Below are 72,089 nucleotides of genomic sequence, written 5' to 3' on the forward strand. Positions count from 1 at the left end.
TGATTCTAACACACACAGGTCGCAGGGCCAGCAAGGTGGCAACTGGAAACGAAGGAGGTCGAGTGAAAGACTGATTTGCAGGTCTGATGATTCGAGATGAATAGAACACCAACCAAATAAATAGATGGGGATTGGAAGTGATACGTTACCTATTCCACAGCTCATTGCAACGGATAATTTGGGGAAGTCGTGAAAAATTAATAGCTGAGGGATTTGGAGCGGAACGTTGGCTAGTGAAGGACTGGAGATTGATTTAATCTAGCAAGGAAAGAGGAACGGCGGCGACGTTGTGAAGAAGACGAAGAGAGAATGGTAATAGAGAGAGAGGCGTGCGTGAGAAGAGGGCCCAAGGGGAACGGCCAACAGCGGTGGCGTTGTAATTTACTACTCTTGGGAACACAAGTTGGGAGTTAGCTCAGTTAATTCATTGTGGGGCCCCGCAGGCATGCTACAACCTGTTTTGTGCTAATTACTAAGAATACTAGTACTAAGTATATACAAATCTGGGGCCCCACTAATTTGGGGGGCCTGTACAGCCGCACAAGGGAGGTGGGCTGGGTTGTACTCTATTTTTAATGGGGTAAAGTGCACAGATCGAAACATTTCTTATATTCTTATTCTTTTACTGTTTTGCAATTTTCTCCTATCTCTATTTTAATTTCGAACCAAATGAATTTTGCAAGTCAGATGAAATTTGTCACATAAATACTAGGCACTATTTTGAGCTTACCCACAAAGTTTGGAGGCAATTGGAATTAAATGATAATCATTTATTTTGGAAAGGCCATTTTATTTGCCGACGGACCACTTATTAATTTTCTTGGAATTTATTTCTGAGTCAAAATAAGTTGGTTTGAGCATGAAAATGATGAGGGGAATTTATAGGATTATTCGAACATTTTAGTTTTGATGTTTGACAAGTTTGGATTTTTGACTTTGATTTTGAAGTTGAACATGAACAGTGATTTGGATCAAGTGAGGATTAGCAATAGTAATGTGATGATGTGGCATCATTAGCAGGGGTTTACTCTAGCTTAATTATCCGGACGTCACAGAAACACTAAAATAGGCAAAAAAAACATCAATTTGGGCTGGGCCTCCGGTTAATAGGTTAGTCCCAAAAATTATATAAAAGTGTAAAATAAAGCCCATTAACATCCAAAACAGATAATATAATAGCATGGAGCAATAAAAAATTATAGATAAGTTGGAGACGTATCAAGCATCCCCAAGCTTAATTCCTGCTCGTCCTCGAGTAGGTAAATGATAAAAAGAATTTTTGATGTGGAGTGCTTTCTAACATATTTCTCAATGTAATTTTTCTTTATTGTGGCATGAATGTTCAGATCCGAAAGATTCAATATAAAAGTTTAATATTGACATAAAAATAACAATACTTCAAGTATACTAACTAAGCAATCATGTCTTCTTATAATAACATGGCCAAAAAAGATATCCCTACAAAATCATATAGTCTGGCTATGCTCATGGTTAAGATCATCTTCTTACATAAAGACATACCTAGCCACCATCCCGTGCTCTCTTCCTTGAGCTTCTTGAAGCGTTGGATGCACTATTGTTGCTCTGTGATTCTCCACCACAAGATATTTCTCTAATTGGACAACATCCATTTCAAACAAAGACATCATTCACTGCTTCTCCTAACCCTTGAAATTCCTCACAGTCGGCCTCCTCCCTCTCTTTGGCATACATAAACTGGAGCGAATCTATAGTGTTTCATCACTATATGTATATATATGACAAGAAGAATCTCACTTCATATATTCATCTTGCTCAAAATAGGAGTTGTAGTCATAAAGTGGGGATAGAAATACCTTATATAGGTGGATGTGCATCAAAATTGGAACCACCAATCCATCTCTCAATGGCATCCCTCCCGTATATGCATTTTGTGCCACCGGAGACAATGTCCACCAACCCCCACCACCATCTTCCTCATCGCATGCCAGGCTTGACGCTGTTGTCTCAGTGCAACTCGCCTCTAGTGACATTAGACGCACCTAGGAGGTTGCATTTCCAACCACATGTCACACCTCTCTCTATTCCCAACTGTCAATACATGGGCATGAATTTTTTATAGTAAGGATATTGATGAAAACTTGTGGGATGAATTAAAAGATTCGGTACTTGTAAAATTAAATTCCAAAAAACTTTGAGACTACATGCTACCAATTACATGCTCTAAGATTTCATATTTTAAAAGTGGCACATGTTTAATTCGAACCAATTTTTTCCTCAGAAAGAGAAATTGACACCTGTTGTTGCTGAAGTGATCTATATATGCATGTAGATTTGTGTATTTGCTAATTGCAAATATCAAGACAACATGTGTTACTGATCATCGACAATAAAAACCAACATATACCCTGCGATTTATGAAACCAAACTCAAAGTCTACAATAAGTGAACCAATAAGTCTTCTCTACTTAGAAGTGTTTGGCTTGTTCACACGTTAATAATTTAAATCAGAAAATGTAACAACCAGTTTCCAAAAATCTAAAAGTATATAACATCCTGATAATAGAATTAAGTTTTGAATACTAAAATGGAGATACCTCATTCCCAACTGCCCGAGCCCTACATATGAATCATACAACTAGAGGATTTTTCCTAGTATATTGATCTCGACCAAGATATGAGTTGTGGTTCGAAGGAGCGTACGAGAACTCCTTATATAGAAGCACATGGGATCAAAGCGGAACCTTCTATCATGTTCTCCAAAGAATAATCATATGTTTTTGTAATGTCATTCTTAGGCCATACTTCATTCCACGGGCACAGTCAAGAACTCGTGTCAGTATAACTTTAGTGAGAAATGTTTGATGAATGTAATACAATACTTCACGGTAATAATTAGCTAAGGGTTCTGTTTAACATAGACATCGATTATTATGCAACAATATGAAAGTTCATGTGTTACTAAAGCGCATGCAAATACTCCAAACATATAAAAAGCAAAGCTAATACATAAGCAAGTGTTGGCTAAAAATATGCTAAGCGGCATTGAAGGTTGTAATTATTTGCTAAACATAGGTTGTCGGATAAGGACACTTAGATACAATCAATGAGAAACATATGTGCCAACTTCCAACACTGAAATTTCGAAACTACATGTTCTTGTTTGACAACAGAATTACAAGGTCAAGAGTACACACTCTTTAGAATTAGTAAGTAAAGTTATAATTTACACGCGATATAAAAGTGGAATACACACGACCTTGAAATGTCAGACAGGAAATTATTTATTCAAATTGGAACCACCAATCCATCTCTCAATGGCATCCCTCCCGTATATGCATTTTGTGCCACCGGAGACAACGTCCGCCAACCCCCGCCACCATCTTCCTCATCCCATGCCAGGCTTGATGTTGTTGTCTCGGTGCAACTCTCCTCCGACGACATTAGACGCACCAAGGAGGTTGCATTTCCTACCACATATCACACCTCTCTCTATTCCCAAGTGTGAATATATGTGCATGCCTTTTTTATAGTAAGGATATTGATGACAACTTGTGGATGATTGAAAATATTTGGTACTTGCAAAAATTAAATTTAGAAAAACTTTGAGGCTACTAATAACCCACAAGTATAGGGGATCACAACAGTTTTCGAGGGTAGAGTATTCAACCCAAATTTATTGATTCTACACAAGGGCAACCAAAGAATATTCACAAGTATTAGCAGCTGAGTTGTCAATTCAATCACACCTGGGGATTCATTATCTGCATCAAAGTGATCAGTAGCATAGTAGTATGATAGTTTTGATAATAGTTGTAACAACAATAGTAACGGTAACAGTGGTAGCGATGATTTTGTAGCAAGTGTAACAGTAATAGTAGCAATAGTAACTTAGCAAGATCAATATATAGGAAAATCGTAGGCATTGGATCGGTGGATTCGCTGGATGATATTCATCATATAACAATCATAACCTAGGGCGATACAAAACTAGCTTCAGTTAAATATAATGTAGGCATGTATTCCGTAAATAGTCATACGTGCTTAGGGAAAGTACTTGCATGCCATCTTTTGTCCTACCCTCCCGTGGCAGCAGGGTCCATTTGGAAACTAAGGGATATTAAGGCCTCCTTGTAAAAGAGAACTGGAACAAAGCATTAGCACATAGTGAATACATGAACTCCTCAAACTATGGTTATCACCAGAAAGTATCCGAAATACTGTCACTCCGGGGTTTACAGATCATAACACGTAATAGGTGAATATGACTTGCAAGATCGGATCTCAAACATAGATATAATGGTGATAACATAAACGGTTCAGATATGAAATCATGGCACCCGGGCCCAAAGTGACAAGCATTAAGCATGTCAAAGTCATATCAACATCAATCTCAGAACATAATGGATACTAGGGATCAAGCCCTAACAAAACTAACTCTATTACATGATGAATCTCATCCAATTCCTCACCGACCAGTGAGCCTACGAAGGAATTACTCAATCCTGGTGGGGAGTATCATGGAATTGGCGATGAGGAAGGGTTGGTGATGACGAAGATCGAAGACCCCCCTCTCCAGAGCTCCAAACGGACTCCAGATCTGACCTCCCGATGAAGAACATGAGGTGGCGGCGGCTCCGTATCGTGAAACGAGATAATTCTTCCTTCCTGATTTTTTTGGAAAAATGTGATTTTATAGCGTTGGAGATAGGGTCTGCGAGGCCACCAAGTGGGCACAACCCACCCGAACGCGCCAGGAGGGGGGAGGGTGCGCCCTGGTGGGTTGTGCTCCCCCAGGGACCCCCTTCGGTGGTTCTTGGCTCTAGTATTTTTATTTTATTGTATAAAAAAGTCCATTCTACTACCCTGAATAAAGTGGCTGGTTCACTTTACTCCTTGATCTATTTTTTGGCTTATTCTACCCCATAAACAAACCAAAACCTGACAGAACACCCCCTGGCTGATTTGTCTCCACACGTTGCTGATGTGGCACTAGTCAACGGTGGGTTTGACCTTGGTGGGGCCCCCTTGTCAGGTTTCTCTGACCTCTCTCTCTCTCTCCGGGTCAGATCTGCCGTCGCATGAAGGAGCTCGCCCCGGTCGCGGCACCCCGCTCGGTCTCGCCTCGCTCCTCCGTGGCGTTGGCTCCACTGCCATCCGCCCCGTCGCCGCTCCGGCTGCATGCCTGCGCCGTCCCGCCTCCTCCCCGAGCTTGCACCATCGTCCCCGGCCTCCCCCGCACGTTGCTCGCACTGTCGTCCCCGGCCGCCCGCCCCCGCTTTGCCCTCACGCATGCGAACCCGTCCGCGTCCCGTGTCGCTGTGCCTGGCCGCGCCCGGCCTCCCCTCCTCGGCGCGCGTTGTCTCCGCCTGCCCCGACGTCGGTCCGTCCACCCGCCGGCTCCGCGCGCACCGGCTGCCACCACTGTGGTCGGCTTCTACTGAAGTAGGGGGCCGCCCCTTTTTTCTTCTATTTCTTTGATTTTTTTAAAAAAATTAACGAGTGGGTCCCACCCATAGGTCAAATACCACCTTTGACCATGTCCACATCACCATCCGGTTTGGGTAAACCACTTAGGGTGTTTTTGTCCGGTATGAGAATGTTTAGGGGGGAGGGTAAAGGAACCAAAAAATAGATCAGGGGGTCATGTGAACCACCAACTTTGTTCAGGGTAGTAAAATAGACCCTTTTCTTTATTGTATAAAAATTCTCCAAAAAGTTTCGTTCCAATCCAAGAACTTCTATTTCGCCACAAAAACAACACCATGGTAGTTCTGCTGAAAACATCATCAGTCCGGGTTAGTTTCATTAAAATCATGCAAATTAGAGTACAAAACAAGAGGAAAAGTGTCAGGAAAAGTAGATACGATTGAGACGTATCAGCTACATGCTACCGAATACATGCTCTAAGAATTTCATATATTAAAAGCGACACATGTTTAATTCAAACCAATTTTTTCCTCAAAAAAAGAAAGTAACACCTGTTGTTGCTGAAGTGATCTATATATGCATGTAAATTTGTGTATTTGATAATTCCAAAGATCGGGACATCATGTGCTAGTCATTGTTGACAATAAAAACCAACATATACCCTTCTTTGTGAAAGCAAACTTAAAGTATACAATAAGTGAACCAATAAGTCTTTTCTACTTAGAAGGGTTTGGCTTGTTCACAAGTTAATAATTTAAATCAGAAAAATGTAAGAATAACTTTCCAAAAATATAAAACTAAATAGCATCTTGATGATATATTTAAGTTTTATATACTAACATGGACATAACTCACTACCAACCACTCGAGCCCTACAAATAAATCATACAACTAGAAGTATACGTCCTAATATATTGATCTTGATCAAGATATGAGTTGTGGTTCGATGCAGGGTACGAGAACTCCTTTAGATGCACGTGGGATTAAAGCGGAAACATCTATCATGTCCTCTAAAGAATAATCATATTTTTTGGGTAATGTCATTCGTAGGCCATCCTTCATTCCACGGGCACAGTCAAGAACAAGTGCCAAAGCAATTTTAGTGAGAAATGTTTGGTGAATGTAATACAATACTTCACGGTTAAAACTGAGGTCTTTTTAACATAGACATCGATTATTATGCAACAAGATGAAAGATCATGTGTTACTAAAGGACATGCAAATACTCCAAATATATATAAAGCAAAGCTAATCCGTAAGCAAGTGCTGGGTAAAAATATGCTAAGCAGCATTGAAGGTTGTAATTATTTGCTAAACATAGGTTCTCGGCTGAGGACACTTATATACAATCACTGAAAAAATTGCAAACTTCCAACAATGAAATTACTTAACTTCATGTTCTTGTTTGACAACAAAAGTACAAGGTCAAGAAAACACACTCTTTATAATTATTAAGTATAGTAATAATTTACATGTGATATAAAAGTGGAATACACATGACCTTGAAATATCAGATGGTAAATTATTTATTCAAAGGTGACAATATATAGCATCTAAGGATAATGACAAGCAAAAAGAGACTTCCAACTCATAAAGAATATCACTATATTCCGCGAGCATATTGTATAATCCGATTTCTTGCTAGCCTTAGAGCTCAAGATATGAAAATTACAATTGTGATTGTGTCGTTTTCATGATTGGTCCCATAGAATCTAAAGGCAACTAGTGTGCAATTTCTTGCTTGGTCAGAATTACCTATTGGTAATACTCCTTACACTCCTCATGGTTAAGATCATCATCTTTCATAAAGACATACCTAGCCACCACTCCTTGCTCTCTTCCTTGAACTTCTCAAAGCGTTGGATGCACTATTGTTGCTCTCTGATTCACCACCACAAGATATCTCTCTAACTGGATAACATCCTTTTCCAACAAAGACATCATTTTCTGCTTCTCCTAATCCTTGAAATTCCTCATAGTCGGCCTCTTCCCTCTCTTTGGCATACCTAAATTGGAGCGAATCTATGGTGTTTCATCACTATATGTATATATGACAAGAAGAATCTCATTTCGTATATTCATCTTGCTCTAAATAAGAGTTGGTGTTAGAAAGTGGGGATAGAAACACCTTATATAGGTGGAAGTGCATCCAAATTGGAACCATCAATCCATCTCTCATCGGCATCCCTCCCATATATGCGTTTTGTGCCACTAGAGATAACGTCCGCCAACCCCCACCACCGTCTTCCTCATCCCATGCAAGGCTCGACGCTGTTGTCTCGGTGCAACTCGCCTCCGGTGACATTAGCTGTAGCCAAGAGGTTGCATTTCCTACCGCATCTCACACCTCTCTCTATTCCCATGTGTGAATATATGTGCATGCCTTTTTTGATAATAAGGATATTGATGCCAACTTGTGGGATGAACTAAAAGATTTGGTAGTTTTAAAAATTAAATTCAATTAAACTTTGAGGCTATATGCTACCGAATACATGCTCTAAGAATTTCATAAATTTAAAGCGGCACATGTTTAATTGGCACCAATTTCTTTCCTTATAAATAATAAGTGATACTTGTTGTTGCTGAAGTGATCTATATATGCGTGTAAATTTGTGTATTTGCCAATTGCAAAGACCGGGACATCATGTGTTATTGCTTGTCAACAATAAAACCAACATATAGCCTGCGATTTATGAAACCAAACTCAAACTTTATATTAAGTAAACCAATAAGTCTTGTCTACTTAGAAGGGTTTGGCTTATTCACAAGTTAATAATTTAAATCATAAAATTTAACAACCACTTTCCAAACATTTGAGACTAAATAACATCGTGATAATAGGATTAAGTTCGAAATACTAAAATGGACATACCCCACTCCCACCTACCCAATCCGTACAAATGAATCATACAACTAGAAGTATCTATCCTAATATATTGGTCTTGATCAAGATATGTGTTGCGGTTTGAATGAGCGTATGAGAACTCCTTATATGGATGCACATGGGATCAAAGCGGAACCATCTATCATGTCCTCTAAAGAATAATCATATATTTTGGTAATGTCATTTGTAGGCCATCCTTCATTCCACGGGCACATTCGAGAAGAAGTGTCAGTGTAATTTTAGTTAGAAATATTTGGTGAGTGCAATACAATACTTCACGGTAATAATTAACTAAGGGTTTGGTTTAACATAGACATCGATTATTATGCAACAATATGAACCGTCATGTGTTACTAAAGCGCATGCAAATACTGCAAAAATATATAAAGTAAAGCTAATCCGTAAGCATGTGTTGGCTAAAAATATGCGAAGTAGCATTGAAGGTCGTAATTATTTGTTAAACATAGGTTGTCGGATAAGGACACTCATATACAATCACGGAAAAACATATGTGCAAACTTCCAACACTGAAATTGTTTAACCACATGTTCTTGTTTGACAACAAAATTACAAGGTCAAGAAAACACACTCCTTCCAATTAGTAAGTAAAGCAATAATTTACATGTGGTATAAAAGTGGAATACACACGACCTTGAAATGTGAAATGGTAAATTATTTATTTAGAGGTGACAATATATAGCATCTAAGGACAATGATAAGCAAAACGAGACTTCCAGCTCATAAAGAATATCACTATACTCTGCAAGAATATTGTATACTCCGATTTCTTGCTAGCCTTAGAGCTCAAGATATGAAAATTACAATTGTGATTGTGTCATTTTCATGCTTGGTCCCATAGAATCTAAAGGCATCTAGTGTGCAATTTCTTGCTTGGTCAGAATTACCTCTTGGTAATTCTCCTTACACTCTTCATGGTTAAGATCATCTTCTTTCATAAAGACATACCTAGCCACCACCCCGTGCTCTCTTCCTTGAGCTTCTCAAAGAGTTGGATGCACTATTGTTGCTTTGTGATTCTCCACCGCAAGATATCTCTCTAACTGGAGAACATCCTTTTCCAACAAAGATATCATTTGCTGCTTCTCCTAATCCTTGAAATTCCTCACAGTCGGCCTCCTCCCTCTCTTTCGCATACTTAAATTGGAGCGAATCTAGAGTGTTTCATCACTATATGTATATATGACAAGAAGAATCTCACTTCGTATATTCATCTTGCTCAAAATAGGAGTTGCTGTCAGAAAGTGGGGATAGAAACACCTTATATAGGTGTAAGTGCATCCAAATTGTAACCATCAATCCATCTCTCAAGGGCATCCCTCCCATATATGCATTTTGTACCACCAGAGACAACGTCCGCCAACCCCCCCCCCACCGCCTTCCTCATCCCATGCCAGGCTTGACGCCGTTGTCTCGGTGCAACACTCCTCCGGCGACATTATCCGCACCCAAGAGGTTGCATTTCCTACCGCATCTCACACCTCTCTGTATTGCCAAATGTGAATTCATGGGCATGGATTTTTTATAGTAAGGACATTGATGACAACTTGTGGGATGAACTAAAAGATTCGGTAGTTGTAAAAATTAAATTCAAAAAAACTTCGAGGCTACATGCTACTAAATAGATGCTCTAAGAATTTCATAAAATAAAAGTGTCACATCTTTAATTTGAACCAATTTCTTTCCTTAGAAATAGAAACTGGCACCTGTTGTTCCTAAAGTGATCTATATATTGGTGTAAATTTGTGTATTTGCCAATTGCAAAGATCGGGACATCATTGTTACTGCTTGTCAACAATAAAAACCAACACATAGCCTGCGACTTATGAAACCAAACTCAAGGCTTATAATAAGTAAACCAATAAGTCTTCTCTACTTAGAAGGGTTTGGCTTGTTCACAAGTTAATAATTTAAATCAGAAAATGTAACAACCACTTTCCAAAAATCTGAAACTAAATAAAATTCTAATAATAGGATTAAGTTTGAAATATTAAATGGACATACCTCACTCCCGGCTACCTGAGCCCTACAAATGAATCATACAACTTGTATTATCTGCCTAATATATTGATCTTGATCAGGATATGAGTTGTGGTTCGAAGGAGGGTACGACAACTCCATATATAGATGCACGTGGGATCAAAGCGTAACCATCTATCATGTCCTCTAAAGAATAATCATATTTTTTGGTAATGTCATTCTTAGGCCATCATTCATTCCACGGGCATAGTCAAGAACATGTGTCAGTGCAATTTTAGTAAGAAATTTGGTGAATGCAATACAATACTTCATGGTAATAATTAACTAATGGTTCTATTTAACATAGACATCAATTATTATGCAACAACATGAAAGGTCTTGTGTTGCTAAAGTGCATGCAAATACTCCAAACATATGTAAAGCAAAGCTAATGCATAAGCATGTATTGGCTAAAAATATGCTAAGCAGCATTGAAGGTTGTAATTATTTGCTACACATAGGTTGTCGGATGCAGACACCTATATACAATCACTGAAAAACATATGTGCAAACTTCCAACAATGTAATTGCTTAACTACATGTTCTTGTTTGACAACAAAATTACAAGGTCAAGAAAACACACTCTTTAGAATTAGTAAGTAAAGTAATAATTTACATGTGGTATAAAAGTGGAATACACACGAAATTTGCACATCTAAGTACAATGGCAAGCAAAAGGAGACTTCCAACTCATAAAGAATATCACTATATTCGGCAAGAATATTGTATAATCCGATTTCTTGCTAGCCTTAGAGCTCAAGATATGAAAATCACAATTGTGATTGTGTCTCTTTCATGCTTGGTCCCATAGAATCGAGAGGCAACTAGTGTGCAATTTCTTGCTTGGCCAGAATTACCTCTTGGTAATACTCCTTACACTCCTCATGGTTAAGATCATCTTTTTTCATAAAGACATACCTAGCCACCACCCGTGCTCTCTTCCTTGAGCTTCTCAAAGCATTGGATGCACTATTGTTGCTATGTGATTCTCCACCACAAGATCTTATATTTACTAATTGGAGGCACCATACGAGTTACCATGTTAATCCCCGGGTTTAAGCTGTAAGCATCCGTTGGATAAAAAATGAACAATTGAGATAGCTCCTTTCAACGTAATCAATCTCCCTCAAAAGTGGGAATCCTCTGAACTTCTCCAGAAGTCCACGAGCTCCCTCAAAAGTTGTAATCCTCTCAATCTCTCCACAACATCACGATCGATCTTCGTCTTCTGATCTTCGCTGCGTTCCATTGATAAACCACTTGATCGAGCCTCTGCCAGGACCACCATGTGCAAGGCACATCAGGTCACTGTCATAGGCTGATGCACCAATCTCTATGGGACTAGGACTCCCATCCGACCTCCTTCTCCAGCTTTTCCTGGCATGGAATCGGGCGCCATCAACTGCTGGAGTTAATCTAATTAAGGGAGAGAAGATAGATGGAAGCACATATGGTTGCTAGCAGCCCTGCACCAATGCCCTCTTGCTGGAGAAACGGTAGGAACACCAGCATTGTGTTTTCTGGCGATGGTATCTTCTTTGTCCACAGATGTGGTCGTCAATATCTCATCTATCTCCGCCTCTCTCACGTAACTACTCCTTAGTTTGGATGTGAGAAATAGTCTTTGTAGTGGGCTATGGATAAAAATTGGGACCAATGTTACATGCATGCCTCAACCCCTATCCTCGCTTCATCTCGCACCAATCTCTATGCCTCAACCACGCCATTGTCAAGTCAAGCCTTGACCTAACTATGTTGCCAACTTGCCATCATCTTATATATTGGCCTATCTTTTCCTCCTGGATCCAACAATATGCAACACAACTTGATCCTGGGCTAATAAGCTCCAGGACAAGATCGCATGGTGGTGATCCATGTAGTCACCAGTCCAAGGTGAAATCTCACCTCCTCAGCTGATTCTTTTAGAGTGGCCGCATTAATATTTTTGTACCACCTGGATCTTAGATTAGCTAATAAGCATGTTGCTTGTACATCATGTCGCTGTGGTATCTTAATCTCTATGTCACGGATATGTCTATTGCTAGATTTGTGATCCACGTTTCCATCTTGCAGAGTCCAATTTTACTTAGATAATATTGCAGTTTTATCTCAGTTCCCTATACAGTATTTTTGAGAAGCATATGTAAACTAATAGACTATGTTTCTCAGGCTATATATTTGCTGATTTGTTCGCTAGGTGCATGATAAAATCCCTACCGGAGCAAACAATTTCTTTACTACCAGAGATGCAAGTTAAAGTTGGGGGAAAATATGTGCACATGCCTCATGCACGTTTCATGATGAATTTGTTTGTGGCAAAGAACGGTGGGCAGTCAACATAGGTAGACATGATCATCAAGTCTGAAAGTTGGCAATAGTATATGGTATGTATTGATCTTATAAGCACCAATAAAATGCACTGAATATTTATGGTTAATGTACTTAGAAAAGCAAAGTGACATGCAGACTAAAGAGATCTTTTTTTACCAAACAGTTTTGGATATTGTTAAAACGTCTAACTATGTTTTAAAATATTTGAACATACCATGATCCACATGAATCCTTAGAAATTGATAAAATGTGCAAATTTCGTGGATTCGTCATGGTCAATTTCTCAATGCATCTAAATCATTGCGTTGTTGATGGATATCATGGTTGTAGCCAACTGTACATCAACATTTACTTAGTTTTAATATGAATGTTTCTAAAGTGTAAGATCAATATTATCCTTCCAACTTTTTAAAGCGAAATGATCATGTTTTTTCTATAGTTCTAAATACATGAATTTTGCACATACTAATTAAATAGTAGTCTACGATGTAGCTAGACCATGCAGATGCACAGGTTAATGAGCAGTATCTCTCTAACTGGACAACATCCTTTTCCAACAAAGACAGCATTTGCTGCTTATCCTAATCCTTGAAATTCCTTACAGTCGGCCTCCTCCCTCACTTTGGAATACTTAAATTGGAGCAAATCTGTAGTGTTTCATCACTATATGTATATATGACAAGAAGAATCTCACTTTATTTATTCATCTTGCGCAAAATAGGAGTTGTTATCAGAAAGTGGGGATAGAAACACCTTATATAGGTGGAAGTGCATCCAATTTGGAACCATCAATCCAACTCTCAACGGCAATCCCTCCAATATATGCATTTTGTGCCACTGGAGACAACGTCAGCCAACCCCACCACCATCTTCCTCATCCCATGTCAGGCTCGATGTTGTTGTCTCGGTGCAACTCGCCTCCGGTGACATTAGCCGCACCCAAGAGGTTGCATTTCCTACCGCATCCCACTCCTCTCTCTATTATAAGTGTGAATATATAGGCATGCATTTTTTTATAGGAAGGATATTGTTGACAACTTGTGGGATGAACTAAAAGATTCGGTGGATGTAAAAATTAAATTCAAAAAAACTTTTAGGCTACATGCCACTGATTACATGCTCTAAGAATTTCATAAATTAAAAGCGACACATGTTTAATTGGAACCAATTTCTTTCCTCAGAAACAGAAAGTGGCACTTGTTATTGCTGCAGTGATCGATATATGTGTATAAATTTTTGTATTTGCCAATTGCAAAGATCGGGACATCATGTTTTACTGCTTTTCTACAATAAAAACTAACATATAGCCTGCGATTTATGAAACCAAACTCAAAGTTTATGATAAGTCTTCTCTACTTAGAAGGGTTTGGCTTCTTCACAAGTTAATAATTTAAATCAGAAAATGCAACCACTGTCCGAAAATCTGAAACTAAATGGCATCCTAATAATATGATTAAGTTTGAAATAATAAATGGACACACCTCACTCCTAGCTAACCGAGCCCTACAAAGAATCATACAACTAGAAGTATCTGTCCTAATATATTGATCTTGATCAAGATATGAGTTGTGGTTCGAAGGATGGTACGAGAACTCCTTATATAGATGCCCGTGGGATCAAAGCGGAACCATCTATCATGTCCTCTAAAGAATAATCATATTTTTTGGTAATGTCATTCGTAGGCCATCCTTCATTCCACGGGCACAGTTGAGAACATGTGTAAATGTGTGGTGAACACAATACAATACTCCAGGGTAATAATTAACGAAGGGTTCTGTTTAAGATAGACATCAATTATTATGCAACAATATGAAAGGTTATGTGTTACTAAAGCACATGCAAATACTCCAAACATATAAAAAACAAAGCTAATGGCTAAAAATATGCTAAGCAGCATTGAAGGTTTTAATTATTTGCTAAACATAGGTTGTCGGATAAGGACACATAAATACAATCACCGAGAAACATATGTGCAAACTTCCAACGGTGAAATTGCAAAACTACATGTTCTTGTTTGACAACAAAATTACAAGGTCAAGACAACACACTCTTTAGAATCTATCTATTATATATAAAAAGTGCTTTACAGGCTAACCAAATAAAAGATATATAGGCTAGAAAATTCCACAATAATTAGAAATATCCGGCCTTTAATTATGTAAATCAGAATCACAGCCGTTGGATTTACTTTAAAGGTAATCATCTCTAAATTACCCATCATTGCCATTACGTAGAAAATGTCTTGACACGTCTCCAGGATTCATCTACGTAGAAAATGTTGCCATTACGTAGAAAATGTCTTGACACGTCTCCAGGATTCATCTATGCCATCGTAAAAACAAAGAACAAAAAAAAAACAGGTCCATATCGTAGATTAGTATTTCCCTTACTTGAGTCCATCAACTCTCACCGTCTCACGTGTCCCAAGAAAGAAAACCTACCTCTCACGTATCCACCCAGGAAAGATAAAAAAGAAGGCAATATCCCTCACATGTCAATCATCCAAGTAAAAAAAGACCAATCTCCCTCACGTATCCATCAGGAGCTTACACATCTCTCATCAAAGTTTAGAATTGAAAATATAAAGGGGCAAATGAATAGGACTACATACTCCTGCCGATGCCCTACACAAAATTTTACCCTACCCATTCAATTTGTATAGCTAGAAAGAGATTATACATCACAAAAGTCTGTTAGCCTCCACAGTCAAGAGAAAACAAAAGGAAAAAATCGGATGACCTAGCTTGTGTGCACACCGCCGCCGCCGAGTTTGCCTCGCTGCCCTCAGTTGATCATCTGCACTTCAGTGACCACGGTTTTTCCGCCCCGTCTCCGCTGAGTTTATCTGGCAACCCTCAGCTGATCATCCGACCCTCCGCCATTCATCCACAATTTCCTTCAGGACCTACTAGAACTGACTAGGAAAAAATAGTGCCTCGCCATCGTAGATCCCACGGCCGCTTAATTGGCTGTTAATCTCAAAGAATGACCAGCGAGCTCTTGCTCTTGATTAGTTTTATACCTATACATACTATATTTTTTTGTTTACTTCCTCGCTCCTTGAAATTGTTAGCCCCGTTGAGATTAATGGCGTACATATTCATGACTAGGTTCATCTGTTGCATGCACGTCTGGCCGGAAGACAGAAGTAATGGGCAGCTGGGTACGTATGTAGTCTAAGCTGTAAGATTTCGAGAGTGCCAAGTTTTATATGGGTGTGGGTTAGGGGCTGATCGTGAATCAATTAGATATCGTAGCCAGGTTTTTCACACGAGGAATAAGTTAGTTTTATTGCCTGCTATGTACGTGCATGCATGTTGAGGACAGCTCCATCCTAAGATCCATATTGTGCATCGAGTGTTCATCAAAACGTACTTCAAGAAATTAATCTCGACAGATTAGCATAATTCTTGCTATTGGTGGGCAGCAAACATAATGAGAAGGTACTGCCATTGGAAGAGAAATTCTTCCAGAACTTGTATGGAGGCGTGGAGGTGCAAAGGAGAAAAGGCCAAGGCTGTCTAATTATTCTCTAGGATAAAAGTACGATATCAAGAAAATAATTATTCATGTTCTTCCTCCTTTGGATCATAAACATAGATCTGAACAATACAGAAGAAAGGCTTCAATCACCTTCTAGATATACATATATATCCTACATGTTCTTTTTATAAGTGTTAAGACTGTTAATGGAGTCGTGGAGTTTTTAAGCCCCCAAAATTAGCATGAGTGTAAATATGATTGAATAAGTTCTCCTTTTAGTTCAGGGTTCGAAGCATAGTGAATATAATTTCTTGAGTATGCTACTCAACATAACTTGGTCAATCGTAACTCTAACTGGGGTACATATGAATGAAAACTTAGTTGGCTGCTCTTCTCTGAAGATTTCTTGTATATGCATGTGATGATTGATGATTTTCTAGAAACATCTCTACCTGCAAAGCTACAACAAGATTTACTAACAGAACAAAGCACTTATCACATATGCAGGAGAATCATATGCCTCAGATCCCGAGTTAGAGTTACACACACGTACTAGGAATAGATCACTTGAATTGTGTGATTTGCATCCAGACATCAAGAAGAACGACCACAATGTGTGCACCGATTTATAGTGTGCGTCAACAAACCGTTGGTGCACCATGCAGACTATGAGCCCACGAGGGACCTCTAAGGCATAGAAGATCGCCCGCATTGAGAGCAAGGTCGTCGTGAATAAAAGGTACTCCCTGCGTTTTTATTTACTCTGCATATTAGAGTTGACTGAAGTCAAACTTCGTAAAATTTGATCAAGTTTATAAAAAAAAATATAAATATTTATCATAACAAATCTATATGATGTGAAAGTACATTCAATAATAAATCTAAATGTATTTATTTGTTATTATGTATGTTAATATTTGTGTTTATAAACTTGGTCAAAGTTTACAAAACTTGACTTTGACCAAACCTAATACGTGGACTAATTAATAAAAACGGAGGGAGTACTAGATGGTATGGCGCGCTCCGCTGCGCCCTCTAATAGCGTGCCATTAGATGTGATTTTTTTTTATCTGCCATCAGAAGTGATTTTAGTAGGGCTAGGTCGTGCATATTTGTTTGTCCTGTCTTTTTTTTTTCCTGGAGGACATGTTAACTGTGTACAGGTATTTCCAAGGGATGTTAGCTGTGTCGTTGGTTTCACGTGGGTGTGTGAGTGGCGTTGGGAATGCATAGTATTCGCCTGTTGTTCTGAGTAGTGTCCATCAGTCTGAGATACATGGGTACGCCGCTTAAGCAAAGCAGGGCCACCACAGAAACAACAAAGCGACCAACAAAAATGATAGCACACTCAGTACTCCATCGTCTCTCCGCTGCGGTTGCTGCACAGCACATCCAGCAGACCCACATGCCAGGCAGAGAAGTAAAAGCATGAAGTGGCGTAACCAAACTAAAAACGTCTGCCACAATCCCAGAAAAGAGCATTGAGGCCCACATACCAGCCAGTGTAAACCTCCTCATAGCCTTAGCATTGTCCTAGGCAACCACACAACTTGTCACTGCCAATTGCATGTCTTTTCTCTAAAAATGAGCATATATACCTGTGTGTTAGGCCAATTTATATTCTTCAATAGAGATTTAATCAATTACATGTTGTACGTAGACATAGTTCAACCACCTACTCGGAGAGAAGATGAAGATGCGATGGTCATCTGCAATGATGAGCAAGCTGGCAAACTCTGCCAGATCCATTAATTAGAGATCTTTGGCAGCCACCAGGAGCGCCTTGACAGGCTCTGAGAGTGGGAGAACTTCTAGCACCACTTGACCGGCAGATCATAAACCATATAAGGTTCGGGTGTACGACAACCCGTACGTTCCTCTCAATCATGTATAACTAGGTCAACACATTTTCAATATGAGAAAACATCAATGATTCATCACTAGCAACTTCCATTGTGTAAAAGCTTCATATACTTGAACAATCCATCTTTGAAAGCAGCTGAATTATACTCGATACTCAATATTATCACATCGCATGAAGATTAAACAAAGAGATACGGTGAGCCATATGGCTGAGATTTCAAATAACTATCAACACGCGTGCATATATGAAAATGGTTAGATATACAATCTAACAATATACAACAGTACAAGTTTGGTTATGATGTATCGTTCGTAGCAGCTACGTGTAAGTTAAACCTCCTAAACATATGTGTTACAAAAAAAAAAGGACTGAACCTATGGAGTGGTCCAACCAAGCGTATATAAGAAAGCAAAAGTGACTACTAATAAGTTAATAGAACAATCGTAAAATACTCATAGATCAAGTAGCCGGTTCTTCATGCTGCATATCTAAAGCGGTTCTTCATGCTTCATAGCAAGGTAATTTCATCATAGATATTCACTGTACACATGATGGTATGCTTAGTGGTGTGTTGATGCTACCGAGATGTATTTAGTCTCAGGAGAGGTAAACACAAATGATTTGGATTGTAAATAAACGATCTATGACTGATTCCAGACTACCATAGCATTATGTCAGAACGAATTACATGTGTTTTCACGTTTTGATTTGGATCCCTTCCATATTGTTCATCATTTAATGTTGTTTTCTTCTATATTTTCTTAAACAGAGAAATGATGTTCAAAATAGAGGGAAGTATATTATAACTTTTGTGACATAGTCTTCTCACAATAATAGTACAAATTTAAAGATGCAAAACAAGCATGAACATAATTCCTGCATAACATATATATTTAGATATCAACGGGACAACCAAACACATCTAAGACAAAATTATGTTTGCAAAAGGCTCATACTTGTGAAATATGATCATATTTAGTTGCAATTCTATTTAGACAAAAACACATTCTCATGATAAAAGTATATAAAATTCTTGCCCGCACATCGGGCGGGCCACTTTGCTAGTTAGTAAGTAAAGTAATAATTTACACGCGGCATAAAGTGGAATACACACGACCTTGAAATGTCAGATGGGAAATAAATTATGCAAAGGTGACAATATATAGCATCTAAGGACAATGACAAGCAAAAGCAGACTTCCAACTTACAAAGAATATCACTACATTCTGTAAGAATATTGTATAATCCGATTCCTTGCTAGCCTTAGAGCTCAAGATATGAAAATTACAAATGTGATTGTGTCTTATTCATGCTTGGTCCCATAAAATCTAAAGGCAACTATTGTGCATTTTCTTTCCTGGTCAGAATTACCTCTTGGTAATACTCCTTACACTCCTCATGGTTAAGATCATCTTCTTTCATGAAGACATATCTAGCCAACGCCATGTTCTCTCTTCCTTGAGATTCTCGAATCATTGTATGCACTATTATTTCTCTGTAATTCTCCATTACAAGATATCTCTCTAACAAGACAACATCCTTTTCCAACAAAGAAATCATTCGTTGCTTGTCCTCATCCTTGACATTCCTCATAGTCGGCCTCCTCCCTCTCTTTGGCATACTTAAATTGGAGTGGATCTATAGTGTTTCATCACCATATGTATATAGGACAAGAATAATCTTACTTCATATATTCATCTGGCTCAAAATAGAAGTTGATGTCAGAAAGTTGGGATAGAAATACCTTATATAGGTGGAAGTGCATCCAAATTAGAACCACCAATCCATCTCTCAATGACATCATTCTCGTATATACATTTTGTGCTAGCGGAGACAACGTCCGCCAACCCCCACCACCATCTTCCTCATCCCGTGCGAGGCTTGACGCTGTTGTCTCGGTGCAACTCGCCTCTGGTGACATTAGACGCACCCAGGAGGTTGCATTTCCTACGACATCTCACACCTCTCTCTATTCCCAAGTGTGAATATATGGCCATGCTTTTTTTATTGCATGGTTATTGATGACAACTTATGGGATGAATTAAAAAGATTTGGTATTTGCAAAAATACATGCTCTAATAATTTCACATATTAAAAGCGGCACATCTATAATTCAAACCTTTTTCCCCTTAGAAATAGAAAGTAACACCTTTTGTTGCTGAAGTGATCTATATATGCATGTAAATTTGTGTACTTGCTAATTGCAAAGATCGGGACATCATGTGTTGCTGATTGTTGACAATAAAAACGAACATATACCCTTCTTTGTAAAACCAAACTTAAAGTACACGATAAGTGAGCCAATAAGTCTTTTCTACTTAGAAGGGTTTGGCTTGTTCACAACTTAATAATTTAAATCAGAAAATGTAACAATCACTTTCCAAAAATATAAAACTAAATAACATCCTGATAATAGATTTCAGTTTTATATACTAACATGGACATACCTCACTCCCATCTACCCGAGCCCTACAAATGAATCATACAACTAGAAGTATATGTCCTAATATATTGATCTTGATCAATATATGAGTTGTGGTTCGAACGAGGGTACGAGAACTCCTTTAGATGCACATGGGATTAAAACGGAACCATCTATCATGTCCTCTAAAGAATAATCATATTTTTTGGTAATGTCATTCATAAGCCATCCTTCATTCCACGGGCACAGTCAAGAACATGTGTCAGAGCAATTTTAGTGAAAAATGTTTGGTGAATGTTATACAATACTTGACGGTAATAATTGAGGGTTTTGTTTAACATAGACATCGATTATACAAAAAGCAAAGCTAATACGTAAGCAAGTGTTGGCTAAAAATATGCTAATCAACATTAAGGGTTGTAATTGTTTTCTGAACATAGGTTGTCAGATAAGGACACTTAAATACAATCACTAAAAAAATATGTGCAAACTTCGAGCACTGAAATTGCAAAACTACATGTTCTTGTTTGACAACAAAATTACAAGGTCAAGACAACACACTCTTTAGAATTAGTAAGTAAAGTAATAATTTACGCGCGGTATAAAAGTGGAATACACACGACCTTGAAATGTCTGGTGGGAAATTATTTATTCAAAGGTGACAATATATAGCATCTAAGGACAATGACAAGCAAAAGCAGACTTCCTACTCATAAAGAATATCACTATATTCTGTAAGAATATTGTATAATCCGATTCCTTCCTAGCCTTAGAGCTCAAGATATGAAAATTACAATTATGATTGTGTCATTTTCAAGCTTGGTCCCATAAAATCTAAAGGCAACTAGTGTGCAATTACTTGCCTGGTCAGAATTACCTCTTGGTAATACTCCTTACACTCCTCATGGTTAAGATCATCTTCTTTCATGATGACATACCTAGCCACTGCCATGTGCTCTCTTCCTGGAGCTTCTCAAAGCATTGGATGCACTATTGTTGCTCTGTAATTCTCCATCACAAGATATCTCTCTAACAAGACAACATCATTTTCCAACAAAGAAATCATTTGCTCCTTCTCCTCATCCTTAACATTCCACACAGTCGGCTTCCTCCCTCTCTTTGGCATACTTAAATTGTAGTGGATCTATAGTGTTTTATCACTATATGTATATATGACAAGAAGAATCTTACTCCATATATTCATCTTTCTCAAAATAGGAGTTGATGTCAGAAAGTGGGGATAGAAATACCTTATATAGGTGGAAGTGCATCCAAATTGGAACCACCAATACATTTCTCAATGGCATCATTCCCGTATATACATTTTCTGCCACCGGAGACAACGTTCGGCAACCCCCACCACCATCTTCCTCATCCCATGCCAGGCTTGACGCTGTTGTCTCGGTGCAACTCCCCTCCGGTGACATTAGACACACCCAGGAGGTTGCATTTCCTACCACATCTCACACATCTCTCTCTTCCCAAGTGTGAATATATGGGCATGCCTTTTTTATAGTAAGGATATTGATGACAACATGTGGGATGAATTGAAAGATTTGGTACGTGCAAAATTTGAATTCAGAAAAACTTTGATACTACATGCTACTGAATACATGCTCTAAGAATTTCATATATTAAACGCGGCACATGTTTAATTAAAACTAATTTTTTCCTCAGAAATAGAAAGTAACACTTGTTGTTGCTGAAGTGATCTATATATGCATGTAAATTTGTGTATTTGCTATTTGCAAAGATTGGGACATCACGTGTTACTGATTGTCGATAATAAAAACCAACATATACCCTGGTTTGTGAAACCAAACTTAAAGTATACAATAAGTGAACCAATAATTCTTTTCTACTTAGAAGGGTTTGGCTTGTTCACAAGTTAATAATTAAAATCAGAAAATGTAACAATCACTTTCAAAAAATATAAAAATAAATAGCATACTAATGATAGATTTAAGTTTTATATACTAACATGTACATATATACCTCACTCCCATCTACCCGAGCCCTAGAAATAAATCATACAACTAGAAGTATCAGTCCTAATATATTGATCTTTATTAAGACAAGTAGAGTGCCCGTGCGTTGCCACGGGCTCTTGAAATAGTTTACAATGTAACATGTTAAATTCCATTTTTTGCAAACAATATAACACAAACAAAATTATTTAATAATTGAAGTCCATTTTTGCAATGTAAATTGATAACAGAAAGAAAAAGTAACGACATGTCCATGTAACAAACTGAGTGATGTTCCAACTAAATATCTATTACAAAACTATTAATATATAGATGATGCGCTTAAGAAATTCTTTCACAATATCCGGAAAGCTTTCTTTAGCTTCATTCCCACGATGTTTTAGCAAGTATAATAAAAACTGCTTCCTCAATTCACACCCATCCTGCACAAACAATACAGACACATGTAACAGACAATACTCACTGAGCAAATCGGCTTGACCAATTCTTTACCGTTCCACCAGAGCATAAAATGGAAAACAAAATATCCAGACACATTCCTGCAAAACTTTAAATTAATAATATAAAGAATATAGTGATAATAAAAGTAAATGTTTTTCGTATGGATTCATTACCCATCTATACTCGTTGGAACACCAAATGGAAATAAACGTTGCCATTTAGATATATCATAATTCCAACAGGCAGCTTTATTTCGAGTGCTTCTTTGAAATCCCTTGCAAAACTTTTTAATTTCAATGCATGCCTTATCTTTTTTTCCTCTAACGATTGTGATGTTTGAATAGGATCCATAATATATAGGCGACGTGCCTCTTTATCGATGACGTACAAGATGTATCGGCCGATTGATGAATAGGGAAGATAAATCTACAAGTGGAGTTATTAGAAACAACAATAAACCATGATAACAATGGACAAATAATTTTACTTACCTTGTTGCATGATGAGATATCGTTGTCCATCCCAGGCCAACTGTCAAATAATGTTGCCAACGTCTGGATAGTGTCCTTCTCGCAAAACTTCTGACCTCGTGTTGACTCTAGCAACATGAACTAAGCAAAAAAAGAAATATTGGTTCAACATGTTGTTAATAATGACACATAAATTGAATAGTTACGGTAACTTACACAAAATCGTAGATCCATGTAGTGTACGGGAGGGTCTGTGAACAATACTCCCTCGTCACATGCCAGCATACGCACGGCGGTGTTGAAGCATTCATTGTCCATGGGCTGCTCCATGTTTAGTATGCACTGAAGTTTCTTAAGACTTAAGCCCACTAGATCAGGTGTCGAGCTCCGGACCCATAACTTCCTACAAATTTGGATGGTAAGAAGAACAATAATATACATCCGCACATTAAATATTGACACATGATACTTACTCCAGACATCTGGCATCATCGATCAACATGATGTAGCTGCAAAGGCCGGCAAGTAATTCACGTTTCTCCGTGGGTATGGTAGTGATTGGAGTAGGACGTTTGTCTTTGACAACGTCAGATGGATTCTCCAGGATCTCGAGATCAGAATTAGCTAAATTTCCCTCATCGTCAGAATTATATAAAGTTTCTTCATCGTCAGGTTGATGGTATATGGGAACTCCTTTTAGCTTATTCAGCTCTGAATCGAGCAAAATGACAGCTATTTTTTGTCGAAAATGTTTCATATGCTCCTACAAGATATATATTTATGTAATATTTCTTAATAAAATAACGAAATAATGTAAGAAAATGAAATACCTGGGTGAACTGGTCTGACAGTCCATGTGATGACCAGTATTCCATATAATTTAGCATAAACAATCCACATGATACGCTATAATATTATAAAATAATGCTTTAGATTATCACACATATGAATCAAAAAGACAAACCATTGTAACAAGTGCTTACCCATCGATTTGTATTGCCTTATGAAACTGCTCTACAACCGTCCATTTTGTAACATTGAGATCGGGCCACTTATGACCTCTGATAAAATCCAGGCTATGCTCTACAAGTTTCAGACGCTTCTCGAGTCCTAGCAACTATTAATCACACCATATAATATTACCGATCGAGGCAAAGAAAACATATGTTAAGATGAGTAAAAAAAATAGATAGTTACCGTAGTAGAAAGGTCATTGCGTTTGACCCGAGAACCAAGTGAGTCCAATACTTGAATCTCACGTTTTTGTGCATTGGCGACTGCTAGATACCAATGGTAGCCCGGCATGTTAATCGGAATGAATAATTGATGTAAATATCATACAAGTCACGGTAGCAATTAGATATAAATATTAATAAATAATCATACATATGAATTAAATAAAAACATACCATAATTATATGCATGGATAACGAGACAAAAACTAACCATATCTTGTTGTAGATAAGTATTAACATGATGCACGATGCGGTGATATTTTGATGGGTCTATGTCTCTTTCCCTGTCTTCTTTTATCTGGCCAGATACAAACGTGCTAACAATGTGTACCTTCTCACCCGCCCTGTCTTGTAGATGGTCGTGAGCAAGCATGCAATATATGTAAGCATTTATCACCTATAATGAGCATTTAGATTATATTTATATTTTATGATATTATATATTGTTCATAGTTTTAATTACAAAGTTTGTGCAATTGGTCTTACACCGTCATGTAAGAACATATCATCTTTCATAAGGCATTCCAATTCGTCGGTTGACAACAAGGCATCTCCAATGTCCATGAACTGGGTATTCTTCGGGGCAGACATGATTGATTCGATGACTGTAATATCCCTAGGGGTACAAATATAGTTTGTCGAATACATAAAAATATGAGCCAACTTAACAATCACAATGAGAAAAATTAGTTCAATACAAAAGACAATATCACAAAAATAAGATTCATAATAATATTAAAAAATACCTTGTGGGACAATATGTAAATTAGCATTCTTTTTTGGTTTGTTATGAGATATAACCTCTTCGACATTTTTATGTTGTGAATTTTCTTCCACTTTCGACGACATCGCATCTGAACCCTCAATGGATTCTTTCCGTGCATCTCCACAGTCCATATCCATGTCTCCTCTATTCTAGAAAAACAAAAATATAAAAATAGCCCTTCCGTATTATCATATATAAGATACAAATTGCGGAATGTTAGCTATATGCACCTCTTCTCGTGGTGTTTCACTGTGGTTTGTCATCGTTGCATCAGTGAGTATGTCGGAACCCATCAACTATGCTGAAAAATAATTAATACTTTTTACTACATCATAAAATTATATTTGATATATAATAATATGCTAATAAAAAAGCGTTTGGTTATATTAGAAAAGAAGACACTTTAATCATTTTACTAACACAACAATTCGGGGAAAACAACAAACTATAATGTCCATTTATAAGTAAGTAGGCGTCTGAGATTGCTTAAATTATTTTAAATTAATTGTATAGGCTATGGAAAATTGCCATACAAAAACTAAAACAAACAAACCAACATTAACGAATTATATTTGTTTTTCTATGATTTATTTTGTGATACCCTTAGTATATGTCATAAGCATACAAATATTTATTTTTATGGACCATGATTAATATATATATATATATATCTATACAAATTTGAATAATTTGTGAGGTATGTATAATTAAATATTTATGTTGTTTTGTGATTTAAAAAAATAATTACAAAACAAAGTTGAGACGTCCGCTAATAACAAATATACCATGATGAAATATATATGATATTTCCTACTGCATCATATTATTATATATAATATATAATAAAAAGAAAAGTGAAACTAACACAACTTTTTGCTATGCAAAAAAGAAAACCTATTTGTTTTTATTAGAAATATATGTTGTTTAAATATGTGTCCTACCCATGAAAACCCGGGAAAAACAACAAACCTCAATGTTCATATATATAACTAAGTAGTCATTTGATAATTATTTAGATTTTTTTTGTAGACTATGAAAAACTGTCAAAAAAACATCACCCGCCTCCCCCCCCCCCCCCCCCGCGGTCGCCTTTCCACCTACCCCGCCACTTACCTTATCCATTCCACTCGCTCCTCTCCCCTCCACTCACTTCATCTTCCCACTTTCCCCTCCGCCCGCCGCATCAGTCCCTCTCCTCTCCTCTCCACTCACCACACACGATGATTCTCACTCGCCACCTCTCGCCCTGTCACCTCCCCCTGCCGCATCAGGGCGCACGTCGCCGAGCCCGCAACCACCACGCCATATTGCCGCGACCACCGCACCAGTCTCCTGCGAGCCGTGCGCCACTGATGGGGACGCACGCATCGAGCTTCGTCGCCCAGGCGCGGGTGCTGGATCCGGTCGCGTTCCGTTGGGATCCGCGGCGGTGTTGGTCTCCGGGGAGTTCGACGATGGATCCGAAGCGGGGCGCATCGATATACAACGCCAGTAGCTCCGGTACGCAGATCCGACCCCTTTCCTCCTCTAATTTTCCTTTTGTTGCATCCCTGAACTGATCTCCTGCTCGCTGATGTATCGAGGCGCCATGAGATGAAATCACAGGCAGGGCTAGGGCGAAGACGGCTCCCCGACGGCCAAGACACGGCCAAGGTGGTGCAGCCTGTGGTCTACATCACAGGCAAGAATCACCACCAAGAGGTCGGGTCACGGTGGTGCAGCCTGTGGTCTACATCGCCTACTACTCCGTCGTCTTCCGCAACCCCCACCACTTCGGCGGAAAGGTGAGACAAACGGCCCCTCCCCGCTCCCCCGTTCACATGAATCCCAACAACATCATGCGAGTTCTATGCTTGTATACTCTATACTTCAAACTATCATCATGTTCATTGCCAAAAGTATCGGTGAATCCCGTGTTTTCAGATAACAACAAGGTTTCTCCTTGCATGATCAGATGGTGCTCTCTAGATCTAACTTACAGTGCAAGTAGTCCATTTAACACCAAGCCAGAAGAAATAAACTATATTCATCCAGGTGATGCCATTCATTTGCTAAGTGGTTATAAACATTTTTTGGTCTGATGCATTTGCTTCTGAATCATGACATGTGTTGTAGTTTACCTGGTTATGTGCATGTTCATGTAAGGAGAGCAAGGATCCCTGTGAGATGCTACTCTATTTTTGCCATTAAATGACACTATTGATCACAATCTTGCTACGGCAGAAACACTATTGATCCGTAGCGTCATATTTTTTTATGGGTTAAATAGTAGGGATATTATGTCAAACAATTGAAGCACATTTTATTATTAGTGCAATGCAAATTGATTGTGCAATTTGGGATGTAAGAGAACATTTAGATGGAAGTCATGGTAATAGAATAGGAGTACTAAAAATGTTATGTGTGTTCTATACAGAACGCTTCCCGTTCTATTACATGTCTTGGTCATATGCAATCATTCACCACATCGGTATAACTAATCTCCGTTTGATAGCACGGTTTTTTCTTAGTATTGTAAGAATATTGCAATTTTTTAAAATACCATGGTTTAATTTACCGTGAGCTGTTTGGCAACCACAAAAAACTAAACTATTTGTACTGTGGTATTGTCAAAACCGTGGTATTTTCTCTGCATTAAAAAAGAACCCCAGACCTCTTTTTTAAAAACAGAGCACGCGAATAAAACGAGCATGTTCGTTATCGCCTTCCTCGCTCCCAAGCCGTCGCTGCCGCCCTGAAGATCGCCAGCCATGGGACAAGCCAAGATAAGGCAATGGAAAGAATAATGGTGTACTTCCTACTGCCACTTGCGGTTCTCCTCTCCTCGCACGCGCCGTGCGTCATGTTGGCCCATGGCCACCTCATGCCCAGATTGCTCATAACATGACCACGCACACTGTTGGCTGCAACACTAACTCACAACGCACTGCTGGATGTGTTTGCGCAAGCCGTTGTGTGGGATCATAGCCACAACGTATGTGTGCCATGCTGCCATGTCACGGCCTTGCTCGCCGCTGCTTGCTGTGCATGCCTTGCTCCAGAGCGTCGCCCCATGCCTCAGTGCACCTTGCTCGCCGCTGCTTGCTGTACATGCCTTGCTCCAGAGCGTCGTCCAATGCCTCAGCGCACCTTGCTCGCTGCTACTTGATGTGCATGCCTTGCTCCAGAGCGTCGTCCCATGCCTCAGCGCACCGTGCTCGCCGCTGTTGTTCAAGTCACAGCCAAGCCAGAGCGACACCGCGCACTTTTGTGTGGCGCCGTTGTGCGCCCTCTATCATTGATGCATAGCATGCGGCCGAGTCTGTTTATGCATGGCCGTTCAGTTTGCAACAACTGGTCAGCTAAGATCGTCCATGTTTGCACCTTTGCTATGAAACGGCTAGCTAGCTAATTTACATCGTTGCAAACATGCACCAGCCAAATACTCTCACAGTATTCCCGATACTACAAAATACTTTGATATGTCAAAATTATGGTTTCTAGTACTTATCGACAAAAATACCGCAGTTTCCAATACTATAGTTTCTGCAGTACTTTGCTGTCAAACACTGCATGCTTTAATCTGTTTTCATGCTGGCCAATTGGAATTTCTCTTCATTTTGTCGAAAAATGGATGTGTAACCTTTTGATTAACCTGTAACATTAAACTTGTCTTGTATCTACTTGATTGGTTTTTCCAAATAATATGAACACACACACTGAACAAAATTTACATGGATTTACAAGATGGGCAATTAATCTTAGTCTCCTTCCTCTTACACTTTTCATATGGTATAGTTCGTAATTAAGTTTAACAGGAATCTTGATTATACTTTGTTGAAGTTCAGGTAGGCATCAGGGCCAGGTAGATTAAAATTGCCACTATTTGCGTAAGTAGCACTGCCAAATGTATTCTAAGGATTTGGCCTTAATCACTAATTATGAAGATTCAGTTTTCATTGTGCCCACTTGGCGCTGCCAGCGAGATCCTTTATGCCTTATAATTTAGGTTGTTGTATTCTTTCCTACCACATCCATTGTGTTGCTTTGTTATGCTAAATTAACCACTAGATCGGGAGTATGCTATCAGCAATATCCTTTATGCCTTCTAATTCAGGTTGTGTTATTCTTTCCTACCATGTCCATTGTGTTGTTTTCCGATACACGGGAATTAGAGGAAGGATGTTGGTTTGAAATTTAGACTTGTATCCTGTAGCTAGCTTGCATTTCGTTGACATCCTATCTGGTGCTTCTCCTCATCATTCAGATAAGCGAATGAATAATGACATGCCATACACGAAGGCTATCTCCCATATTGTTGGATCTCGAGTAAATACTTATGCAATATCAGTTTCTTGTTTTCAGAAACTTAAAAACAGTGGCATACAATATTGTCTCACAAAATAGTACAAGCTCCTGCCTTCTAGAGAGCCAATCATACCTATCTTGTTTGATTTGATAGAGGATTATGAAGGGTGCCAGTTCAAGAGATCATGTGCAAGTGAGTTTTTGATTTTCTTTACTATATTTTTCATATAATTTAACTATTTATTATTATTTTATACATGGACTTATAGCTATGTTGTTTACCTTACGAGCAGTAGTGTCTTAGAACATGTTTATAATTCAAGCAAAACTTGGTGACATGTTTCTAATTCGTGATGGTCTGCAAGCTATGATTTCTGAGCCGATAGAAAGTTTAAATATTTGTTACATTTGGCAGGCCAGAAGGTGGTTTAGAATATGTTTGTTATATTCATTGTATTACTTGCTCTATCTTGAGAATGTAGTTGGTATTGAAGTATTACATATCCATTGTGAATAGTTTTAGACTATTCCATCGAAACATTTTGTCATCATGCAATTTCTATTAAATGTAATGACTTACAATTATGACTCTGATGATATATATCTTCAGAAGATGGTTATATTTGTTTGTTATCTGGCATGTTGAAACACTTAAGAAGTTAATTGTTTGTTTTTCTGGCTCAAATATATTAATGAGAATTCATTAAAAAATTAGGCAGTCAACTATGGCCATAACTTAAAAAGTTAGGTGTATGCCACACATGCGATGTCCACAATAGACTGTTAGCCTATAATATCTGCAATAACTGTTTGTATTCAGTTCCAGCCCACCCAATAGGACTGCTTGATTAGATCTAAAATCAATTGTATTGGCTGATACTATCTCCAATGGTGTTATTTCTTTGGAATTTGATGGTATGCCTGACCAAGCATGATCCTAATATAATAACTGTTACCCTTTTACAGAATAGAAAGATCCAGAAATTTTCATACCTAGAGGACCTCGCCTGCTTGGTGCTCCTTGATTACAGAAGGTACTCCTCCGGAATATGTCCTCCAAGTCTGGGTATTTTGATCCTTTGGTATATGTGATGGGCGAAGGGAGAGTAAGGAGGGGGATGAGGGATGGCATAGGAGGTTAACATATATAGGTAGGCAATTAAGGGGAAGGCTGGGTAGCAGATATCTTTCCAGTTCTACCATATATATTAATGTATGGTGCAGATATCTTTCCTTTTTTCACCAGACACACACCTCATAATAAATTAGAAAAGATGTCAGAAATCAGAACTTACTAAAATACTAAAATGTTGTATTAATTTCCTAAACAACTGATCATGGCATAGAAGTTACTGATTGCATGCCATATAACAATGAAATATCTTATTTGTATATTTAAATAATGTTTCTATTTTTATTATTGTTCAGTTTGAAAAGGTAAACATGAACTTTCTATATAATTTATGTGTATTTAATCAGTTCAATGTGTACTATAAAAGTTCAGTTAACAAACAAATAATCTTAAATGTTTTGTTTCTGAAAGTTGGCAATTAACAGCCTTCTGATTTTGTTGTATGCACAATCAAAATCGACTGGGTACAAGCGGCCGTAGGTCACTAGGGGGCGTGGAACTGCCGCAGCCAATCTCAGACAAAGCAGACTCCAGCGATTTTGACCAGCCAGGTACATCCTCTACACGACTAAACGAACGCAACTTGAACAAAATTTGACTTGATTAGTATGGTAGCTTAGTAGTAGTAGGTTACTGCACTCTTATTTATGTCGAACAATCACTGCACCGGACATGCAAGCCTGGGATTATATATGTGTGGGGGTCTGTGATATTGTGAGTGGTCTGACATATGTTTAGCTTGATGATATTTGCACAAACTGTGTAAGACAAACTAACTGTTTGATTTGTTAATTTCTCTTTGACGCGCAAAGCAAAATGCATCGTCGTCTTGGTTGGCTAGGATCAAATTAACCAACCAAAATTTATAAGTTATATTCTCTAATTATAGTGTTTGCCCTAAATTGCTTGATGGTTTCCTCACTTGAAATATTAATATTGCTAAGCTCAATCATGGTATGATCGCATTGTTTTAAAAAACCAATGGCGTTAAGCACATTTATATGTTCAAACACACGGGCTGTTGAATATCAGTCTTTTTTTAATCAAAAGTATTATGAATATACTTCGGTGTTGTGGTGGCTCTTTGATTTCCCTGTACAAATGTCTGTTTTCAGTGCAAATGTGTTCCTTGATCAACTAAACTTGGTGAAAGTACAATCTGGGGGAGCCTTGAAGCCTTCTCATGTAAGAGTATAATCAACTCGATTTTGATAAGTGAGTCCATTACATCATTTTAATAGGATCAAGTTACACTTTAATTTGTAGGCAAAGCATGCAAACATGATCATTGGATTTCAGTAATAATTGAACATGAGGTAAATACGTTCAATCACACTATGATTTACGACAACTGCTTTTCTTTGATTGCTGATGTTGATAAGTAGGCATTGACGTGATACTTATATGTAGTTCTTACTGGCAAATATATAGTTAGGGATCGTATTGTTTTTAAGGCGTCCGTAAGGACCTGCAAGCTCAAGGCGTCCAGCTTGCCTTAGGTACCCGAGTAAGGCGTCCGACTTAATCTTTAAGTCGTCAGAAGCGTTGCTAAGGCGTTCAGGTTGGCGCCTTGATCCAGATTGGACGCTTTGAGCTTGCCAGACAGGCAGGGAAGTAGTTTTAGGCAGGAAACAGCTCCCCTTCTACCCCACCATCCTCTGCTCTTGATGATGCTCATGTTAAGTTGTTCATTGCTTGCTGTTATCAGTTGTTCAATGCTTCCTGCTTTGCAGGTTGCTCTGCTAGCTGCTTTGTTGTATCGCAATAGAAAATTCACGACGTGCACAGTAACATATCTACTATTAAAGTGGTTTTGGTTTTTACTGTACGTACTGTTCAATAAGAAAAACCATTCCTCTCTCATTTTTATTACTATATTCAGGAACACACAAAATATAATCAGCGCTTATTCGCTAGCTGGAATTGAAGGCAACGGCGAGAGAGGAAGATCAAGGACAACTTCAAAATAAAATAATATATGCAAGGTACATGTTGTATGACCGTCATTAGTTTATTGGCTACTCTCTAGCTGGAATGTGATTATTACCGATGAAGAAAACCTCGTATAGTATAATAGTGCGTGTATGGATGGAGTTATACTATACGAGGTAGTATATGATGTGAGGCACGGAATGTTTGAAAACATCACCTGGTCTACTTTAGGTATGTTGTGAACCTGCCATGGTACAACACAAAAGTACTACGGTTCACCTGGAGCACCAAACCTGGTCCAAACTGGTCTAGAATTAAAGATAAATAAACAACCAAAATAGCTAGTGGATGCCACCATCAAACACTCTTTAAACTTTAAAAATATTTCAGAAAATGTCATCTGATAATCTTATCAGCACGGGCATTCAAACATATTATTACCTAGCAAGCAACTAAACATGTTAATATTTTTAGGTATTTATCGATGCAGCAGTCCTCCTTAGCCACCAATAAATCTCAACGCTGCTCTAACTTGATCTGGAATGTTATCCTTTGCTTCATTCTCCTTGACCATCAAGATCTGGACCATTAGTCGCTTCCTGAGACTTTGTGGATCCTTCAGATTAAGAATATAAAAGTCAGAAGATATATTTAGCAAATATATGAAAGCTGTAACCTCATTACAAATGCACTTACATCAGTCCTAGGCATGTTATGAACCATGTCATTCCCGATAGTTTCATACAGTAGGGCCATCTCCTGTAAAACTCTGAATCCAGAGTCCATGCTGTCACAAAAAAACAATATTGTAATAGCTATATTATAACACACACTAATATCTAAGACAAATTTAAAACAGTACCGCCGAGGTGAAACATGAATATTCTCTTGTTCGGGCCATTCCAGAAGTTGGTTGTTCCTATCAGGGGCCTCCTGTTGCAAGATAAAGCTCAATTCTTGCTTCACTAAAAGGGCTTCCCTCTAAAGTTCAGTGTCATGGAAGTCCTCCTCAAAATGAAATAAAGCCTGGTTTGAATAATCAGTAACGATAGTCCTCTCCATTTCCATTTTCACTGCTAAAAGACCGCATGACGAATCCACGTGTGCCAGTGGGAGAATATACTGCATTTGGTAGACAAAGGTAAATGCCAAACAAAATAACCAAAATAATTTCCAACAATGAGAAAACTTACAATTGTAGGGGTGTGAAACACGTCGTATCTTGGGAAAGGTTCAAGCACGACATTGTTAATGAGCGCATTGGTGCGCTGTTCTTGGCTTAACCAAGTCTGCCTTAGAGCCCGTGCTTGCTCATGGAATCCCAAATTGAAAAAATGTGTCTTTCCAACAGAGCTGGTGCCTGCGGTCCTCTCCGCTGCGTCGGTAGTAATCTTACGCACGGCAAGATTGAAGCACAACGGATGGACAACTCCATCTCCTCTGATGGTGTCTCGAATGATCCGTAGGCTAATCTCGATAGGGAATGGGTGGAGGCTATTAATCCAGATTGTGGTGTCAAAAGGAAGAACAAGGTTCATAACAGTCATAAGTTTAAATAAACGTAAACTCAAACAAACGAACTGTGTTGGTGTCTATAACATATGACTAATTTAACGATAATACATATCACATCAGATCACCTAAAAAAATTTGCAATCTCTACGTAAGTTTAGTATTTTTATATTATGCACGAGCAATAAATTAAACAGATTGCAGTGATTTCATAGTAGCTTATCACTTGTTCAATATTGTTGGGAGTGACTGGGATGGATTTATATGAGAACTTGTATAAAAATTATACATGTATAGGGCAGTGGACCTAGACGATGAAGTGCAAACAAGATTAGATATTTACGGCTGTGAGAACTTACTCTAGTTGTTCTTCGTCTGAGGAAAGCGTGATGAAATCGTATACGAAGTTGACTGTGTGTCGCACTCCCCCAAAAATCGGCATTGCTTCCATTACTGGGGCAAAACGTCGGTCATAGCACCGGAAAAGCGAGGAGGGATCAGTGGACGACGGTTATGTCAGGACCCGTAGGATTATATATTGAGTAGAGATGATGGCCGTAGGGAACGTGCCCCTTAACGTTCCATATTTGCATGTTTCCGTAAGAAAAAACTATCATAAATTAAGGCAAGATCTTTATTTTGATTGCACTATGCAGATAAATCAGAGACATATTAAATGTTTCCTAATATATGCCTCCCTTTCCCCAGAACTTTCCCAATCGAAAAATAGAAAGAAACAGGATTTAGTATTTCGCGAGCGTTAGCTGGAACACTCGATGCCCACATGGAAAGCGATCGCTACACCCCCATAATTTAACCGGTGGGCCCTGATGACTTTAATATTAGTTTTCAACGGTGTGGCCCGGTGGCTTTCCTCTAATAAATCTTTCCCCATCTGGATTCAAGCGTTGGGCTCCGTGGGCAACAAAACCCTGGGCAAAGGTAGGGACAGCACCCGGCCATAGGTATGGGGTACCTGCCCCATATTGGACCCGAACAGCGCTAGAGCGGCTGCGACATTATTACATGCCAGAGGGCAATGTTCAATTTAGAAGGAACTAAAATACAAATAAAAAAGTATGAATCTCCCTAAAGAGCACTCCACTTGGAATTTTTAAATGATAGCTTGGACCAATTGCATTGAAGCCTTCTCACAATCCACTCAATTTTGATTACTGAGTCCACTACGTGATGGCAATAGGGGCCAGCTCCACTTTAATTTGCATGCAAGCATGCAACACATAAGCCTTGAACATGAGGTATTTACTTCCCATCAGCCTATGATGTATTTACCACATCTGCTTTTTTAGAGCTGATATTGATCAGTAGGCATTGCCAAATATAATTCATGACTTCACGGTTAAATTCACATATCCTTGTTGGACTTACACAAGTGTCGGCCCATGCTAGGAAGTATGAATGTTATACACGATGATAGCGTGTGTAAAATTCAATGGTAGAGGAAGTGACAGGGGATTTATATGAATGTTCCGCTTTGTACATATTCGAGGTAAAGACAGTAGCTACAGAAACAGGTAGTGGAACAATGCTGCTGCCGAAGGATGTAAATATCCTATGCACGCACATGCATTTGCCTAGTATAGGAAAAACATTAAAACCCTGGCGACTCATCTCATCTTGCGTCAAACCCTATTAGCCATGTACAGCTTCCCAAATGGGGCTCACTGCTCATTCATGGCAGACAAACGAATGATTCGTTCGTGACATTCCAACAAATTCAATTAATAATCCAAAAATATGGTAGAAAAACCAAACTTCAATAATACCAAAACACCATAAAGTTTGGATAGTTTGATAATACCAAAACATCATAAATTTTTAAAACATACGTGTTTATCAAATTATTCATATCAAAAATAAATTATTATCAAAGCGATCCCTAACAAAGCTGAAGTATAGGAAAATATTTTCAGCATAGCTGCATGCATCAGTCCATCTTCAGTTGCTCAAAACCCTCAAGGCCGATCTAATCCCTGCCGGGATGTTTGGACTTGCTTCATTGTCTTTGACCATTAGCATCTGGACTGTAACTTGGTGTCTGAGCTGTATTGGATCCTAGGAAAGGTGCAAAAACTCAATCATTTAATAAATTGGTTGGATAATATTTAGCACACATCAACTAATCATATATGAACTTACCCTAGTGTTCATCCAACCCATGTTACGCATACGACCAATCTGATGGGCCATCTCCTGTAGGACAAATAAGCCAGAGTGTTTGCTATGACACAAAAAATGAAATATTAAACATTATAACAGTATGCATCTTATGTATGCGATCAATTTAGTAGATTACCCACGACCAGCAGAGGACATTGTCTCTTGTTCCCAATTCATGATTTGGGTATTCCAACCAGGGATCCTAGTCTGCAACACATTGTTGAAATCTTCCTTCAGCAATGTGATTTCCTTCCTCATCAATATGTTATGAGTGCTATCTTCAGGATCAAACGTGTTGAAGGATGGATCCATCATGACAACCCTCCTCCTCAGCCGGTTGACTACAAGTAACTCATACGAGGAATCCGAAAGTTTCAATGGTAGTAGATACTGTGGCAGGTCGAGACATGTCAATTGCTATTATAATAAGTATAACTAACTATAAGAACAAGCGTCTCTTACAATTATAGAGTTGAACACATCATATTTAGGAAGAGGCTGGACCACAACGTAGTTAATCAGCGTCGTGATGCGCTCTCCTTGCGTCATCTAGGAGTACCTCAGGGCCTGTGACTGAGCATGAAACTGCAAGTCGAAATAATGTTTGCTTCCAACCCAGTTGGTGCTTGCTGTCCTCTCTACTTCAGTGCTAGCAAGCTTACGAACAACAAGGTTGAAGCATTCAGGATGAAGTTTTTTATGAAAGAAAGGGTGTCCTGGATCATTCGGAGGCTGATTTCGATCTGGTACGGCCGGGCGCTTCTTATCCATATTGCGCTGCAAAAGAAATGCACAACAACATTTAGCAAAGGACATCAATTGTCCTCTTCTAGTTTAACTTTATTCGCCATGGCATATATGGATTTTTTTTAATGAGAACCTCGTCTCCTTGCTTACCCGCCTGGCCATCGGAAGGAATTAATTACCTTGGTCAGTCAGCGAAAGAAATAAATGATCCAGTTCATCATCCCAATCCTTCCCATTAGTTTCATTAAAGAATTCAGCCCCAGAGTGTTGGCAATCAAGGGCCAAGAAATAATCCCAGTCTATCCTATCTCACCACAGTCGAAAGCAAATCCATGTCTCTTCATATACCGAAATCATCGTTTCATAGTCTATACTAACCTATAAACCGAATTCATGGTTAGATTGCATGACATTGCACGAGGTCAGATTGTCCCCATCTAGATGGATCTACATGTATCAAATCTAGAACCTTAATTCATGGCATTTGCATGACATTGTTCATGTATAAGGATTCAACTAAAAAACATATAAATGTACCTATCTTAGTTTGCTGTGTACCAGAGTGTTCCTACATGATTTGTATATAGCAAAAGAATGTATAATAAGACAACTTACTTTAATGTATCTTGGTCTCGAACGCCCATATAAAGTGAAATATGTATTGGAGTGCATCTTCCACGACATGCATTGGTGGGGGGAGAAGATCCATGGGCGCAGGCACATCCTCCTGGGGCACAGGAACATCCTCCCGGTGCGCGGGCGCACCTTCTTGGGGTGCGGGCGCAGCGTTCCCAATTATCGCCTCCATGGTCTAGAAAATTTGTTATTGATCGGAAATTGATGATGGGATATCTGTGAAGTTGGGTGGGTGGTGAAATAGGACGCTAGTGGAATTTATCAAATTGTTACCGTGACATCTAATTGTTTGGAGAGTTAATATTGCCTTCCAAATGATGAATGTCATATAATTAAATACGTTATTCATTTCCTTGTACAAATTATTTCCAATCGTGTTAGGATCAGATCTTTCTCCCAGTATTAGATAATAACTTCCCAATCACATAATATTCAGCCATCAAAAGGATTATTCCCTACGTATATATAACCCATAGGCAACTGCCCGTGCGTTGCAACGGGGTATATATATTTAGCTGTTCAACACCTATATCGCATAATATAACCTATAACATGTGGAATAATCTATAGCTTCAATTATGCAAATAATGCCAACTGCTTTTACATGTAATGTTCCATATTTTGGTCGTTGGTATATCTCCCTGAATTTGAGCTATAAAATACGTTTTTGCTAACATGTGGAATAATCTATAGCTTGAATTTGAGTTATAATATACGTTTTTGGTAACGAACATATAGTTGTGCTTTAAGTAGTATTGCACATATAAATCACATGTCATTGTTTGTGCATCAAGATTGATGTGGGTAGCTTTTTTCTTTATTTTTATGTTTGAGTGGTTCATATAAATGTGCAATAACTAAGACACATCTAGTTATGCCCCTGACATACACATTTCACGCCTTCTTGAAAGAAATATCAAGATTTATCAATAAAATACATCACTACCGAGTATTGTCATAAAATATTAGTGCATGAAACACATAACATTGGCATTTTATTCCCGCAAATATGCAAAGATCAAGTAAGAGTTTATCATGCTCTTATTATTGCGAAAACTAAGATTAGTAAGTGAAAAATAATGCACATATTGTTTGCTATATTTTCCAATTGGAACAATATCCTTCCATGCGCGCCATGGGCCCACTATCGTGTTAGGTTCATGGACCGGAGGACTAAGCAGTAGGGTGGTCTCTCTATCTCTCCTTTCTATGGGACAATTGTAACATGATCTCAAACACCGAGAATGAGGCCTTAATGAATCCTTTGTCTGATGAAGATCTGGGAGGTCATTAACTCTGCCAACCCGAAGGCAGCCTCTTGGCCCTGATGGGTATTCTATTCCCTTCTTCATGAAGTTTTGGCCTTAGCTGCATCGGCTGGTGTGTCAAATCATTCAAAGTTTCTGTGTGGGGACAATTGACATTTATCGCCTTAACTATGTTCTCATTACTCTTATTACTAAAGTGAAATGAGCTGAGCGTCGTGATTTACGACAAGTGCTTTTATTTTAGCGCTGATGTTGATAAGTAGGCATTGACGTGTTAGTTATATATAGTTCGTATTGCCAAATATGTAGTTCATGACTTTACTGTTATAATTGACGTTAACGCACGGGAGTTATAGGGTGCGTCGCAAAACAAATGTTTAATATATCCAAAAAAAGTATTTAAACCTATATATACCATCCAATGCATTTTATAGATATCCGTATTGCCAAATAGATAATTCTCAATACGATCCCTAACAAAGATGTAGTAGCCATTTATTTGCGACATACGAAAATGCAATGGACCATATTCATTCGTTCAAAACCCTCAATGTCACTTTAATTTCATCTGGTATGTTTACAGCTGCTTCATTGTTTTTTATCGTCAGCATCTTGACCAGCAGGTTCTTTCTGAGTTGTATTGAATCCTAGAGAAGATGGAAAAATAGTAATTTATAAATTGTTGCAAAATAAATCGCATGATAAACCTCGTTATTGTGTACTTACGTGAGTGGTCTTCCTACCAGAATTAGTAGTACCATTCTGGTGGGCCATCTCCTGTAGGACAAGGAAAGCGGAGTCTTCCCTGTTGCAAACAAAATTAACTATATTAAAACTATAACGGTCGGCTTATTACACATGTGATCGATTTACTATATTACCGCCTGCCGTTTGAAGAGATGTCGTGCGTTGACCAGTCCATGAGATTGGTATTCCAACCAGGGATCATCATCTGCAACACATTATTGAACTCTTGTTTCAACATTGTGATTTCCTTCCTCGTTTCACTGTTATGAAAGTTGTATGGTCCATCATAGACATCGATTGATGGATCAATTGGGAGAACCCCCCTAGTTTCCTTGCCGACTACAAGTAGTCCGTACGAAGAATCCACAGAAACAAATGGTAGTAGATACTGTCGTAAATAGACACATGTTAGTACAAAATAGAATAAGCAAATTAAATTATAATAACGAGTCTCTTACAATGTTAGAGTTGAACACATCATATTTAGGAAACGGCCGAACAATGGCATTGTCAATCAGCACTGCGGTGCGTGTTTCTTGCTCCATCGAAGAGTGTCTGAGGGCCCGTGCCAGAGAATGAAACTGCAAGTCGAAAAAATGTTTGTTTCCAAGCATTCTTGTACCTGCAGTGCTCTCTACTTAAGCGCTCGCTAGCTTACGAACTGCAAGATTGAAGCACTCAGGATGAATTATTCCAAAAAGTCTAATTGTTTCTTGGAGCATCCGTAGGCTGATTTCAATCTGATATGGTCGTTCGCTTCTAATCCAAATTGTGCTACCCCAAAAATGCAGACCAATCTTTACCAAGTAACATCCATCCATATCTGTATCACATTTAGACTAACTCTTTTGTATAATATAAAGCAGTAAAAAAAGTTACTTAATAATGTTATAACCTGGTAGCTATTTTGTCTTTAATAATGTTATAGATGTATAAAAATAACATGGGCACATGTACCATAGGTAAAAAGGTGTGATACAGAGGCACACATAAAATTTTTAACAACGGTGTAACAGTGCAAATAATATATACACTAAAATATATAACACCTAGACAACCAAACATAATATAGTGGACTATCATGGATAATTATGTCTAGCCTGCTGTGTTGCCCAACTGATATCTAGCCTGATGTGTATGAGAGTAATATGAAGAGCAATACAACTTACTTTAGTGCCTCATCGTCCTAGACAACAGTGATAAATTGAAAAATGTATTCAACGACATCTTCTACGGCATTACCGTTGCCCGCAACCTCCTGAGGGGCGGGCAAAGCCTCTTGTGGTGCGAGCTGAACATCAACTGGCTCGTGCACAGCCTCCATTGATGAGAGTCGCGAGTGATCGAGAATTGGTGAAGACTGGGGTGGGTGTTGAAACAGGAGATCATCGGACGTTATATGAAGGGATCAGTTCCTGTTTGGCGGCTGCATCATATAGACTTATGTGCCTTCCAAATAATACGGCAACTTCCATTGTTGAAAGCCAAATAATAAGCAAACTTTTAATTACACCTGATTTTCAGCATCAGATTGTACCTAAGGCAGATGGAAGGTGCCCATATCATTCCATCCGTGCATGTCTATATTATTCATTTCCTACTATATAATATTTTCAGCTGCGGACGGATGATATCTTGTGCCCTGATATATATTCACCGAGGTGTGTTGGCAATTAGGATGTCGATCCAGCATATATATATAAACGGATATATTATTAATGCTTTTTATTCCCTGCCAAATATATCAAGTCGTTTTTAAGATGTACATCGTTCTTTCTAATTATAAAAAAACGTGACGGGGGCGTATCAGATCTTTCTCCTTTTGTATAGTTGAATATTTTGTTCCTAATGCATGCCATATTTACAGTTCAATCTCAACGAATCGGAAAAAATCAACCTTTGTATAAAACCAGATATCCCGAATTAAGTACGCGTAAAAAAAAATACAATCTGCCATAATGGCTACACTTAGAGTTCACAAGCAAAAAGAAAACACACTTTAAGAGAAAAGATTGTTCTGTGTACATTATTATTCCAAATGTAGATAAAAGGACCAAGGGAAATGAGCTTCTTATTGAGCCGTGTTGAAAAACAAAGTCATCTACTGTCCTTTTTTCCTGGCTACAACTGCAGCATTGACGTATGATAGTGTTTCGTCAAGTGTCATTAAGCAGGCTTCGTGGATATCTACGAAAAAACAATTTTTTAGTACTAATAACATCGTAATACAGAAAAGAACAAAAAGCCATAAAAATCGAAATAGTTTATAGAACTTACCTTGAAGATGATGAACATCATCATTAATATCGGGGGAGAACAAGAATGTGCTCTCCCCTCATAGTCTCCATGCACTTATCCCTCCGGTTTACCTGTATGTACGTAACTGCAATTTTCTCGAACAAATTTTCAGTGCGCTGCAAGTGGTACAAGTGACGACCAGCATGCTCTTGACTTAGGCGTATAAAAAGTATCTCCCGTCTGCAATGATAAAGATATGTTGATGGTAGGCAATTATCAAATATTAATAATCATATAAAACCAAGTACTATTTGGAGTTTACCGAAAATTCATGATGCCTATCTCAATGAAATGGACCTGCCGTCTATATACTGAATCCCACCTATGTTGTATCCTACCAGCATATACAAGAATACCAAGAACATCTGGAAAAAATTAAGTCTGGGTGAGACAAAATGTTAAATCGATAAATATGCAAAAACAAACTAAAAGATGTTGCACCGGTAATGGTTTTGTCCCGTAGCAAGGATATGGCACCAAGTTGTGGGAAAAAAGGTGGACAGATTGTCGATGCAATACTATGCACCGATGTCCTAACCATGGTTATAGCATTTAGTTCAATGACAAACTCCATGCATAGATACCAGAAGTGACCATCTAGCATTTCCATGGGGTTTATCCCGACGCTACTGAAGTCATATGTTAGCCCGGTCTGCAGAATGGCGTTGAATCGATAAGCTTGGTTGCTGAAGGCAATTGCTTCAATCTTTGTTCCCTAGAAATTTTTACAAATTCAGATAACAAGACTTTAGAACACATGTGTATATACATTAAAAAAGGTTGCTATATTTAGTGATCACTAATCTCATACTTCCTGGTCCAGAAGTATGCAACAAAAGTATGGGTTTCCCATTGCATGCACCCTGATATGGGACTTCCACATCACCTTAGCTCGAATGATCCAACATATTTGATAGATATGTTCCATCTGTATACTTTGAAAATTCAGGTACCTACATGAAATAACCCGAAATGATGGGATAAACAAACGGTGATGTCAGATAAGCGTGCATGACGATCTGTACACTTGCCTGTTCATCGGAGGGATGGTAGGCAGAGGCATGATGGGATCCGGTGGATTCGCCATCACCCTCCTCGAGGGCCTCGAGCTGTACGATATCACCATGGTCAGGGCTAATGGATGAAGTGTAATGGTTATAAAATGATGACCAGTATTTTCATTACTTGCAATACCGTTTGGTGCTAGTTTTCTTACTTATTGGTCCTTTCTTAATTTTCTTAGTAGTGCATCTTGGTCAGGCCAGCCCTCCACCTTTCTTGTAAGGATCATGGTGCTCACACTGCACCCAGGCCACGATATCGATTCCGGCTACGACAAAGTATTCAAGACAAACTGAGGTATTTCCTTACATTGCGTCCCCAAGACCAACGCTTATCATGAAAATCAAAAGCTATAATTCATGTACCTCTATAATTCAAATTAAATGATCCATGCTATATATGTAAACTGCTTTAATTGATGATCCTTATGTGAACCTTAATCAAGCAGATAAATGCACCAACAATGTTTCTGATTCTGTACCCTATCACTCACAAATAAGTGATTCAAGAAATATGTGATGATCATTCCTGTAACACTTATTCATACTCTTTGATGCAAATTAGTTTACATAGGAAACAGCTAGGCAACAGCTATAGTTGTGCACAAACCTTAATCTTGGTTGTTGTAGTAACGCAGCTGTTCTGTGGTGCTTTCTCATTGTAACAGTTTGATGGTTTGTGCACCTTCTCATCTGTAGGGTGACACAATAGCTATTCTCTCCGATTCGTGACCTGCATTGTGTATGCGATGGTTGTGTGTATTTTGGATGGATGTGTGTATGCGATGGCTGTGTGTATGTGCTGGCAGTGTGTATGTGATGGCCGTGTGTTTATGTGTTGTGTATGCGATGGATGTAAATTTCAGATCTGTGATGTAGGTTCATATCATTATCTTTGTGTATGGATGTAAATTTCAGATCTGGATGTAAATTTCAGTTCTGTATGTAACTTTCAGATCTGTGATACCTGGAGGGCGTGTATCTGGCGGCGGGTCTTGTACGCCGCCGTCGGCGCTGGCGCCATGTCCTGGACCTGTCCAGCGTCAGGTCCAGAAGGGGATCCGCGCCGGCGCAATGGAGACCGGCGGTTTTGATCCGCACCAGATCCTCGAAGCGCTCAGCAGAGAGTTATGCACAGGACCAGCGCCGGAGCAATGGAGTCAGGCGGCGGGATGGCGGGGAAGGACCAATGGGCGGTGGCGGGCGAAGGAGGGCACTGCCTGCGTATGGTACTCGCAAGATCCACACAAGACCTCGCTCGAGGGCACGAGAACTCGTTCGAGTCCGCAAATTGAGCCGTTTTTTTTTCGCTGGTTAATTTTCGCCGGTCTATGGTCTGGGTTTTTTTCGTTGATCTGAGATAATAAGTACGGGAGTTTGTGCGGGTGCGGGACTCCATGGCGGGTTTTTTTGGTTTTCCGCGGTTGAGAGGGAGGTGGGAAGTAGTACCAAAAAAGTACCAAAAAAGGCTAGGTGAGGTGGGACGAAAATAAAACCCGGAACGCGACCTACCAACTGAGACATTAGGAGTAGAGATATGAGTTGTGGTTCGAAGGAGGGTACGCGACTCCTTTAGATGTACTTGGGATTAAAGAGGAACCATCTATCATGTCTTCTAAAGAATAATCATATTCTTTTGGTGATGTCATTCATAGGCCATCCTTCATTCCATGGGCACAGTCAAGAACATGTGTAAGAGCAATTTTAGTGAGAAATGTTTGCTCAATGTAATACAATACTTCACGGTAATAACTGAGGGTTTTGTTTAACATAGACATAGAATATTATGTAACAATATGAAATGTCATGTGTTACTAAAGCGCATGCAAATACTCCAAATATATATAAAGCAAAGCTAATCCGTAAGCATGTGTTGGCTAAAAATATGCTAAGTAGCATAGAAGGTTGTAATTATTTGCTAAACATAGGTTGTCAGATGAGGACACTTATATACAATCACTGAAAAACACACGTGCAAACTTCCAACAATGAAATTACTTAACTACATGTTCTTGTCTGACAACAAAATTTCAAGGTCAAGAAAACACACTCTTTAGAACTAGTAAGTAAAGTAATAATTTACATGTGGTATAAAAGTGGAATACATACGCCTTGAAATGTGAGATGGTAAATTATTTATCCAAAGGTGACAATATATTGCATCTATATATACTATTAATAATGCATGGTGCGTTTCTCCACTTTTTTCATCGGTTCACCCACATTATTATTTCCATTTTCTGAGATTTTTTGACTATCCGAGGTGGTACTAATTTTTGTTTTGTGGTATTGGGCTACGAATAAACATTTGGTGCTAGTATTGGGCCACGTTAATTTTATTGGGCTCATGGTGTGTTATATACAATAAAAAATTCCATGTGCATGGGCCGTCACCCTCATGGGCCGCGTGCATGTTTTGATTTTATTTATTGTTTGTTGCCCGTGTGGGCCCTGTCTGCATATATGTGGCTGAAGCCCAACAAGAGGAGACATAAATGATCGCTTGTGTGATGATTTGAACCCGCAACCTCCAATATGCAATTACTTACAAGATTACCAATTGAGCTAGATCAGCCTATATTGCATTAGAATGAAATTCTTTTTTATTAAATAGTGTCTTTTCTATGTCCCTTACGTGGACCGGCTGGGCCAGTCCGCACAACACCTAAAAATATTGGCTAACTTTTTCAGCTAATTAAATAGTACCACATTGGACTTTTACATGAAATACCCCCAATTTATATATGTATGTAAGTTACCTACACCAAGCCAACTCGAGAGTCGTAAAAGAGATCTAAAGTGGGGGTCTCCATATCTCAAAGGAAAATATGGCAAGGAGTGACGGGCGGATTGACTTATATTAAATGAGATCTTCTTGAGAATTGAGGGGAAAGAGAGGGGCCAAATTAGTTGAGACTGGCTGAAACTAAAAGGAAAGAATCGAGGCGCCATGAATTAAATATGGAAGGAGAAAAGCAAGCAACAAATCATGTCAAATAATATACGTGAACGTGTTACCTAAATTGAGGCGCCATGAATATGGATGGGAAAAGAAAGCAAGAAATCAGGTCAAATAATATGTGTGGCACCATTCAGCATGGATGGTGAGCTATCTCAAAAAAAAGTGTGGTGTGTGACCTGGTAAAAGAAGAAGGTACAGACCAATGTTTATATGTTCATTTTCGTTTTGACAAAAATAAGCTTCCAGTCGAAACATAATATGAGCGGACTTGAAAACAAATATAAAGATTGAAAAGAAAATATTCAACCGTTAAGAGCATCATTAACATCACCAATAGTTTCAGCGATCGATTCAAATATGTATGATTTTCACAAAAAGTATTGATAAAGATTGATAAAAATGAATTGCGCGAAAAGGAAGAACAAGAATTAGTGTATCCCATTATTTGGTGCACATACTAATGTATTAATCATTAATTAAAGATACATAACAAAAAAATTGTCCCAAGTCCAGTCGTTAGTCCTCGAGATATATGTGGAAATTGGTTAAATCATATTCTATATTTTAATTATATGTCAATTCCAAAATGAAGAAGATAGATACTGCATGAGGACCTGAACTTTCCAACTCAAATCGGCCGAGAGAGGGGAAACAATGCACAAGTAGCCAGTCTTCAGAAAATATTCATGGGTCGCAGCAGTATGAAATTCTCAAAAGCTGGCAGGGTAAGAATTTTCATGTGGAATGGACATTTGAGAAGGGAAGGCCCGACAATGGACAACCCGGGCTCTGGACTTTTTCATGATGTCAACTATTATTCTACTGTAACAATGCTCTCGAGGCGGAAATTCAAGCTATTAAGATTGAAATGTCTATGGCTATCGAATGGTCTAACCTTCCAGTCTTAGTACAATCGGACTCGATGGTGGACATACCTAGCCACCACCCCGTGCTCCCTTCCCTGAGCTTCTCAAAGTGTTGGATGCACTATTGTTTCTCTGTGATTCTCCACCACAAGATATGTCTCTAACTGGACAACATCCTTTTCCAACAAAGACATCATTTGCTGCTTCTCCTAATCCTTGAAATTCCTCATAGTCGGCCTCCCCCCTCTCTTTGGAATAATTAAACTGGAGCGAATCTATAGTGTTTCATCACCATATGTATATATGACAAGAAGAATCTCACTTCGTGTATTCATCTTACTCAAAATAGGAGTTGTTGTCAGAAAGTGGGGATAGAAACACCTTATATAGGTGGAAGTGCATCCAAATTGGAACCATCAATCCATCTCTCAACAACATCCCTCCCATATATGCATTTTGTGCCACCGGAGAGAAAGCCCGCCAACCCCCACCACCGTCTTCCTCATCCCACGCCAGGCTCGACGCTGTTGTTGTTGGGGAACGTAGTAATTTCAAAACTTTCCTACGCACACGCAAGATCATGGTGATGCATAGCAACGAGAGGGGAGAGTGTGATCTACGTACCCTTGTAGACCGACAGTGGAAGCGTTAGCACAACGCGGTTGATGTAGTCGTACGTCTTCACGGCCGGACCGATCAAGCACCGAAACTACGGCACCTCCGAGTTTTAGCACACGTTCAGCTCGATGACGATCCCCGGACTCCGATCCAGCAAAGTGTCGGGGTAGAGTTCCGTCAGCACGACGGCGTGGTGACGATCTTGATGTACTACCGTCGCAGGGCTTCGCCTAAGCACCGCTATAATATTATCGAGGATTATGGTGGAAGGGGGCACCGCACACGGCTAAGAATATGATCACGTGGATCAACTTGTGTCTAGGGGTGCCCCCTGCCCCCGTATATAAAGGAGCAAGGGAGGAGGCCGGCCGGCCCCTATTGGCGCGCCAGGAGGAGTCCTCCTCCTAGTAGGAGTAGGACTCCTACTAGGAGGGGGAAGGAAGTGGGGAGGGAAAAGGAAGGGGGGGCGCCGCCCCCCTCTCCTAGTCCAATTCGGACCAGGGGGGAGGAGGCGCGTGGCCCACCCTGGCTGCCCCTCTCTCTCTCCACTAAGGCCCATATGGCCCATTACTTCTCCCGGTAGGGTTCCGGTAACCCTCCGGCTCTCCGGCTTACTCCGAAATCACCCGGAACACTTCCGGTGTCCGAATATAGCCGTCTAATATATCAATCTTTATGTCTCGACCATTTCGAGACTCCTCGTTATGTCCGTGATCACATCCGGGACTCCGAACTAACTTCGGTACATCAAAACTCATAAGCTCATAATATAACTGTCATCGAAACCTTAAGCGTGCGGACCCTACGGGCTCGAGAACAATGTAGACATGACCGAGACACATCTCCGGTCAATAACCAATAGCGGAACCTGGATGCTCATATTGGCTCCTACATATTCTACGATGATCTTTATCGGTCAGACCGCATAACAACATACGTTGTTCCCTTTATCATCGGTATTTTACTTGCCCGAGATTCGATCGTCGGTATCTCAATACCTAGTTCAATCTCGTTACCGGCAAGTCTCTTTACTCGTTTCGTAATACATCATCTCGAACTAAATCATTAGTTGAAATGCTTGCAAGGCTTATGTGATGTGCATTACTGAGAGGGCCCAGAGATACATCTCCGACAATCGGAGTGACAAATCCTAATCTCGAAATACGCCAACTCAACATGTACCTTTGGAGACACCTATAGAGCTCCTTTATAATCACCCAGTTACTTGTGAGGTTTGGTAGCACACAAAGTGTTCCTCCGGCAAACGGGAGTTGCATAATCTCATAGTCATAGGAACATATATAAGTCATGAAGAAAGCAATAGCAACATACTAAACGATCGGGTGCTAAGCTAATGGAATGGGTCATGTCAATCACATCATTCTCCTAATAATGTGATCCCGTTAATCAAATGACAACACATGTCTATGGTTAGGAAACATAACCATCTTTGATTAATGGGCTAGTCAAGTAGAGGCATACTAGTGACGTTTGGTTTGTCTATGTATTCACACAAGTATTATGTTTCGGGATAATACAATTCTAGCATGAATAATAAACATTTATCATGATATAAGGAAATAAAATAATAACATTATTATTGCCTCTAGGGCATATTTCCTTTAGTCTCCCACTTGCACTAGAGTCAATAATCTAGTTCACATCGCCATGTGATCTAACATCAATAGTTCACATCTTTATGTGTTAACACCCATAGTTCACATCGATATGTGACTAACACCCAAAGGGTTTACTAGAGTCAGTAATCTAGTTCACATCGCTATGTGATTAACACCCAAAGAGTACTAAGGTGTGATCATGTTTTGCTTGTGAGACAATTTTAGTCAACGGGTCTGTTATATTCAGATCCGTAAGTATTTTGCAAATATCTATGTCAACAATGCTCTGCACGGAGCTACTTTAGCTAATTGCTCCCACTTTCAATATGTATCTAGATCGAGACTTAGAGTCATCCAGATCGGTGTCAAAAAATGTGTATCGACGTAACCCTTTACGATGAACCTTTTTGTTATGTCCATAATCGAGAAACATATCCTTATTTCACTAAGGATAATTTTGACCGCTGTCCAGTGATCTACTTCCTAGATCACTATTGTATTCCCTCGCTTAACACAGTGTAGGGTATACAACAGATCTGGTACACTTTCATTCTCTTTCTATCTTCTGACGTGGTCGGGCTTTGAGTCTTACTCAATTTCACACCTTGCAACACAGGCAAGAACTCTTTCTTTGACTGTTCCATTTTGAACTACTTCAAAATCTTGTCAAGGTATGTACTCATTGAAAAAAAAACTTATCAAGCGTCTTGATCTATCTCTATAGATCTTGATGCTCAATATGTAAGCAGCTTCACCGAGGTATTTCTTTAAAAAAAACTCCTTTCAAAAACTCATTTATGCTTTGCAGAATAATTATACATTATTTCCGATCAACAATATGTCACTCACATATATTTATCAGAAATGTTGTAGTGCTCCTACTCACTTTCTTGTAAATACAGGCTTCACCGCAAGTCTGTATAAAACTATATGCTTTGATCAACTCATCAAAGCGTATATTCCAACTCTGAGATGCGTGTACTAGTCCATAGATGGATCGCTGGAGCTTGCATATTTTTGTTAACACCTTTAGGATTGACAAAACCTTCTGGTTGCATCATATACAACTCTTCTTTAAGAAATCCATTAAGGATTGCAGTTTTGTTATCCATTTGCCAGATTTCATAAAATGCGGCAATTGCTAACATGATTCGGACAGACTTTAAGCATCGATACGAATGAGAAAATCTCATCATAGTCAACACCTTGAACTTTGTCAAAAACCTTTTTCGACAAGTCTAGCTTTGTAGATAGTAACACTACTATCAGCATCCGTCTTCCTCTTGAAGATCCATTTAATATCAATGGCTTGCCGATCATTGGGCAAGTCAACCAAAGTCCATACTTTGTTCTCATACATGGATCCCATCTCAGATTTCATGGCCTCGAGCCATTTTACGGAATCTGGGCTCATCATCGCTTCCTCATAGTTCGTAGGTTCATCATGGTCAAGTAACATGACCTCCAGAACAGGATTACCGTACCACTCTGGTGCGGATCTCACTCTGGTTTACCTACGAGGTTCGGTAGTAACTTGATATGAAGTTACATGATCATCATCATTAGCTTCCTCACTAATTGTTGTAGTAATCACAGGAACAGATTTCTATGATGAACTACTTTTCAATAAGGGAGCAGGTACAGTTACCTCATCAAGTTCTACTTTCCTCCCACTCACTTCTTTCGAGAGAAACTCCTTCTCTAGAAAGTTTCCGAATTTAGCAACAAAAGTGTTGCCTTCGGATCTGTGATAGAAGGTGTATCCAATAGTTTCCTTTGGATATCCTATGAAGACGTACTTCTCCGATTTAGGTTTGAGCTTATCAAGTTGAAACTTTTTCACATAAGCATTGCAACCTCAAACTTTAAGAAACGACAGCTTAGGTTTCTTGCTAAACCATAGTTCATATGGTGTCATCTCAACGGATTTAGATGGTGCCCTATTTAACATGAATTTAGCTGTCTCTAATGCATAACCCCAAAACGATAGTGGTAGATCGGTAAGAGACATCATAGATCGCACCATATCTAATAAAGTACGGTTATGACATTCAGACACACCATTATGCTGTGGTGTTCCAGGTGGCGTGATTAGTGAAACTATTTCACATTGTTTTTAACTGAAGGCCAAACTCGTAATTCAAATATTTTACTTCTGCAATCATATCGTAGAAACTTTTATTTTTGTTACGATGATTCTCCACTTCACTCTGAAATTCTTTGAACTTTTCAAATGTTTCAGACTTTTGTTTCATCAAGTAGATATACTCATATCTGCTCAAATCATCTGTGAAGATTAGAAAATAATGATACCTGCCACGAGCCTCAATATTCATCGGACCACATACATCAGTATGTATGATTTCCAACAAATCTGTTGCTCGCTCCATTGTTCCGGAGAACGGAGTCTTAGTCATCTTGCCCATGAGGCATGGTTCGCAAGCATCAACTGATTCATAATCAAGTGATTCCAAAAGCCCATCAGCATGGAGTTTCTTCATGCGCTTTACACCAATATGACCTAAACGGCAGTGCCACAAATAAGTTGCACTATCATTATTAACTTTGCATCTTTTGGTTTCAATATTATAATATGTGTATCACTACGATCGAGATCCAACGAACCATTTTCATTGGGTGTGTAACCATATAAGGTTTTATTCATGTAAACAGAACAACAATTTATTCTCTTACTTAAATGAATAATCGTATTACAATAAACATGATCAAATCATATTCATGCTCAACGCAAACACCAAATAACACTTATTTAGGTTCAACACTAATCCCGAAAGTATAGGGAGTGTGCGATGATGATCATATAAATCTTGGAACCACTTCCAACACACATCGTCACTTCACCCTTAACTAGTCTCTGTTTATTCTGCAACTCCCGTTTCGAGTTACTATCTTAGCAACTGAACTAGTATCTAATACTGAGGGGTTGCTATAAACACTAGTAAAGTACACATCAATAACATGTATATCAAATATACTTATGTTCACTTTGCCATCCTTCTTATCCGCCAATCACTTGGGGTAGTTTCGCTTCCAGTGACCAGTCCCTTTGTAGTAGAAGCACTTAGTCTCAGGCTTAGGACCAGACTTGGGCTTCTACACTTGAGCAGCAACTTGCTTGCTGTTTTTCTTGAAGTTCCCCTCTTTCCCTTTGCCCTTTTCTTGAAACTAGTGATCTTGTCAACCATCAACACTTGATGCTCTTTCTTCATTTCTACCTTCATCGATTTCATCATCATGAAAAGCTCGGGAGTCGTTTTCGTCATCCCTTGCATACTATAGTTCATCACGAAGTTCTACTAACTTGGTTATGGTGACTAGAGAATTCTGTCAATCACTATCTTATCTGGAAGATTAACTCCCACTTGATTCAAGCGATTGTAGTACCTAGACAATCTGAGCACATGCTCACTAGTTGAGCGATTCTCCTCCATCTTTTCGCTATAGAACTTGTGGGAGACTTCATATCTCTCAACTCGGGTATTTGCTTGAAATATTAACTTCAACTCCTGGAACATCTCATATGGTCCATGACGTTCAAAACGTCTTTGAAGTCCCGATTCTAAGCCGTTAAGCATGGTGCACTAAACTATCAAGTAGTCATCATATTTAGCTAGCCAAACGTTCATCACGTTTGCATCTGCTCCTGCAATAGGTCTGTCACCTAGCGGTGCATCAAGGACATAATTCTTCTGTGCAGCAATGAGGATAAACCTCAGATCATGGATCCAATCCGCATCATTGCTACTAACATCTTTCAACACAATTTTCTCTATGAACATATCAAAATAAACACAGGGAAGCAACAACGCGAGCTATTGATCTACAACATGATTTTCAAAATACTACCAGGACTAAGTACATGATAAATTTAAGTTCAATTAATCATATTACTTAAGAACTCCCACTTAGACAGATATCTCTCTAGTCATCTAAGTGATCACGTGATCCAAATCAACTAAACCATGTCCGATCATCACGTGAGATGGAGTAGCTTCATTGGTGAACATCACTATGTTGATCATATCTACTATATGATTCACGCTCGACCTTTCGGTCTACGTGTTCCGAGGCCATATCTGTATATGCTTGGCTCGTCAAGTATAACCTGAGTATTCTGCGTGTGCAACTCTTTTGCACCCGTTGTATTTGAACGTAGAGCCTATCACACCCGATCATCACGTGGTGTCTCAGCACGAAGAACTTTCGCAACGGTGCATACTCAGGGAGAACACTTCTTGATAATTAGTGAGAGATCATCTTAAAATGCTACCGTCAATCAAAACAAGATAAGATGCATAAAAGATAAACATCACATGCAATCAATATAAGTGATATGATATGGCCATCATCATCTTGTGCTTGTGATCTCCATCTTCGAAGCACCGACGTGATCACCATCGTCACCGGCGCGACACCTTGATCACCATCGTAGCATCGTTGTCGTCTCGCCAATCTTATGCTTCCACGCCTATCGCTACCGCTTAGTGATAAAGTAAAGCATTACAGCACAATTGCATTGCATACAATAAAGTGACAACCATATGGCTCCTGTCAGTTGCCGATAACTTGGTTACAAAACATGATCATCTCATACAATAAAATTTAGCATCATGTCTTGACCATATCACATCACAACATGCCCTGCAAAAACAAGTTAGACGTCCTCTACTTTGTTGTTGCAAGTTTTACGTGGCTGCTACGGGCTTAAGCAAGAACCAATCTTACCTACGCATCAAAACCACAACGATAGTTTGTCAAGTTGGTGCTGTTTTAACCTTCGCAAGGACCGGGCGTAGCCACACTCGGTTCAACTAAAGTTGGAGAAACTGTCACCCGCTAGCCACCTTTGTGCAAAGCACGTCGGGAGAACCGGTCTCACGTAAGCGTACGCGTAATGTCGGTCCGGGCCGCTTCGTCCAACAATACCGCCGAACCAAAGTATGACATGCTGGTAAGCAGTATGACTTATATCGCCCACAACTCACTTGTGTTCTACTTGTGCATATAACATCAACACATAAAACCTAGGCTCGGATGCCACTGTTGGGGAACGTAGTAATTTCAAAATTTTCCTACGCACACGCAAGATCATGGTGATGCATAGCAATGAGAGGGGAGAGTGTGATCTACGTACCCTTGTAGACCGACAGCAGAAGCGTTAGCACAACGCGGTTGATGTAGTTGTACGTCTTCACGGCCCGACCGATCAAGCACCGAAACTATGGCACCTCCGAGTTTTAGCACACGTTCAGCTCGATGACGATCCCCGGACTCCGATCCAGCAAAGTGTCGGGGTAGATTTCCGTCAGCACGACGGCGTGGTGACGATCTTGATGTACTACCGTCGCAGGGCTTCGCCTAAGCACCGCTACAATATTATCGAGGATTATGGTGGAAGGGGGCACCGCACACGGCTAAGAATATGATCACGTGGATCAACTTGTGTCTAGGGGTGCCCCCTGCCCCCGTATATAAAGGAGCAAGGGCAGGAGGCCGGCCGGCCCCTATTGGCGCGCCAGGAGGAGTCCTCCTCCTAGTAGGAGTAGGACTCCTACTAGGAGGGGGAAGGAAGTGGGGAGGGAGAAGGAAAGGGGGGCGCCGCCCCCCCTCTCCTAGTCCAATTCGGACCAGGGGGGAGGATGCGCGCGGCCCACCCTGGCTGCCCCTCTCTCTCTACACTAAGGCCCATATGGCCCATTACTTCTCCCGACAGGGTTCCGGTAACCCTCCGGCTCTCCGGTTTTCTCCGAAATCACCCGGAACACTTCCGGTGTCCGAATATAGCCGTCTAATATATCAATCTTTATGTCTCGACCATTTCGAGACTCCTCATTATGTCCGTGATCACATCCGGGACTCCAAACTAACTTTGGTACATCAAAACTCATAAACTCATAATATAACTGTCATCGAAACCTTAAGCGTGCGGACCCTACGGGTTCGAGAACAATGTAGACATGACCGAGACACGTCTCCGGTCAATAACCAATAGCGGAACCTGGATGCTCATATTGGCTCCTACATATTCTACGAAGATCTTTATCGGTCAGACCGCATAACAACATACGTTGTTCCCTTTGTCATCGGTATTTTACTTGCCCGAGATTCGATCGTCGGTATCTCAATACCTGGTTCAATCTCGTTACCGGCAAGTCTCTTTACTCGTTTCGTAATACATCATCTCGCAACTAACTCATTAGTTGAAATGCTTGCAAGGCTTATGTGATGTGCATTACCGAGAGGGCCCAGAGATACATCTCTGACAATCGGAGTGACAAATCCTAATCTCGAAATACGCTAACCCAACATGTACCTTTGGAGACACCTGTAGAGCTCCTTTATAATCACCCAGTTACGTTGTGACGTTTGGTAGCACACAAAGTGTTCCTCCGGCAAACGGGAGTTGCATAATCTCATAGTCATAGGAACATGTATAAGTCATGAAGAAAGCAATAGCAACATACTAAACGACCGGGTGCTAAGCTAATGGAATGGGTCATGTCAATCACATCATTCTCCTAATAATGTGATCCCATTAATCAAATGACAACACATGTCTATGGTTAGGAAACATAACCATCTTTGATTAATGAGCTAGTCAAGTAGAGGCATACTAGTGACGTTTGGTTTGTCTATGTATTCACACAAGTATTATGTTTCCGGGTAATACAATTCTAGCATGAATAATAAACATTTATCATGATATAAGGAAATAAAATAATAACATTATTATTGCCTCTAGGGCATATTTCCTTCAGTTGTCTCGGTGCAACTCGCCTCCGGTGACATAAGCCGCACCCAAGAGGTTGCATTTCCTACCGCATCTCAGATCTCTCTCTATTCCCAAGTGTGAATATATGGGCATTAATTTTTTTTTATATATGTACATTGATGACAACTTGTGGGATGAACTAAAATATTCGGTAGTTGCAAAAATTAAATTCAAAAAAACTTTGAGGCTACATGCTACCGAATACATGCTATAAGAATTTCATAAATTAAAAGCAATACATGTTCAATTGGAACCAATTTCTTTCCTCGGAAACAGAAAGTGACACCGGTTGTTGCTAAAAGTGGTATATATATATGCCTTTAAATTTATGCATTTGCCAATTGCAAAGAACAGGACATCATGTGTTACTGCTTGTCAATAATAAAAACCAACATACAACCTGTGATTTATGAAACCAAACTCAAAGTTTATAATAAGTAAACCAATTATTCTTCTGTACTTAGAAAGGTTTGGCTTCTTCAGAAGTTAATAATTTAAATCAGAAAATGTAACAACCGGTTTCCGAAAATCTGAAACTAAATAACATACTAATAATAGGATTAAGTTTGAAATACTAAAATGAACATACCTCACTCCCAACTACCCGAGCCCTACAAATGAATCATACAACTAGAAGTATCTTTCCTAATATGTTGATCTTGAACAAGTTATGAGTTGTGGTTCGAAGGGGGGTACGAGAACGACTTATATAGATGCACGTGGGATCAAAGCGGAACCATTTATCACGTACTCTAAAGAATAAACATATTTTTTGGTAATGTCATTCGTGGGCCATCCTTCATTCCACAAGCACTGTCAAGAACATGTGTTAGTGCAATTTTAGTGAGAAATGTTTGGTGAATGCAATACAATACTTCACGGTAATAATTAACTAAGGTTTTTGTTTAACATGCACATAGATTATTATGCAACAATGTGAAAGGTCATGTGATACTAAAGCGCATGCAAATACTCCAAACATATAAAAAGCAAAGTTAATACGTAGGCAAGTGTTGGCTAAAAATATGCTAAGCAGCATTGAAGGTTGTAATTATTTGCTAAACATAGGTTGTCGGATAAGGACACTTAAATACAATCATTGAGAAACATATCTACAAATTTCCAACGTTGAAATTGCGAAACTACATGTTCTTGTTTGATAACAAAATTACAAGGTCAAGACAACACACTCTTTAGAATTAGTAAGTAAAGTAATAATTTACACACGTTATAAAATTAGAATACACAGGACCTTGAAATGTGAGATGGGAAATTAATTATGCAAAGGTGACAATATATAGCATCTAAGGACAATGACAAGCAAAAGAAAACTTCCAACTTATAAAGAATATCACTATATTCTGCAAGCATATTGTATAATCCGATTCCTTGCTATCCGTAGAGCTCAAGATATGAAAATTACAATTGTGATTGTGTCGTTTTCATGCTTGGTCCCATAGAATCTAAAGGAAACTACTGTGCAATTTCTTCCTTGGTCAGAATTACATATTGGAAATACTCTTTACACTCCTCATGGTTAAGATCATCTTCTTTCATAAAGACATACCTAGCCACCATCACGTGCTCTCTTCCTTGATATTCTCAAAGTTTTGGATGCACTATTGTTGCTCTGTGATTCTCCACCATTAGATATATCTCTAACTGGACAACATCCTTTTCCAACAAAGATGTCATTCGTTGCTTCTCCTAATCCTTGAAATTCCCCACAGTCGGCCTCCTCCCTCTCTTTGGCATAATTAAATTGGAGTGAATCTATAGTGTTTCATAACCATATGTATATATGAGAAGAAGGATCTCACTTCATGTATTCATCTTGCTCAAAACAGGAGTTGTTATCAGAAAGTGGGTATAGAAACACCTTATATAGGTGGAAGTGCATCTAAATTGGAACCATAAATCCATCTCTCAACAACATCCCTCCCACATATGCATTTTGTGCCACTAGAGAGAAAGTCCACCAACCCCAAACACCGTCTTCCTCATCCCATGCCAGGCTCGACGCTGTTGTCTCGGTGGAACTCGCCTCCGGTGACATTAGCCGCACCCAAGAGGTTGCATTTCCTACCGCATCACAGACCTCTCTCAATTCCCAAGTGTGAATTTATGGGCATGCATTATTTTATAGTAAGTACATTGATGACAACTTGTGGGATGAACTAAAAGATTCAGTAGTTGTAAAAATTATATTCAAAAATTTTTTGAGCCTACATGCTACCAAATACATGCTCTAAGAATTTCATAAATTAAAAGCAGCACATGTTTAATTGGAACCAATTTCTTTCCTCGGAAACAGAAAGTGACACCTGTTGTTGCTGAAGTGGTCTATATATATGCGTGTAAATTTATGCATTTGCCAATTGCAAAGATCGGGACAACATGTGTTACTGCTTGTCAACAATAAAAGCCAACATACAGCCTACGATTTATAAAACCAAACTCATAGTTTATAATAAGTGAACCAATAATTCTTCTCTACTTAGATGAGTTTGGCTTGTTCAAAAGTTAATAATTTAAATCAGAAAATGTAACAACCACTTTCCAAAATTTGAAACTAAATAACATTCTCATAATGATTATGTTTGAAATACTAAAATGGACATAACTCACTCCCAGCTACCCGAGCCCTACAAATGAATCATACAACTAGAAGTATCTTTCCTAATATTTAGATCTTGAACAAGATATGTGTTGTGGTTGAAGGAGGGTATGAGAACTACTTATATAGATGCACGTGGGATCAAAGCAGAACCATTTATCATGTACTCTAAAGAATAATCATATTTTTTGGTAATGTCATTCGTGGGCCATCCTTCATTCCACGGGCACAGTCAAGAACATGTGTTAGTGCAATTTTAGTGAGAAATGTTTGGTGAATGCAATACAATACTTCACGGTAATAATTAACTAAGGGTTTTGTTTAACATACACATCGATTATTATGCAACAATATGAAAGGTCATGTGTTACTAAAGCGCATGCAAATACTCCAAACATATAAAAAGCAAAGTTAATACGTAGGCAAGTGTTGGCTAAAAATATGCTAAGCAGCATTGAAGGTTGTAATTATTTGCTAAACATAGGTTGTCGGATAAGGAAACTTAAATACAATCATTGAGAAACATATATGCAAACTTCCAACGTTGAAATTGCAAAACTACATGTTCTTGTTTGATAACAAAATTCAAGGTCAAGACAACACACTCTTTAGAATTAGTAAGTAAAGTAATAATTTACACGCGTTATAAAATTGGAATACACACGACCTTGAAATGTGAGATGGGAAATTAATTTTGCAAAGGTGACAATATATAGCATCTAAGGACAATGACAAGCAAAAGCAGACTTCCAACTTATAAAGAATATCACTATATTCTGCAAGCATGTTGTATAATCCGATTCATTCCTATCCTTAGAGCTCAAGATATGAAAATTACAATTGTGATTGTGTCGTTTTCATGCTTGGTCCCATAGAATCTAAAGGCAACTACTGTGCAATTTCTTGCTTGGTCAGAATTACATCATGGAAATACTCCTTACACCCCTCATGGTTAAGATCATCTTCTTTCATAAAGACATACCTAGCCACCATCCCGTGCTCTCTTCCTTGATCTTCTCAAAGTTTTGGATGCACTATTGTTGCTCTGTGATTCTGCACCATAAGATACATCTCTAACTGGACAACATCCTTTTCCAACAAAGACATCATTCACTGCTTCTCCTAATCCTTGAAATTCCCCAAAGTAGGCCTCCTCCCTCTCTTTGGCGTACTTAAATTGGAGCGAATCTGTAGTGTTTCATCACCATATGTATATATGACAAGAAGAATCTCACTTCATATATTCATCTTGCTCAAAATAGGAGTTGTTGTCAGAAAGTGGGGATAGAAACACCTTATATAGGTGGAAGTGCATCTAAATTGGAACGATCAATCCAGCTCTCAACAACATCCCTCCCATTTATGCATATTGTGCCACCGGAGAGAAAGTCCGCCAACCCCCAACACCGTCTTCCTCATCCCATGCCAGGCTCCACGTTGTTGTCTCGGTGCAACTCGCCTCCGGTGACATTAGCCGCACCCAAGAGGTTGCATTTCCTACCGCATCTCAGACCTCTCTCTATTCCCAAGTGTGAATATATGGGCATGCATTATTTTATAGTAAGTATATTGATTACAACTTGTGGGATGAACTAAATGATTCGGTAGTTGTAAAAATTATATTCAAAAAACTTTGAGGCTACATGCTACCGAATACATGCTCTAAGAATTTCATAAATTAAAAGTAGCACATGTTTAATTGGAACCAATTTCTTTCCTCAGAAATAGAAAGTGACACATGTTGTTGCTGAAGTGGTCTATATATATGCGTGTAAATTTATGCATTTGCCAATTGCAAAGATCGGGACATCATGTGTTACTGCTTGTCAACAATAAAAACCAATGTATAGCCTGCGATTTATGAAACCAAACTCAAAGTTTATAATAAGTAAACCAATAATTCTTCTCTACTTAGAAGGGTTTGGCTTGTTCACAAGTTATTAATTTAAATCAGAAAATGTAACAACCACTTTCCAAAATCTGAAACTAAATAACATCCTAATAATTGGATTATGTTTTAAATACTAAAATGGATATACCTCACTCCTAGATACCCGAGGCCTACAAATGAATCATACAACTAGAAGTATTTTTCCTTATATATTGATCTTGAACAAGATATGAGTTGTGGTACAAGAACTACTTATATAGATACACGTGGGATCATAGTGGAACCATCTATCGTGTCCTCTAAATAATAATCATATTTTTTGGTAATGTCATACGTAGTCCATCCTTCATTCCACGGGCATAGTCAAGAACATGTGTTAGTCTAATTTTAGTGAGAAATGTTTGGTGAATGCAATACAATACTTCACGGAAATAATTAACTAAGGGTTCTGTTTAACATACACATCGATTATTATGCAATAATATGAAAGGTCATGTTTTACGAAAGCGCATGCAAATACTCCAAACATATTAAAAGCAAAGCTAAAACGTAAGCATGTGTTGGCTAAGAATATGCTAAGAAGCATTGAAGGTTGTAATTATTTGCTAAACATAGGTTGTCGGACAAGGACACTTAAATACAATCACTGAGAAACATATGTGCAAACTTCCAACATTGAAATTGCAAAACTACATGTTCTTGTTTGATAACAAAATTACAAGGTCAAGACAACACTCTCTTTAGAATTAGTAAGTAAAGTAATAATTTAGATGCATTATAAAAGTGGAATACACACGACCTTGAAATGTGAGATGGGAAATTAATTATGAAAAGGTGACAATATATAGCATATAAGGACAATGACAAGCAAAAGCAGACTTCTAACTTATAAAGAATATCACTATATTCTGCAAGCATATTGTATAATCCAATTCGTTCCTATCCTTAGAGCTCAAGATATGAAAATTAGAATTGTGATAGTGTCGTTTTCATGCTTGGTCCCATAGAATCTGAAGGGAACTGGTGCACAATTTCTTTCTTGGTCAGAATTACATCTTGCTAATACTCCTGACACTCCTCATGGTTAAGATCATCTTCTTTCATAAAGACATACCTTGTCACCACCCCGTGCTCTCTTCCTGATCTTCTCAAAGTGTTGGATGCACTATTGTTGCTCTGTGATTCTCCACCACATGATATCTCTCTAACTGGACAAAATCCTTTTCCAACAAAGACATCATTCGCTGCTTCTCCGAATCCTTGAAATTCCTCACAGTCGGCCTCCTCGCTCTCTTTGGCATACTTAAATTGGAGCGAATCTATAGTGTTTCATCACCATATGTATATATGAAAAGAAGAATCTCACTTCATATATATATCTTGCTCAAAATAGGAGTTGCTGTCAGAAAGTGGGGATAGAAACACCTTGTATAGGTGGAAGTGCATCCAAATTGGAACCATCAATCCATCTCTCAACCGCATCCCTCCCATATATGCATTTTGTGCCACCGGAGAGAAAGTCCGCCAACCCCCACCACCATCTTCCTCATCCCATGTTAGGCTCGACGCTGTTGTCTCGGTGCAACTTGCCTCCTGTGACATTAGCCGCACCCAAGAGGTTGCATTTCCTACCGCATCTCAGACCTCTCTCCATTCTCATGTCTGAATATATGGGCATGCAGTTTTTTATAGTAATTACATTGATGACAACTTTTGGGCTACCGTATACATGCTCTAAGAATTCATAAATTAAAAGCAGCACATGTTTAATTGGAACCAATTTCTTTCCTCAGAAACAGAAAGTGACACCTGTTGTTGCTGAAGTGGTCTATATATATGCGTGCAAAATTATGTATTTGCCAATTGCAAAGATCGGGACATCATGTGTTACTGCTTGTCAACAATAAAAACCAACATACAGCCTGCGATTTATGAAACCAAACTCAAAGTTTATAATAAGTGAACGAATAAGTCTTCTCTACTTAGAAGGGTTTGGCTTCTTCACAAGTTAATAATTTAAATCAGAAAATGTAACAACCACTTTCCAAAAATCTGAAACTAAATAACATCCTGATAATAGGATTAAGTTTGAAATACTAAAATGTACATACCTCAGTCCCAGCTACCCGAGCCATACAAATGGATCATACAACTAGAAGTATCTGTCCTAATATATTGATCTTGATCAAGATATGAGTTGTGATTTGAAGGAGGGTACAAGAACTCCCTATATAGATGCATGTGGGATCAAAGTGGAACCATCTATCATGTCCTCTAAAGAATAATCATATTTTTTGGTAATGTCATTTGTAGGCCATCCTTGATTCCACGGGCACAGTCAAGAACATGTGTCAGTGCAATTTTAGTGAGAAATGTTTGGTGAATTCAATACAATACTTCACAGTAATAATTAACTAAGGGCTCTTTTTAACATAGACCTCGATTATTATGCAACAATACCAAAGGTCATGTGTTACTAAAGCGCATGCAAATACTCCAAACATATAAAAAGCAAAGCTAATACGTAAGTGATACGTCTCAAATGTATCTATAATTTTTTATTGTTCCATGCTATTATATTTCCCGTTTTGGATGTTTATGGGCTTTATTATACACTTCATATTATTTTTGGGACTAACCTATTAACCGGACGCCCAGCCCAAAATGATGTTTTATTGCCTATTTCGGTGTTTCGAAGAAAAGGAATATCAAATGGAGTCCAAACGGAATGAAACATTCGGGAGAGTTATTTTTGAAACGGAAGCAACCCAGGAGACTTGGAGTAGACGTCAGGGAAGCTTCGAGGAATCCACAAGGCAGGGAGGCATGCCCTACCCCCCTAGGCGCGCCCCCACCCTCGTGGCCCCCTCGTGGCTCCCCTGACCGACTTCTTTCGCCTATATATGTCCATATACCCTAAAAACATCGAGGATCAGAATAGATTGGGAGTTCCGCCGCCGCAAGCCTCTCTAGCCACCGAAAACCAATCTAGACCCGCTCCGGCACCCTGCCGGAGGGGGGAATCCCTCTCCGGCGGCCATCTTCATCATCCCAGCGCTCTCCATTACGAGGAGGGAGTAGTCCACCCTCGGGGCTGAGGGTATGTACCAGTAGCTATGTGTTTGATCCCTCTCTCTCTCTCTCTCTCGTGTTCTTGAGTTGGCACGATCTTGATGTATCGCGAGATTTGCTATTATAGTTGGATCTTATGATGTTTCTCCCCCTCTACTCTCTTGTAATGGATTGAGTTTTCCCTTTGAAGTTATCTTATCAGATTGAGTCTTTAAGGATTTGAGAACACTTGATGTATGTCTTGCATGTGCTTATCTGTGCTGACAATGGGATATCACGTGATCCACTTGATGTATGTTTTGGTGATAAAATTGTGAATTCCGTGACCTCGTGAACTTATGCATAGGGGTTGGCACACGTTTTCGTCTTGACTCTCCGGTAGAAACTTTGGGGCACTCTTTGAAGTTCTTTGTGTTGGTTGAATAGATGAATCTGAGATTGTGTGATGCATATCGTATAATCATACCCACAGATACTTGAGGTGACATTGGAGTATCTAGGTGACATTAGGGTTTTGGTTGATATGTGTCTTAAGGTGTTATTCTAGTATGAACTCTTGAATAGATCGATCCGAAAGAATAACTTTGAGGTGGTTTCGTACCCTACAATAATCTCTTCGTTTGTTCTCCGCTATTAGTGACTTTGGAGTGACTCTTTGTTGCATGTTGAGGGATAGTTATATGATCCAATTATGTTATTATTGTTGAGAGACTTGCACTAGTGAAAGTATGAACCCTAGGCCTTGTTTCCTAGCATTGCAATACCATTTACACTCACTTTTATCATTAGTTACCTTGCTGTTTTTATATTTTCAGATTACAAAAACCTATATCTACCATCCATATTGCACTTGTATCACCATCTCTTCGCCGAACTAGTGCACCTATAAAATTTACCATTGTATTGGGTGTGTTGGGGACACAAGAGACTCTTTGTTATTTGGTTGCAGGGTTGTTTGAGGGAGACCATCTTCATCCTACGCCTCCCACGGATTGATAAACCTTAGGTCATCCACTTGAGGGAAATTTGCTACTGTCCTACAAACCTCTGCACTTGGAGGCCCAACAACGTCTACAAGAAGAAGGTTGTGTAGTAGACATCAAGCTCTTTTCTGGCGCCGTTGCCGGGGAGGTTAGCGCTTGAAGGTATATCTTTAGATCTTGCAATCGAATCTTTTTGTTTCTTATTTTACCACTAGTTCAATTTATAAAAGAAAATTACAAAAAATGGAATTGAGTTTGCCTCATACGCTTCATCTTTTTAACATTTTTCATGAGAATGATGGAAAGGAAAATTGTGCTCAAGTGCTAGAAGAAGAAGTCTATAAAATGTTTGGCACTAAATCTTTGAATGATGAGCATGATTGCAATGTTGTTAGTATGAATTCCTTGAATATCCATAGTACTAATGATGATTGCACTAGTCATAATGAAAATGTCTCTTATAAGTATGTCAATTTTTGTGGAGTGCATAGAGTTTGCAAGTACACACCAAATAGGGAAGATAGATTTTGCAAGAGGCATAAGTATTTGGAAACTAAGTGGTTGCAAGAAAGGCTAGATGTTTGTGCTGAAAATTTAAAATTTCTTCGCCATACTTGTGAAATTTGCAATGAACATTGTCATTTAAATCTCCAATGCAAATTGTTTTATGATCGTATCATGTCCAAAAATTGTGATGATTTGATTTCCCTTGCACATCATAATGAACTTAGTTTGCTTTTGGGTTATGAAGAAATGAAACGTATAACTAAGCATATTCCAGAATATAACCTTGAGAAATTCCTCGATATTGATATAGAAGAAATTTTTATGTATTGTGCGGTGAATTGCATTGAAAACCCTTATATGCCAATTACATAAAGAAAAGAAAACACATAGAGGATGAAGAGAATACTAATGAAAGGGAAGAGACTTCCCAATATTCTCCTATTATTTCTTATGATGAATCAGGTAACGAGGAGGAGCCTCCTATTCAACCAATCTCATCAATAAGGAGCTCCAAAAAGAGGATTGAACCCACACATAATGTGAAGAAGAAAAAGAAAAGACAGAGAAGTAAAGGTGAAAATGTATCCCTCCCAAATGATGTTGCCCCTATTAGTCATTGTGACGATGATAATAGCTATACTATTGGTGCTATCCATACTATTAATGATGAGAGTGATTATGCTTATTATATGAAAAGTCCCAAGCTTGGGGATGCTATGTTTGATGAGAATGACATGTTTGAGAATATATTTTCTGCAATTAATGTTTGTCCCAAGCTTGGGGATGCTATGTTTACTAAACATGATATTTCTAGCCTCCCAAGTTTTGATATGCAAATTTGTTATGATGATAGCATGCCTCCTACTTATGATGATTATATTGATGAAAGTGGGTTTGGAAGAGTGTCAACTTTAGCAAGTAATGATCCCACTATTTTGGAGGATGTTGAATCTTATTGTGATAATTATGAAAGTGGATTTGGAGAGGCCATGACTTTATTTAGTAATGATTCCACTATCTTGGAAGAGGTTTCAATTGATTATTATGAGAACAAAGTTGCTACTTATGATGATTATTGTGATGATACTTATGCTATAAAAAGTAGTGATGATTATATTTATAAAACTTGTCATGATTATGATTACCCTTTTTCTGAACATTACTCCTTTAATGTGGAAACAATTTATAGTATTCGAGTTTCTTATGATACTCTCACTATTCCGAACGAGAAGAATTTTGCTTATGCGGAGAGTAATAAAATTTCTATGCTTGTAGATCATGAAAAGAATGCTTTATGTGATGGTTATACTATTGAATTCATTAATGATGCTACTGAAAATTATTATGAGGGAGGAATATATGCTTGTAGGAATTGCAATAATATCAAGTTTCCTCTCTCTATGTGCTTAAAGTTTTAAAGTTATGCTTATTTTGCCTTCCTATGCTAGTTGATTATTGTTCCCATAAGTTGTTTGCTCACAAAATCCCAATGCATAGGAAGTGGGTTGGACTTAAATGTGCTAGTCATATTCTTCATGATGCTCTCTTTATGTTTCAATTCTTATCTTTTATGTGAGCATCATTGAAATCATCATGCCTAGCTAGGGGCGTTAAACGATAGCGCTTGTTGGGAGGCAACCCAATTTTATTTTTGTTCTTTGCTTTTTGCTCCTGTTTAGTAATAAATAATTCGTATAGCCTTTGTTTAGATGTGGTTTTATGTTTTAATTAGTGTTTGTGCCAAGTAGAACCTTTGGGAAGACTTGGGTGAAGTCTTTGCGATCTTGCTGTAAAAAACAGAAACTGTAGCGCTCACGAGTTTTGCTTCCATTTTTTACTGGAGAGTGCGATTAGGTTGGTTCTTTTTGAAGATGATTAATAGACAAATTCCTCACGTCCAGTAATTTATTTTAGAATTTTTGGGTTTCCAGAAGTATACGTTTGATCCAGATTACTACAGACTGTTCTGTTTTTTGACAGATTCTGTTTTCTATGTGTTGTTTGCTTATTTTGATGAATCTATGAGTAGTATCAGAGGGTATGAACCATAGATGAGTTGGAATACAGTAGATATTACACCAATATGAATTTAGAATGATTTCACAACAGTACCTAAGTGGTGATTTATTTTCTTATACTAACGGAGCTTACGAGTTTTCTGTTAAGTTTGGTGTTGTGAAGTTTTCAAGTTTTGGGTAAAGATTCTATGGACTATGGAATAAGGAGTGGAAAGAGCCTAAGCTTGGGGATTCCCAAGACACCCCAAGATAATATTTAAGGATAACCAAGAGCCTAAGCTTGGGGATGCCCCGGAAGGCATCCCCTCTTTCGTCTTCGTTCATCGGTAACTTTACTTGGAGCTATATTTTTTTCACCACATGATATGTGTTTTGCTTGGAGCGTCAATTTATTTTGTTAGGATTTGCTTACTGTTATTTATAACAATGTTTTGCATATTTTATTTCAATAAAAGTGGCATTGATGACCTTTACTATGCCTATTTTACAAGTCTACATGTTGCTGTTTGAAAACAGAAAGTTTATCACTGTTGCAAAAATTCCCTAGAAAATTCAGAATGTGATAAAATGTTGAAACCTTTTTCATAATAAGCTCTGATAAATTTAATACAGTGGGAATTTTCTTTCATAGTTTTTGGAGCTAAGGAAGTATGGATCTTGCTGCATTCTTCACAGACTGTCCTGTTTAGGCAGATTGCTGTTATGTTTGCTTGTTTAATGATTCTATTTGAGGATAGGACTATTAAATATGCGGAGGCATTTAGTATGCAATGTTGATTAATAATTTTAGTGATTTTATACAGAAGAGTAGGATAAGGTTTTTGCATTGGTTTATACTAACTTATCTCACGAGTCCTTGTTAAGTTTTGTGTGGCTGGAGCTTTTGAGATTTAGGGAGACCGTGATATGAGAGGAATTAAGGAGACACAAAAGCTCAAGCTTGGGGATTCCCAAGGCATCCCAAGATAATATTTCAAGAAGTCTCAAGCGTCTAAGCTTGGGGATGCCCCGGTTGGCATCCCACCTTTCTTCTTCAACAACTATCGGTTAGTATCGGTTGATCCTAAGCTTTTGCTTCTTCACATGATGTTTGCTATTCTTAGATGTCATTTTATTATATTTTGTTTTTCTTGCTGTTTGAATAAAATACCAAGATCTGAAATTCTTAAATGTTAGAGAGTCTTCATATAGTTACATAATTATTCGACTACTCATTGATCTTCACTTATATCTTTTGGAGTAGTTTGTCGTTTGCTCTAGTACTTCACTTATATCTTTTTAGAGCATGGAGGTGGTTTTATTTTGAAGAAATAAACAAACTCTCATACTTCACTTATATTATTTTCTGAGTCTTTAGAACAGCGTGGTAATTTGATTTGGTTATAAATTTAGTCCTAATATGATGGGCATTCAAGATGGGTATAATAAAAACTTTCATATAGAGTGCACTGAATACTATGAGAAGTTTGATACTTGATGATTGTTTTGAGATATGAAGATGGTGATATTAGAGTCATGCTAGTTGAGTAGTTGTGAATTTGAGAAATACTTGTGTTGAAGTTTGTGATTCCCCTAGCATGCACGTGTGGTGAACCGTTATGTGATGAAGTCGGAGCATGATTTTTTTATCGATTGTCTTCCTTATGAGTGGCGGTCGGGGACGAGCGATGGTCTTTTCCTACCAATCTATCCCCCTAGGAGCATGCGCGTAGTACTTTGTTTCGATAACTAATAGATTTTTGCAATAAGTATGTGAGTTCTTTATGACTAATGTTGAGTCCATGGATTATACGCACTCTCATCCTTCCACCATTGCTAGCCTCTCTAGTACCGCGCAACTTTCGCCTGTACCACAAACCCACCATTTACCTTCCTCAAAACAGCCACCATACCTACCTATTATGGCATTTTCATAGCCGTTCCGAGATATATTGCCATGCAACTTTCCACCGTTCCGTTTATTATGACACGCTTCATCATTGTCATATTGCTTTGCATGATCATGTAGTTGACATCGTACTTGTGGCAAAGCCACCATTTATAATTCTTTCATACATGTCACTCTTGATTCATTGCACATCCCGGTACACCGTCAGAGGCATTCATATAGAGTCATATTTTGTTCTAAGTAAATAAAAGTGTGATGATCATCATTATTAGAGCATTGTCCCAGTGAGGAAAGGATGATGGAGACCATGATTCCCCCACAAGTCGGGATGAGACTCTGGACGAAAAATAAAAAAAAGGAGAAAAAAGAGGCCATAAAAAAAAGAGAAGGCCCAAAAATGAGAGAAAAAGAGAGAAGGGGCAATGCTACTATCCTTTTACCACACTTGTGCTTCAAAGTAGCACCATGATCTTCATGATAGAGAGTCTCCTATGTTGTCACTTTCATATACTAGTGAGAATCTTTCATTATAGAACTTGGCTTGTATATTCCAATGATGGGCTTCCTCAAAATGCCCTAAGTCTTCGTGAGCAAGCGAGTTGGATGCACACCCACTTAGTTTCTTTTTGAGATTTAATACACTTATAGCTCTAGTGCATCCGTTGCATGGCAATCCCTACTCACTCACATTGATATCTATTGATGGGCATCGCCCGTTGATACGCCTAGTGGTGGTGGCAGCCGCGGCGAGCGGGCGGCGAAAAGGGGGAGGCGGACCCGGCCACCGCCGCCGCTGCAGAGCATGGCGGAAGACCGACGGTGGCAAGGGTCTGCTTCCTTCTCTTCGAGGAGCTCGGTCGAACTATACATGGCATGCCCTCGCGAGCCGCCTCGTCTGATGAGTTATTTTTTAGTACTCCCTCTGTTTCATAATGTAAGACGTTTTTGGACATTAAACTAGATGATCGATTAGCACTTCTTTATTGTGATAATAAAAAGTTTTCTTTGTGCAGGTGATAATAAAAAGTTTCTGAAATTATTGACACAACATATACGCGCATACCATGTCCCAAAATTTGAAAAGCAACTTTGATTTTTTTTGAGGGGGGAAAAGCAACTTCGATTTGCGGCTTAAGAAAAATATATACTAGCATATATGATGTTTTGTATACAAATTTAGTTTTCTCTTGAAGTCACAATTCAAGAGAAAATTTTGTACCACTGACTGAAACTAGTGCTACTATTTTTGTGGGGAGAAAGGACAGGAAAATCACGTGGCACTTATTTTTGCCCGTTGTAGCTAAAGATAGGGATTAGCTATGCATGGGACTAATCCTGCATGCATGCATGCATGGGATCGGAGTTGTTTGGATGCATGGTCACCTACCTCCGAATCGACGATGATATAAACAGCCTTGGCGCTCCTGTTGAGGCCACCACACCCGCGCCCGCGCTGACACCACCCGCCGGTGGCCGGAGGAATCAAAATCAATTCGCGTGGCCGGCATGGACGCCGCCGAGCAGCTGCCAGCACCGGCCGCGGCGACGCGCGCGCTGGTGCACGCGCAGCCGCCGGTCCACCCCTGGTCCACGGGCCTGTTCGACTGCGCCGAGGACCCCGGGAACTGCTGGATGACGTGCTTCTGCCCGTGCGTCACCTTCGGGATGGTGGCGGAGATCGTGGACCGCGGCTCCCTCTCCAGCGGGGCGAGCGCGGCGCTGTACGTGCTCATCGGGATGGTCACCTCCTGGTGGTTCCTGCCCATCTACACCTGCTTCTACCGCACCAAGATGCGTGCCCAGTACGGCCTCCAGGAGGCCCCCTACCCGGACCTCTGCGTCCACTGCTTCTGCGAGTGCTGCGCCCTCTGCCAGGAGTACCGCGAGCTCCACAACCGCGGCTTCGTCATGGACATCGGTGCGTGCCTACGCTCGCGAGTGATCGTATGCAGTGCGACGATCGATATGCATGTGTGGTTCGTTATCTATGTTGATTGAATTGCGGTGGATGCATGCATGCAGGATGGCACGCCAACATGGAGCTGCAGCAGCGCGGCGGCGCGGCGACCGTGCCGCCCACCATGCACGTAGACGGGATGACACGCTGATCGTGATCGATCGCTGCAAGAGCTAGCTAGCTTAGCCACCTAGCTGTTGGATCCAAATCTATATACCTTCCATCTCGAACCATGATGCGAGAGGGGTAGTTCAGCTTAGGACAAGACATCAAGTTCTCTGGTGAGGGGGTGTGGTATCTTCTCGGTTCTTAGTGCAGGTGTTCGGCGAGATCGTTGCCAAGGCGGCTGGCAATGCCTTCGACGCGCTGTTTCTATCTTCTCCGACAGGTGTTCGAGCTTGAAGGGCGACTCCATCTTCATGGGGTGCTTCTTTTCCTATCAGTGTAGGTGCTTCTAGGGTGGGTTTGTGTTGTAAGCTGTTTTCTCAACACCTTTGTATCTTTTCGTTGCTTTTTCGTTGTCTAATGTGCTTGTGTTGGTTGTATTCTAGATGGGGTTGATGGCTTTTTTAATTCAAAGTTGGGCCCATCCGAGCCTCATTTCTTAGAAAAACTAATTAAAGACTAAGTTGTCTTGTTGGCTGTATTCCTGTGAGGTTTCTTTCATGGTCCTTTTTTCTTACTGCACATTGATACTCCCATGCGTTCCAAAATAATTAAAGTTTTAGGTTTTCGTAAAGTCAAACTTGCTTAAGTTCGACCAATTTTGTAGAAAAAATACGCTAAGATCTACAATATGGAATACACATAGTACGGAACTATATGTCCCAAAGAATCTCAAAAAGACTAAGTTGGTTTTTTAGATGTTAATATATTTTTTCTATAGACTTGGTCAAACTTAAAGAAGTTTGGCTTTGAACAAATCCAGAACTTCAATTATTTTGAAAAGGAGGTAGTATATTATTAACGAACGTGTAGCTACCCAACGCTAGGTTGGAGCCGCTTTCATAAATTTAGCTTTTCTGCTTAGCGTCATTTGCGAAACTGATGTCAATAAATATTCGCTCTTATTCCACAAATTTAAAATGTTTTACCTCTCTAACAGCACACCTGATAGATGATCCGTTTTCACCATTGACATTGTCTTTACAAGGGCATCAAAACTAT

General features: G+C 39.1%; 3 protein-coding genes and 1 long non-coding RNA gene across 4 annotated transcripts; 2 read left to right on the plus strand and 2 right to left on the minus strand.

Annotated features, from left to right (window-relative positions):
- Window positions 1-22,906: 22,906 nt before the first annotated feature.
- LOC147961919 (uncharacterized) lies at window positions 22,907-25,467 on the minus strand. The gene is made up of 10 exons (XM_087533990.1): window positions 25,366-25,467; window positions 24,776-24,961; window positions 24,527-24,655; window positions 24,313-24,446; window positions 24,160-24,235; window positions 23,803-24,092; window positions 23,546-23,732; window positions 23,351-23,470; window positions 23,229-23,285; window positions 22,907-22,957 (listed from the first exon to the last, which is right to left on the minus strand). The coding sequence occupies exons 1-10, from the start codon at window positions 25,465-25,467 to the stop codon at window positions 22,907-22,909; spliced, it is 1,332 nt and encodes a 443-aa protein (XP_087390116.1).
- A 5,683-nt stretch (window positions 25,468-31,150) lies between these two features.
- Window positions 31,151-32,796, plus strand: LOC147961920 (uncharacterized). The gene is made up of 4 exons (XR_015609905.1): window positions 31,151-31,300; window positions 31,865-31,934; window positions 32,016-32,065; window positions 32,632-32,796. It is a non-coding gene; the product is annotated as an uncharacterized LOC147961920 (long non-coding RNA).
- A 384-nt stretch (window positions 32,797-33,180) lies between these two features.
- LOC147961921 (uncharacterized) lies at window positions 33,181-43,196 on the minus strand. Its single transcript, XM_087533991.1, has 8 exons — window positions 43,102-43,196; window positions 42,882-43,023; window positions 42,512-42,785; window positions 42,333-42,435; window positions 42,142-42,250; window positions 36,934-37,151; window positions 33,378-33,468; window positions 33,181-33,297 (listed from the first exon to the last, which is right to left on the minus strand). The coding sequence occupies exons 1-8, from the start codon at window positions 43,194-43,196 to the stop codon at window positions 33,181-33,183; spliced, it is 1,149 nt and encodes a 382-aa protein (XP_087390117.1).
- Window positions 43,197-70,370: 27,174 nt separating this feature from the next.
- On the plus strand, window positions 70,371-71,568 carry LOC125525799 (cell number regulator 2-like). Its single transcript, XM_087534455.1, has 2 exons — window positions 70,371-70,883; window positions 70,988-71,568. The coding sequence occupies exons 1-2, from the start codon at window positions 70,472-70,474 to the stop codon at window positions 71,071-71,073; spliced, it is 498 nt and encodes a 165-aa protein (XP_087390581.1). The 5' UTR covers window positions 70,371-70,471; the 3' UTR covers window positions 71,074-71,568.
- Window positions 71,569-72,089: the final 521 nt, after the last annotated feature.

The sequence above is a fragment of the Triticum urartu genome, chromosome 7A (assembly GCF_056163025.1).
Source record: "Triticum urartu cultivar PI428250 chromosome 7A, HENAU_Tu73, whole genome shotgun sequence".
Taxonomy (NCBI): domain Eukaryota; kingdom Viridiplantae; phylum Streptophyta; class Magnoliopsida; order Poales; family Poaceae; genus Triticum; species Triticum urartu.

Coding starts and splice junctions, on each gene's coding strand:
- LOC147961919 (XM_087533990.1), bottom strand. CDS start 25,467: ATGGATATGGACTGTGGAGATGCACGGAAAGAATCCATTGAGGGTTCA. Junction 23,286..23,350: donor ATATCTCATCATGCAACAAG/GTAAGTAAAATT, acceptor CTCCACTTGTAG/ATTTATCTTCCCTATTCATC. Junction 22,958..23,228: donor TGTACGTCATCGATAAAGAG/GCACGTCGCCTA, acceptor AAAGTTTTGCAG/GAATGTGTCTGGATATTTTG.
- LOC147961921 (XM_087533991.1), bottom strand. CDS start 43,196: ATGGTGATATCGTACAGCTCGAGGCCCTCGAGGAGGGTGATGGCGAAT. Junction 42,436..42,511: donor ACGGGACAAAACCATTACCG/GTGCAACATCTT, acceptor AATTTTTTCCAG/ATGTTCTTGGTATTCTTGTA. Junction 42,251..42,332: donor ATAGGCATCATGAATTTTCG/GTAAACTCCAAA, acceptor TTATCATTGCAG/ACGGGAGATACTTTTTATAC.
- LOC125525799 (XM_087534455.1), top strand. CDS start 70,472: ATGGACGCCGCCGAGCAGCTGCCAGCACCGGCCGCGGCGACGCGCGCG. Junction 70,884..70,987: donor CGGCTTCGTCATGGACATCG/GTGCGTGCCTAC, acceptor GCATGCATGCAG/GATGGCACGCCAACATGGAG.